The following is a 72,089-nucleotide window of genomic DNA, read 5'->3' on the forward strand; positions in this document are numbered from 1 at the left end:
CCATTCCTCTTTACAAAACAATTCAAGTTCAGTTAAGTTTGATGGTCGCCGCGCATGGACAGCCTGCTTCAAATCATCCCACAGATGTTCAATGATATTCAGGTCTGGGGACTGGGATGGCCATTCCAGAACATTGTAATTGTTCCTCTGCATGAATGCCTGAGTCGATTTGGAGCGGTGTTTTGGATCATTGTCTTGCTGAAATATCCATCCCCGGCGTAACTTCAACTTCGTCACTGATTCTTGAACATTATTCTCAAGAATCTGCTGATACTGAGTGGAATCCATGCGACTCTCAACTTTAACAAGATTCCCGGTGCCGGCATTGGCCACACAGCCAGAAAGCATGATGGAACCTCCACCAAATTTTACAGTGGGTAGCAAGTGTTTTTCTTGGAATGCTGTTTTTTTTTGGACACTATGCATAACGCCTTTTTGTATGACCAAACAACTCAATCTTTGCTTCATCAGTCCACAGGACCTTCTTCCAAAATGAAGTTGGCTTGTCCAAATGTGCTTTTGCATACCTCAGGCAACTCTGTTTGTGGCGTACATGCAGAAACGGCTTCTTTCTCATCACTCTCCCATACAGCTTCTATTTGTGCAAAGTGCGCTGTATTGTTGACTGATGCACAGGGACACCATCTGCAGCAAGATGATGCTGCAGCTCTTTGGAGGTGGTCTGTGAATTGTCCTTGACTGTTCTCACCATTCTTCTTCTCTGCCTTTCTGATATTTTTCTTGGCCTGCCACTTCTGGGCTTAACAAGAACTGTCCCTGTGGTCTTCCATTTCCTTACTATGTTCCTCACAGTGGAAACTGACAGGTTAAATCTCTGAGACAACTTTTTGTATCCTTCCCCTGAACAACTATGTTGAACAATCTTTGTTTTCAGATCATTTGAGAGTGGGTTGTCCATGCTCGGCGACCATCAAACTTAACTGAACTTGAATTGTTTTGTAAAGAGGAATGGTCCAAAATCCCTTCATCCAGGATCCAGGAACTGATTAAAAGCTACAGGAAGCGACTAGAGGCTGTTATCTTTGCAAAAGGAGGATCTACTAAATATTTATGTCACTTTTCTGTTGAGGTGCCCATACTTTTGCACCAGTCAAATTTAGGTTTAATGCATATTGCACATTTTCTGTTTGTACAATAAACCTCATTTCAATCCTGAAATATTACTGTGTCCATCAGTTATTAGATATATCAAACTGAAATGGCTGCTGCAAACACCAAAATATTTAGAACTAAAAATGATTAAGATTAATAGGGGTGGCCAAACTTTTTCATAGGACTGTATGTACCTGTTACATTGTAGACCCTGCACCCCAATTATATGGTTTTGGTTGAGGGATTTATGGTTTATATTTTTACAAACATGCTACTGTATATTGAGACATTGTCTCTTGAATAATTTAGAGCAGCATTGTATGTTTATTTATACCCTGCTCCAATATGATTCATGTACCTTCCACATTGGTTCTCTGGTAGTTTTGGTTGCCCTGTCTTGTATGTAATTTATTTGTATCCATTTTGTTACAGTTTTCTTATTTTTATTAATTATTTCTAATAACCTTTACTCATTTATGAATTTCTGTCTTTTTGACAACATTTTTTGCTCATTCGGATAGTGCAGAGTTACTTTGTGTGTGCTGTAGCAATTTCCTGAGATAGGAATTAGCTTTAAATATTAGGAAATTTTCCTTCAATATCGTCCATCTGGATAGTTGCCACAAGCATTTTTTCTTCTATCACAGTATTTAACACTATATACCGTATGTGGTTTTACATTCAATTAATAAAAGTTTAGTTTTATCTACATATTTTATATACCTTTGCCATTTAATATTTTATACTCCCATCTTTGTAACTAAACTGCATGAAGGATGCTATCAGAGTTGACAGTTTTGTGATGACTCATTTTCTGTTTTAAGATTTTTCCTAAAATGGAACCCCTACTCATCATATATTAATGACCGTTCATAAAGATAGGTCATCAATAAGTCTCAGAAAACCCTTTTTAACAGTGACTTAAGATTTTTTTTTATCTATTTATAATATTTATATATAATTTTTTTTTCAGTTTTCATTGCTCATATTGTAGGCGCTCATGGAATTCATCAAAAGTATTCATCTTGTTCGACATGAAGCTAAACAAATACCTCCATCATGGAAACGTGGCTATGAGGATTTTCAAGCAGGGATGTCAAAGATGCAGCATAATGAAAGAGCCTACAATACGACCTCAAAATATAGAAAGAGTCATCACTAATGCAGTCAATTATATCCAGAGGAAATTTTATGGGAAACAAAATGTGGGCAGTGACCGCCCACCATGCCATTTTGGCGAGCAAGATGGTCCACATGATGAAGAGCATTGTGAGGCTTGCCAATACGATCTGTGTGAGAGGCAGACCTTATCATCTCAAAAATCATCACAGTCTGGTGTGTTACCTGCTCTTGCTATTGGTGGTGCTGTTGTTGGTATTGGTGCATTAGCACTTATGTTCATGTCATTGAATAAGACAAACGAAAAAAGAAGGGGTGCTCCCTAGGTCATTACTTTCTAAACCATTAAGTGGGAAACAGGTATCATAGACCTATAACCTGCAGAAGGTGTGTAATAAATAGATACAACTCTATGAACTGTATGAATAGCTGCTGCACCCAAGATTCTCCATAACCAGCAATTTGTTTAAAGATAGCATGACAGAAGATGCAGATCTGCAATATCTTCCTACAAAAATGGTTAATTTCTGTCCTTTGTCAGGATCCTACCCAGCCCATGACTATTAATATCCTGCCGTTTTACTATGATATAAGGAAATTATATATATCCCAATTTTGAATAAAGATACTTTGGAACCGCATGTTTTGTTCCACTACTCAGCAATGTCTGACATCAGACAAGAGTCATTCTTCTTTTCTTTATGCCTTTGTCTTGCCTTTCCTTATTCCTTATGCCTTATACAAATCAAAATATCAGTTTGTTTCAACTGGAAATTGGTTATGACAATAAACAAATTATGGATAATAACTGGGGTTTCTATCACCCACAGAAAATATACATTTCAATTAAACAGAAAAATAAAACTTTATATCCCCCCTTCTCTCTTTTTTTAATTGATACTAATGTTTTGTTGGTTTGTTGCAAATTTTCCCCTTGAAATATAATATTGTGACTAACACTTTGCAACAATGCTGGACCTTTATCTATCAACATATGACCATACGCCTTATTTATGTAACCTCAACCCACGTATCTCCTTCTATACTCTGTGTATTTTACTTGATGAATTTTATGCACTTGATAATGTGGTCAGAGATTGCAATTTGTTCTATAATTCAACAAATAAAGACCTTTTCCCCCCGAAATGACATGGAACAGCTATGATTAGTTAAAGGGGTTGTCCCATCACAAGGATCCTATCTATAATGCTTATTAATGTGAATGTAAGACTTTTCCTAAATACAATGCTTCAGCAAAACTGCTTTGTTTGGCCACTATCTTACTTTATTCATTTTTTTGTGGCCACAGCCCTGACCTAGCTGCTCATGAGTCAAGTGATGTGTCTGCCTGCTCTGAGGGGGGAGGGAGGAGGGGCTAAGTGCACGGGAGCGAGTCTGGAGGGAGGGGGGGGGGTAGTTTACCCTTTGGGGGAAGGGGCCGCCAATACAGGGTTAGACGCCGGCACAGGTGAAGCCAGCAACATCGCCATGCTTCTGCCCTGCATGAAGCCAGCAGCGGCAGAAGCGATGCTGTTATTCCGGGGGAATAAGAGCATCGCTTCTGCCGCTGCTGGCTTCATGCAGGGCAGAAGCATAGCGATGTTGCTGGCTTCACCTGTGCTGGCGTTTAACTCCCCGGCATCCACTGTAATAGGTGGATGCTGGGGACTGTTAGACGCCGGCACAGGCACATCGCTATGCTTCTGCCCTGCATGAAGCCAGCAGCGGCAGAAGCGATGCTGTTCTGCTCCGCTCCGGGGTCACATATGCAAAGCCAAGCGGCGAGATGCCGCCGACCCTGCGTGCAAGCTCATACACCAGTCTAACCTTCACAATGCGAATACAGACCCGCAGGGTGTCGGGTCTGTATTTGCATTGTGAAGGGTAAGCGCGCACGCAGGGCCGGCGGCATCTCGGCGCTTGGCTTTGCATATGTGACCACGCCCACCAATGACGAAACAAAGCCGGAATACAGAAGATTTTAGAGGAACGAAGACGGGTGAGTATGCGACGTGGGACAACCCCTTTAAGATTACATTGAACTCTCAGCAGTTATAAATGCTTAGATATACAGATGTAGCAGAGTTAACCCAGCCTTCTGCTTTTGGTTATATTGATGCAGTGCAATCTCTTATCAGAGAAGACAATAAAAACCAAAAAAAGTCATGGGAAAACATTTTTCATTGGCTTTTGATTGTTTTTTTTGTTGTCTTCTGTGATAAGATATAATGCTGCAGCAGTTTAACTAAGTCTACATTCACACAACCGAGTTTCGACCACGAAAGTCTGCATGAGTGCTGGATTTCCTGGTCTGACCAGTGTTCAGGGAGAGGTACTCCTGGCAGCGCTCCTTCTGGCGATGGGTTTATGAAGACTGGTGTTGATAATGCCAATCTTCATAAATCTCCCACATAGTGTTGTGTCACTGAGGGTGAGGCTAGAACCTATGATATGGGTGTGGTGTTTGTTTTATTTTTTTTTAATTATTTTTTAAAATATTTTAATACATTGTGCCCTCAATAAGGCCACGTTAGAAGGTGAGCTACATCATGGCTGTTCCAGATGCATATATACAATACAGATTACTCATTGACGCTAGGTTCACACCTGCGTTCTGGTCTCCGTTCTGTGCTTTCCGTCTTCTGCATGCAAGAAGACGGAAAGCACAGACCGGGTCCGGCTGTGAGCGGCGGTGAGCGTTTTATGCTCTCAGCCATGAAACCGTTTTTTTTAATCTGGACACAGAGTATTGCATGTCCGACTCGCGGCGGAGAGCATAAAACGCTCACCGCCGCTCACGGCCGGACAGCTTTTTCACTCATTCAAATGAATGGGTGAGAAAGACTCTTGCAGGTTTCCGTCTCCTGCTCTGTTTTATGCAGGAAACGGAAACCTGCATAACGGAGTGCCGGGCGCAGATGTGAACGAGCCCTGAGGCATATTTATGAAGAATGACAGTCACCTCATTGCATCGACTCCTCTGCCCGGCTATATGCCTGTGCTGGAATTTCTGCCAGATTTCAGTGTTTATTTGTGCCATTACACTGGTGCAAGTGATTGTAAATGTATTGCCACACTTACGCCACTTTTGCTTTCATGAATGTGGTGTGGGGGGCATAAAATCGCCAGTTGTGAAAATTGTCGTAACCCCATTCTTTTTTTTATGTTAGATATTTGGTGTAAAGTAATGAATAAATATGCCCCATTGAGCGTCTGTATAAAGTGATTGAGTAGGCAGAGGCAGTAGTAAACTATCCCTGACCTATCTCTGGGATGTGTCGCTGCTCAGTGCTTTTGCGGCTGCTTGATATCATACCTCTATGTCCTTGCAGAGTTCAATGTTCACCAGACGTTACACATTCAATAGAAAGTTGGAATCTGGTTCAACAAGATTATCAGCATGTCTTCAGTGCATGCAACCAGGGCCAAATATTTATCATCTCTTATGCCCACAAACCGGAGTGAAAGTGGATCTCTTCCTTCAAAAGATTGTCCCTTTTTGAATATAGACACTACATTTGCCTTTTTGCAAGTCCCTTGGCACTCTACCAGTCTCCAGAGAATCTCTAAATCAACTGAGTGAATCAACTGAGTATATACTTCCCTAGGTACTTATAGGTGTAATCCATATGGACCTGGATCCTTGTTCATGTTTATTCTGTTTAGCGTAGCTTGAACCATTTCTATGTTTATCCAATTAATTACATGACATACTTCTATCAGCTACTCCCTTTTCTCCTGTATATATAGAGCTAAAGAACCCAGGTTGTCTTATCTTCAGCCCCAGTGACCAACTCACCATTACTATTACTTTGGGGTCCTACCTGTTCTGGCCTTGTTTTACATTATTTGTTTAAAGTTTTTTTTGTGAATTTGTTTTCCTTTCATTGTCCACCTGCCTTTCATTATATAATTTAGCAGTTTTTCACTGTTGGGCCTCATGCACATGACTGTACATTTTATCCGCAATTGCGAATAAAAGTATGGAGCCATACATTTCAACGGGTCCATACACACGGCTGTAGTTTTTATGAGCAGCAAAATATGGAGCAGGTAATATAGGTGTCCGCACTTGCAGGGCTGTCATGTTTTCACGAATGGCGATTTTTCCAACAGGTAGTATCACTTCTATGATTCTACACACTGGCCCATAATATTATACTGAGCAATTTCTTCCCCTTTGAAAATGAAGCAGAACCATGACCCCAATCTATATCTGGGAAATTGACCTCTCCCAATGCGACCTCTGTAAAAGGCTGTGTTGCTGACGATAATTTTTAATTATGTTACTCTTCGTAGGAGACTCTCCCGCAGGTTCCGCCAAATATCAGCAGAGAGAAGAGTCCTGTAAAGAGGATTTTTCTCTCCACTGGTTTCAGCATAGCTTGTGTCGGAAACCTAACTAACACCCGGCTGACCCTCATTTTAGTCTATGGGTTCATGGGTAATCACTGTTTTTGGGCTCTCCAATGTCTCCATCATTTGGTTCCGACGGTGGACCCGAATGACAAAGAGTCCGGTGCAAGTGTAAACCTAGCCTAAAGGGGTCTCTAGATTGCACTAAGAAGTATTTTTATCAGTGGTTACATTGGTCTGTAATTTCATGATAGGGAAAGTAGAAAGAAGAGAGCAGATAGAGGAGGCGAGCAAGATAGCTGAGGGGTAAAGGTCAAGATATAAGAAAGAAGCTGGCACTATATACTGAGAGCTCAGTACATGCAACTCTCTTTGCAGAGGTCACTGTATGCATGACACTATTTATAGAGGGAACAGGGTGTTTTATACTATTTACAAGGTCACATCACACCGAAATGACAAAAATTAGGTCAAAAAGGATTAAGTACTGTAATAAGGACATTGGTCCCAGCAATACCCTGCATTAACAACTCCCACGACCTACATCCCAATCAGGACTAGAACCTGAATACATCACGTCTGTCCTAGTCTGGGGAATAGTAAAAGAGACTAAATAAACTTAAAGAGACTAAGAGACTAAATAAATTAGTAGTATCTGACAGCTGTAATTATTGTGCTACCTATCAGTTGTGAATCAGGTCTAGCAACTAAGTAATAACAAGGGCTAGTGAAAAAGAGGGACTAAAATAGCTGTCAGCAGCAGCCCTCCATTAACTACAATAGCCCTGCCTCACATAAAAATAACTGTAATAGCCTGACGCATTTCCAACGCTGGCCCGAATCATGCCAGCAATGTTATCAGAGGCATAAAAATGGGAGAGTGGACTGCTTTCAATTTACCATTCTGTTATATGCACAAAAGTGGTCAGACCACTCTCTCAGGGCACAATCCGACAATCACCATTCACCTTCCACTTCGTAATCACATAGGCCACTGTCGATTATGGGTAATTCAGTTCACTTGCTATGTGCCTTAAGGATCGACCATTTCTGTGGTACAAGACAATTACCCCTTTCTTGAAATCGGACAACTCTGCACTTCGTGGCATCTTGCATGCAACTAATGCCAATGTTGTTTCCTATTTAACGGCGGAAGGCGTGACGTACATCTCGACTACAGATACTGTATCTTCATTTGCATGGGTGTCCAAATACGTATTGGTAGACCGTGTATATCTCAAAAATGTCAGGTTCTGCTGAACCTGAAATTTTTGCAATATTTGCAATGAACTCTGTTGGGGCCATGATGGAGCATAATACTGTATGGAGGGGTCGCTATGGGACATTATACTGTGTGGAGGGGCCAGTATTTGACATTATACTGTATGCAGGGGATACTATGGAAGATTATATTGTGTGAAAGGGCCGCTGTGGGGCATTATACTATGTGGACACTTTGGGACATTATAGTGTGTGTAAGTGGAGTGTTATACTGTGTGGAGTTCAGGAAAGGGGATGCTATGCAGTGGGGGTTCAGAAGTTTGCTATGTGGCCTAGTCTATGCTAGCTGCACACAACAGTGAATAAAGGTAAATTAAAAAGAGATGAAAATGTGTTTAAGGCTAAGGCCCCATATAGCGAGCTGCAGCATAAAAACACTGCGGTGGAAACACATTGTAGTTTTATCTGCAGCTTTCCTCTGGGGACATTCTGCTCCTATTATACCTGTATGGAAAGCACCAGGTATAATTGACATGCTGTAATTTTTTTTTTTTTTTTTTTTTATGTAGATTGTGAGCCCCATATAGGGATCACAATGTACATTATTTTTTTCCTATCAGTATGTCTTTGTAGAATGGGAGGAAATCCATGCAAACACAGGGAAAACATACAAACTCCTTGCAGATGTTATTCCTGGGAGGATTCGTACTCAGGACTCCAGTGCTGCAATGCTAACCACTCAGCCACCGTGTTGCCCCGACATGCTGTGATTTTCCAAAGCGTGAGCTGTGGATTTTATTCTACAATGTGTGGATTGGAATAGTGAGAATCCCAGGTAATTGCAGGTAATGTAAAATGCAGCGTTTCCACCATGGCTTAAACGCTGTGTTTTCACAATGTGGGATCCTAAGCCTTAGGATCCCACAGTCTGTATAACACAGAAGTAAATAACACAGAACTATCATGTGACAGTATATCAGTGTGTGACTTCTACACTCCCTAAAAGAGGAGGGGGATATCTAGCAGTAGCTACACGGCTTTAAGTTTCGTTTCTGAGGAAATATCAGTCTTACGTCAGCAAACACTACTGAAACCTGCTATCTGCTGTGTATACAGAGTGAAAATGGAGGCAGAGACCTGGGAAGAGGAATTTTACAATGAGATAGAGGAGAGAGGAGTCCCTGGAGATTGGGAATTCTATGAGGATGAAAATCTTTGTATGGAAGAGAGAGGAGCGAAGTACACGCAGCGGACATTTGGGAGGTAATTCTAATGAAATATAAGGGGTATTTTATGTTATTATTCTAGCACTTCCTACTTGAAGCCTCCTGAAATCCTGGATGTCTCCAGAAACCCCTTCCTAGTCTGCAGTTCTCTGTGTGTTATACACAGTGGCTGTATCACAAATGGATCTGACAGTTTGTTGCATTGTTGTTTTGCATTGAGGCATACAGTGCTTCATTGTGTAATAGTATGGATTCAAGGCTGGCTGTCCACAGAGCCATGACTAGGCCTTTATTAGTTAATGATTTCATCCATTACCTGCAAACAAACGTGTTGATTGTAAAGGACGGGAAAGGATCTCTGTTAGGCTGAGCTCACAAACACAGAAAAGCTGTATTATTTGTTGCATGTTTGCTGTATTCTTAAGCCAGGATTGGACTGAGCAGAAGGTAGACGTATAAATGCTTCCTTTATATTTCCTATTCCTTTTCAAGACACTTTTGTCTTCAGCTAAAAAAATAAAATACAGCAAATACTGCATAAAAAATGCAGCTTTTCCGCAAAGTGTGGCCTCAGCCTAAGGCCTATGCCCCATGTTGTGAAAACGCAACCTTTTGGCCATGCAAAAACACATTGACAAAAAGTGCTGCATATTACCTGCAAAATGGATAGGATTCTGGTCAATCTCATTCACACTTTGCAGAAAAAAAAATCTGCAGTGGAAAAGCTGCATTTTCAAAAATGCTTGCATTTCTTAAAATCACAGCATCTCAATTATAACTATGGAAATTCTGGCGCTTTCCGTATAGGTATAATAGGGGCTGGAAGTCTGCAGAGGAAAACAATGCGTAAATCTAGCCACATGTGGTGGGGATTTCAACGGATAACAACGTTCCGAGAGGACCGAACCGCACTGGGAGGCATCAGAGCATCGTGGAAAGGTGAGTGTTTTTTTTTTTTTTTTTTAATTTTTTCACTGCCCCAGTTGATTTAAAAAATTAAACTTATTGTCCATTTTTGCCTGGACGGTCCCTTCAACAGAAGAGAATTGTCTAAATACTTCCTATATGTTTCATTCCTTTTCAATTCACTCCTGACTTTGGCTTAAACAACCTCAGCAAAATCTGCAACAAAAAAACTTTTCCACTGTTGCGTTTCCACAACATGGGACTTTAGCCTTAGGTAGTGTTAATAATTCTGCCCCATTGTCTTTATTCTGCAGATCAGTGCAATTACGGCAATGCTAAACTTGCAATTTTTGCATCTTCCCTTAAATTGACATGATTCTGAGTGATTTGGAATTGTTTCTAATCTTGGGTACTGACAGAGGATGTCTGAGGGTTGGTTCACACTAGCGCTTGTATTCCGTCCGCAAGGAGTCCACATGGAGACCCCCCCGGACGGAATACCAAGACTAATGCAAGCGCTGTGCAGTTAAGCACAATTCATTCGTGCGGGCAGTGCGCGGCAAGCACATGGAGACCATTATAGTCTATGGGCTCCATGTGCTTTTGCAAGCACATCGCTTGCAATTGCGATTGCATTCCGTCCGGGGGGGTCTCCATGTGGTCTCCTTGCGGACGGAATACAAGCGCTAGTGTGAACCAACCCTGATATGTAAAAAAACAGGCATCTGCCGGCTATGTTCAAACACCTGATATTGGGAAGAGGCCAACTATAGAAGCAGCCTCTATGCATGGGTAATAACTAAGGACAGATTTTTATTTTTTTTTAACAAAAAGCGCGAAAGCACAGATGGTGAAATTGTTGTATACAGTTGTTGTATGTTCTGCATGACAGTAAAGCACCTGATGCCTACACCAAATTCATACACGTCATGCACGTGTCTATAGTTGAAAAGTGTACTATTTTGGTGGATGGGGCAAGCTCCCTAAATGCTGTGGTTAACCGGCCAGGTTCAGAGTTTTCTCTGATCCTATTGGTCACATTGGCGTTACTCTGACTGTTGATCACATGTACATTATATGTTAAAGGCTTACCTTTATTTGTAAAATTGTAAAAAAGTGGTTCTCTAATAATAATTCATACTGTATATTCTGCTTTACTGGATGATTTAGTCTTTAATATACTGTATTGCATTTTTTTATTCAGGTTTCGTTGTTCTGGGTGTAAGCGTAGATGGAACTCTGCAGAAGTCCATGTTTTATTTCTCATAAGTCTGAATAAATACACACAACAGGGCACAGTAAAGATGAGGATCTTCAGGCAAGAATGTAAAAAATGCAGCTTTCCTGAACTGGAAGAGCCAGAGATTAGTTATGAGAATGTCACAAGAATCATCAAAAATCTTGTAAATCGTATTCTGCTGGTATTCTATGGAGCGAAGAAGGCCCAAGGAGATTTGAAACCAGAAGTATACAGTAAGGATATGGAAGGTCCTCATGACAAGGAGCACTGTGAGGCTTGCAAGATGATGATCTGTAGATGGCAGGTAGTGGCAACCAACAATCAAACAGCAGATAGGGGCTCCTCTGCTGGCACAACATCGTCATATGTGTTTCCATCTACAACAATCTACCCAGCTTATGAATCCAATCTTCGATCAACAACAACCTACTCGGGTAATCAATCAACAACAACCTACTCGGGTAATCAATCAAATCTTGGATCAACAACAACCTATTCGGGTAATCAATCAACAACAACCTACTCGGGTAGTCAATCAAATCTTCGATCAACAACAACCTACTCGGGTAATCAATCAAATCTTCGATCAACAACAAGCCACCAAACAGAAAGATTTACACGTTCGTCATCACAATATAAAGAAGAAGAATCCTCCTTTCCCATTGTAGCCTCACTTATTGCAGGAATTGGGGCTTTGGCTCTGTGGTATTTTAAAAGATAAAATTATATAATTGATCAAAGAATAACTTAATTGAAAATAGATCTTTACGGTCCACCTATTTTGAGGCTCACTTGTCTCAGTAAACAGTAGGTGTAGCCATTTCCAATAAAATCCTTTTCTTGTCTCAATAATGGTTAAGTTGTCCAAATGAAGATCAACCCTCTGTATAATGACAGAGAATCCTGTAATGGACATGTACTTATACCCTGCTGCTATCTGATAGAGCTGCAGTGTAAAGCATGAGGGATTCACATGGCAATATCTTGTGACCTTAATGAAACAGGGAATACATTTCTTGCTAAAGGCCTGTTAACATCCTGGTGTATATGTTAACTGAGGGTTGTAATGGATGCCTAATAAAGGCATACAACACCCATAGCTTATGATGGGATCTGTTTAATTGATCCTTCATTAAAGCTAGTATGATGTAGATAATTAATGCCTGTGATACTTTGAGTATGTATTGCAAAATCATTTTATCTTGTGTCTTGTAACACACATATCTGGACTTGTCGAGAGAAAAAGTAAAGCAAGAAATGACGTAACTGTTAGGCTTCCTTGCATTTTTTTTTTTGTCCAACGCTGGTTTCGGCTAATACTAATTCAAAATACTGACCAGAATATTTCCATGAGAATGAGGGCTCAGCCTACTAACACACAACAGTGGTGCAAAATGGCCATTTTCATGGATTCCTCAAACATTGCAATGTATTTAGGGATCTGTAAAAAATGGACAAAAATAGAGCATGACCTATACTTTGAAGGTTCATGCCAATGGATCGTCAACATATTGTTTATGTGAATAGCCCCCATTCACCAGCAGTGAAATTAAGGGCTCGTTCACACGGTGTAACGTCCCGCGAGATTTGGCACGTGTACGCTGCGTGACCCTTTGCGTGTCGTACACGCTCCCATTGAGTTCAAAGGGAGCGGGGATCGTATGCGCCGCGCTAGTTTGCGGCCGTGAATAAATGCACGGCCGCAAACTAGCACGGCGCATACGATCCCCGCTCCCATTGAACTCAATGGGAGCGTGTACGGCACGCAAAGGGTCACGCGGCGTACACGTGCCAAATCTCGCGGGACGTTACACCGTGTGAACGAGCCCTAAGGCTGCTGTGTGACGGCCTTAACAACTGATATTCACTGTTGTATGGATATAGATTAAAGCTGTATTCATATTGTTGCTTCATGTTTTTCAAGCCATTGTGAAATAACCTCAAACTGATCATGACAGAACTGAACTGTAGACTGATACAACCTTGTGGCATTTGGTGAGTTCACAAGGAGTTGTTTGCAGGAAGATCTTAAGTGCAGAAACTGCCTTTAAAATCTGCATCAAAAAACGCCTCCCATTCTTTTCATTGGGAGTTCTTAGCAGATTTTTCCCTGTAGCTTATTTTTTCAGCCAACTATTTTTCAAGCAGATTCCGCCTTGAAAAACCAATTGAAATCAATGGGAGGAGGAAAAAATGCGACACGGTTTTTCATATGGTTTATTTTAAAAAAGCATCAAAAACTGCTATCGTGTTTTAAAGCAGATTTTGCAGGTCCATATACTGTGCTGGAGTAATAAGAAAAAAAAGTGGCAAAACCCAGGGGAAAAAAAACACGTAAAAAAAGTGCATTTTTGTGAACTTATCCTTAGGCCATCGCCCCACCTGGTATAAGTGCAACAGTTTGCCCGTAGCATAGACGCCGCAGAAAAAATTGCAGCGTTTTACAGTCAGAGTAAAGTGGATGGGATTCTAGCAAACTACTACTTTGCGATAAAAACTGTGTCCAAAACCGGCACGGTTTTGGAAATCCCAGCATGTCAATTATGTCTACGGAAACGCCGGCCGTTTCCCCATAGGTATAATTTGAGCAAAAAGTCCTCAAAAGAAACCTCTGCGAACTTTCTGTCAAAATTGCTGCGGTTAGAACAGTGATGCGTTATCACCGCGTTTTTTCCTGCAGCACTTTTTCTGCAGGACGCCACATGGGGCCTTAGCCTGAGGCTTTTGCCCCATGTTGTGGAAACAGCTTTTTTGTTGCAGATTTTGCTACGTTTTTTTGAGCCAAACCCAGGACTGCATTGAGCAGAAGGGAGAAGGATAAGTGCTGCCTATATATTTCTCATTCCATTTATAGCCACTTATGGCTTTAACTTTAAAAACGAGCAAAATATGCAACAAAAAAAGCTGTGTTTCTGCAACGTGATTCTTCAGCCTTAGGATGAAATGGTCCAATTGTCAGATCTGTTATGATCAATTTTTGAAAACAAACAAACAAAAAAAATAGTAATAATAATAGCAAAAGAAAAAACGTGTTAGGCACGGTTCTCATCTGCGTTCGGTATTCTGTTCGGGGAGTCCTCATGAATCATGTGGAGAGAAAGTACTGCTTTTTGGTAACTGCTTTTTAAGTGGATACGGTTTCTGTTTTTCAGGAATCCAAACGGACCTGAAGAACGGAAACCCAAACACTATTAGTGAGCAGCTTGGTCTGCGGTATGATAACTTTTCTGAGAGCCATGCTGTCTCGGTTGATCTATGATTGCCCCGAGTGTCGGACCCCATAGATGAAATATTGATAGCATATCCTAAAGATTGGCTATCAATGCTAAAAATCAGATAACCCCTTTAAGGCAACTCCATGCGTTGTGTTGTAATAGAAGCAGAACATTTGTGACCTCTGGGCATTGTACCACTGGCACAGATCAGATGAGTAATCTGTGTTATCAGTCCACAATTCTTCAGTTATATGTTGGTTCTTGCACAGTGAAAAATACTCTAAAGTGGTAGTGCTTGAGCGATACTTGCACTTCAAGTGTGGTGGTGATACATTTGACAATCTCCATTCAGTTCTTCAAAGTGCAGATGATTCATCACAGATGCCTAAACAACTAATACCTCTTTGTATGTTGCACCATTTCTACCTCCTGAATGTTGCTGATTTTTTACCCAATTTAATGCACTTTTCTAAAGAATTAACTTTTCCACAGATACCATTTTGATGTATATGTGATGGGGGGCTATGCATAAGACTTGATCTAAAGGAAGATGTTTAAAGGACAATTACTCAAATACAATATTAATTATTTTTGCGTTCTGAAGAAACACCTTTTATGGTGAAACTTTGTGTTAATGGCCTACTGGGTCACTGTATTAGAGAGTAAAGATACTACCTTCTACAGAAAATGAGTGTGAGTTCTTTGACTACTAACTACACCACTACTGTACGGTTTACTCATGACCACATGGTGAGAGGGAATTCACTCCACAGAAGGTGGTATGCTACATCCTTATAAGACTTTTGTTTTCCAAAAGGAGAAGCAATAACCCTTGAAACCTATGTTAAAGTCCTCTCACATAGAGAACCATTTGGCTCTATAATGGCAAGGAGTCAAGATCCCTGAAATGGCTCATCTCAGGTGGGTTTGTTTTCCTTTAGGAGAAAACTTAGTTTACCTAATATTCTTAATCATTTTTCCAGGTCTCTTAAAGGATCATGGGCGAACTTCTGATCAATCCATTCCTGGCTTTGGCTCAAAAAAACCAAAATCTGCAGTAAAAAATACAGCAGGAGCGACTGAGTAGGCAGTTTAAGGCAGTGAACTATAAATGCATGCAGCAGACCACAGGGATATTGCGTTATTTCGAGATACACCATTGAAAGCTCAAGGGATGAAAGAGGAGGAACAGCTTCCGCCTTGCTGCAGAATTTTAATAAGCCCACATGGACGTCCACTTTGTAGGATTCAAATTATATCAAGTTATAAGTAGCCGTTCCGCTTTAGGAAGGGTTACATCACTGGCCGAAGGGAGACAAACACACCAATGCGGAGGAATGGTCAATGGAGTTGTATGATCAAACAATCACATTCATATTATTCATATTTAAATGACATATACATATATGGTCCACAGGATGTTCTTCATTTACTAGTCAGAATGATAAACTAGTAAGCCTGTGTATATATATCTCCATGTTTTTCATATATTCATGGAGTACTTTCTTGCTTGTCTCAAATCTCAAGTTTAACCAAGTTTAGATTTATAGAACAATGGTTGGCTTACTCATCAGAGTCTAGCCAGTACATTATTTTTTTTTTATATTAATTTTAGCAAATGCAGAATTAATACAAAACATTTAACACTTCTAAGGATTCGGCAAATCATGTTACATTTGTATTTAATATGAATTAATATAATACCAATAAATGAAGGCTAATATAAATTTCTATAACAATTTCTTATTCAACGTTATCACCCTGGATTCATGGAGGTGGATGAAGATTTGGATCAGGGTTATTATGATGGAGGAATTGGGACTCCTAGACTGAAAGAGGAAGAAGAGGAAGGCTCTCTTTTGGATTCATAGGGGTCCCATGATATGTCACAAGAACACCAATCATGGCAAGAACTGCTTTAGGTAGAGGGAGAGGCAGCAGTCCTACGTAAGTTACCATGTGAGACTGAAGCTGTAATTTACTCAGGACTGCTGCCTCTTACGTCATGTAAAGCAGACATTTCTGTAACACAGTACTGCTTGCTTTACTTGTAAAGTCAGCAGTCCTATGTAAATACAATATAGGCAGTGGGGTCAGGATAGGAATCAAACTGTAGGTGCTACGCAACCAGATCTGTAATAATTATAACTGAACTGCAAAGATCAGCTGCTCTGGTTTATGAATATTATACAGTGCCTTGCAAAAGTATTCACACCTCTTGAACTTTTTCACATAAGTTATCTTACAACCACAAGCCTAAATGTATTTTATTGAGATTTTTAGTAATAGACCAACAGAAAGTAGCAGATAATTCTGAAGTGGTAGGAAAATGATACAGGGTTTTCAAAATTTTAGTCAAATAAAAATCTGAAAAGTGTGACGTGTAAAAGTATTCAGCCCCCCTATATCAATACTTTGTAGAGACACCTTTCACTGCAATTACATCTACAAGTCCTTTTGTGTACGTCTCTACCAGCTTTGCACATTTACAGACTGAGATTTTTGTCCATTCTTATTTGCAAAATAGCTCAAACTAAGCCAGATTGGATGGAGAACGTCTGAACAATAATTTTCATGTCTTGCCATAGATGCTCAATGAGATTTAGGTCTGGACTTTGACTGGGCCATTCTAACACATTAATATTCTTTGATCTAAACCATCCCACTGTATCTCTGACTATGTTTAGGGTCATTGTTTTGCTAGAAGGTGAATCTCCTTCCCAGTCTCAAGTATTTTGCAGCCTCCAACAGGTTTTCTTCCAGAATTGCCCTCTGTATTTAGCTTCACCATCTCCCCATCAACTCTTACCAGATCCCCACGGCATCATGCTGCCACTACCATGTTTCACAATGATATGTTAAGGGTGACAAAATGTGAATACGTTCAAGGGGTATGAATACTTTTGCAAGCCATTGTATGACAATCACTTTTTAATTTTATCCTGTAGAGCAGCTGGAAACTTTATTCACTAAAATAGATAAACAAAGAAATACAAGTATAGTCAATACACCAAGTAAGAAAAATATAGCAATAGGGCTTCTACAAGGGAACCTTTATAGTCAGCTCCTTTTTTGATCCAGTAAAGTTCCATTAGATGACAAGATCATTACAGATCTTTCCTGTACTGTCTTGATGGCAACTGTTCTGGTAAAAAAAAAAAAAAAAAACCATTCCCTTTTGGCAAAAAAAAAGGGCTTTCCTGGAGTTATGATTCTATACTGACTTGCCACCCTTGATTTAAAAAGATTCTTGAGTTTATGTGTCTTATCACTTCTGGTGGGTGTCACTAGCCAAAGGTGTCCAAGAACTCATGTATGCTTGCTCCATAGGTGCCTGGTACAAGTCTTCTAATGAAAAACCTGTGGACCTACTCCTGTCTCTGCCAGTTCGTGATGCCTTTTGGCAAGGTAGTGCCATGGACTTTGAAACAGACCTTCCTCATATTGATTGTTGTACTATGATTTGGGTAATAGTAGATCATTTCTTGAAAATGGCTCACTTTATTTCTCTGACCAATCTCCTGCCTGCTATCATTCGGGCCAGTCTAGTTTGCAATTTGTGCAGCATATAATTCATCAACATGGTATCTTTTTCCATACTGTCTTGGCTTGTGGTGTTTGCAATGAAGTTTTGGAGGGCAAATCCCATTGCCTACAGCTACATACCAATAGCTAGGTGGATCAACTAACCAGGTTGTGGAAAACACCCTTGCAATTTTTTTTTTGACTTACGATGATTGGATGAATCTCCTTCTTCGGGCAGAGTTCTCCTATTCTAAACATTTCAGAGAATCTATGGGTTCTTCACCATTTTTATCATTAGCAGCCTACATCCTCAGGTACCGCTCCTCACTGCATCCTCTTAGATGCCTGCTGTCAATTTTACATAAGAGCATATACTTCATACCATGACTATCAAGGCAATGTTTTGTATAAAAAGATTTGCTGACCAAAAGAGAAGATTCCTCTGCAGTTTTATACTGGAGATAAATTCTGTCTTCTAAGAAAATTCACATGAAGATTATTCCCTACAAATTTGCTCCCTGGTTACTAGGTCCTTTTGAGATGACTAAGGAAATCCTATAAGATATGCCTGCCGCCTACTGTTTGAAATCCTAATTCTTTCCATGCATCTCTGCAGACGGAGACGGAGATGACGGGAAGAGAGCCAGACACGATCCCTCGGGGACAATTCCGTCCCTGGTCAACGTCTGACATCAGCTGTCGCTCTCCTTCTGTTCTTGTCCTGCCTCATGATAGAATGTATAGGCTGTGGACCTTTGCCATTTGGTAACTTTACCACAGGATTTAGCAAGTCTGAGGAATGAACATGTTTAGTTCTTCTTTTATCCTGCCTAGCTACTGTGCCTTCACTTTGCTTAATGTTTGGTTTCTATCCAGTTTTCTTTTGCGGGCACAAAACCTCCTTGGCACATGATGGCAGGGGACAACAAGAACCTTTTGCAATTTTTAACTCTCTCCCTCTCTTTCTCACTTGCAAACCATTCTTATGGCAAAAATGATTCATGTGGAGTTTATCCTCCTTAATACACGCTGATATAGCCAGAGACTCGGGGAGAGAGAGAGGGTAAACCCTGCCCTGAGGCGGCATTGCCTCTGGCAACAGGTCCGTGGAGCATACACAAGACCTGTGTTCTCGCAGAGTCTCAGCAGCGTTCTTAGAAGAGATGTCTGCAGACCCTCCATACTGAGGGGGCAAGCCCTTCTGTTCTGGAAGCCTCACTGGAGAGATAACTGGCGATATGGCTACACAACACCTCTCCTGGCACTCCGGACTCCACCTAATGATCTCCCCCTGCCTCCAGTCTATGACTGGGGTGTGCCTACGTAACCAGGGGAGACCTAACAAAACTGGGTTCGCTAAGCTCTCCATAATGTGGAAAGAGAGCTGCTCGGTGTGCAGTGTCCCACTCCGCAGAAGCACCGGTGGGGTCTCAAACCGGATCTGCGACAAGAGCTGGGAACTGTCAACCACCGTAATATCAATGGGGGTCTCAAGGGCTTTCTTTGGAATGCCTTTTTCCTGGGTGAATTTATCAGATACGAAATTCTCCATGGGCTCAGAGTCTATAAATGCTTTAGAGTGGACCAAACTGTTTCCCAGCTTAAGGGCTACTGGAAAACAGATACGAGCATGGGGCTTTAGTGCGCCAAGTAGCCCACCCGATGGACACTTAGCTAGCCCATTCTTTCGGTGGGCTCGAACATTGAGGGGCAATATGCCCTGGGCCATTGCAACAGTAACAGATCACCCCCCTAGTCTTCCTTCTCCTGCTGCCACCAGAAGAGGAAGCACAGGAGATGTCCATAGGTTCCGTGGATTCCTCAACAGGCGGGGCAGCGGATGACTTAAAGACCCCCCATTGTGATATAAGGTTATGCTCGAACCCCTGTTCCACTCTCCTACCAGACAACTGTATATCAACATGAGTCGCCTTGTTGATAAGGGATGAGAGAGAGGTAGAAGATTCCCGGCCTGCTAGTTTGTCCTTTATACACGAGGGCAAACCTCCAAAAAAATTGCCACCAATACCCTGTCTGGCCAACCCAGCTCGGATACTAAGGTCCAAAATTCGATCGCAAAGTCTGCCACCGAGCTCTGGCCTTGCTGTAACCGCAAGAACTGAGAGGCGCAAGTGACCTGTGGCGCGGAACCATGAAACACCAAACATAGTGCTTTAAACAGCGAAGCTAGCGTAGTCCACTCCGCTGCGCCCCGTTCCTTCAACTACAAAAGTCACCTTAGACTTCTCATCTGGGAAAAGACTGGGACAGGCCTCTATGTATGTGTCACACTGGTGGATGAATCCACAACATCCCCGTGGCTCACCCGCGTACCGCTCCGGAGGCAGGAGAGGACATGGAGATGCTGCAGGGGTAGGCAGACTACCCACCAACTGAGCCATAGCCTGAACTAGACCCTGAGACAGGGCAGAAAGGTCAGCTGGGTCAGCTGCAACTGATGCTTCACCACACCCAGGTGTGTGTTCAGGCTGCTCACAAGATTCGCTAAGTGGGTGTGTGAATCCATTATGCAGCGGGACTCTGGCCCTAGCCTACTGATATGAATAGCAGGATACTTTAAAAAAAACTAAATAACAATATCCTGTGGAGCCCAACTGGGCTCTGAGCTGCAGAGCTACCCTGGTGTGAACTAAGCCCGGCAGTTAGCATCACTGCCGGACTACACCACCATCTGGGTAACTCTGTTAGCAGCACAGAGACAGCCTCTGCAGCTCAGAGCAGCCGCCAAAGAAATAGGAAGTCTAGTCAGAACTCCTGAGCTAGACTGAGACCGTATAAGGGTGTGTGCTACCTATAACAAACAGCTTGCTGATCTAAGGAAACTAAAAGTGTGATTCTATCTAAAGGGGATATTCTAACTAAGGCCAACTATAAAGCAACAGCACTGCAACAATGCACACATAAACACACAGCTGCTGCAGGGGCAACAGACCAGTCACATATGCAGCTAACACACCACATACTAACATACCACATTCTGAATTGAGGCTAGGGCAGCAGGCTGACTCACCTGCCTCATTAAATAGGGGAAGGGTGGTCCCAAGCAGCCAGCCCAGTTGTCCAAGCCAAGCACTCACTGGTCGACACCCTTGTCAGTCAGACGAGCAACCACGCCCACCTGGCTGCAAGGACTTAACCCCTGCTGAACTGGAGTGCCAACAACAAGGAGGGAATGACAGTGTGTTACGGTGCCACAACACAGGAACGGGCTGCGACCCAACCCCTTGGCCACATTTGCTGCACTTAACACTGAGTCGGTAACAGGAGAGCAGAGCAGCACAAAATCAAGTTCATGTAGCAGAAGTCTATAGCCAAGCTGGGGTCATAAAAAGGAGCTGACACATTACACAAATCAGAAGATAAAGGCAGAGTCAGAGATCAAAGCAGGGGTCAGAAATGAGGCACTCAAACAACTGAAGAGAAAAAGCTTATGATCAGGAACTACAGGAGGAACACTGAATAGCCACAGAGCCCACCTTAAATAGTCTCCGGCCCGCCACCAGGCCTAAAATATCGGAAATCCCTGGATCAGCTCAGGAGGAGACCAGCTACCCCCGTACATTGCTGCGGAGGTTCTGGTCTGCCTAGATATAGGTTATGATACAGAATGCAGACAGGGAAAAACAACAACAAAGGGAGGTCAGCTAGCAAAGGGGTTGGTAACAGTTAAGCAACATAGTACAAAATCAAAATCCAAGAGTATAGTCAAAGCTGAAGCCAGAGGTCCATAATAAGAGTACAGGTAACAAATTAGCAAGAGTAACAGTGATCACGCACAAGGAAATAGAAAGCACCAAAGCAAATGTGAGCAAATAAATAGGAAGGAAGAACCCGCTCCAGACTTGATAGGAAGATATAGTTCAAACAACTTGAGACACAAAACGTAAAAAATATATAGTTTTATTAATAAATATTACACAAAACAATACATAAACAGACAGGGGAGACACATAGGGAAAAAGATAAATTTCCCCATTAAATAGCAGAGGAGTACCATAACCCTCCCACCGGTAACAAACTGAGTATAACCCCAGATATTAAAGATGATGCAAAGATACAAGAAAAAAGTCGCAAGAAGAGGAATGTAATCCCCAGTTAAAGCTAAATGCCTAGTATTACACACCAAACATAGGTAAGAGGACTTGAATACAAATGTCCTCAGACCATAATATTATAACTAATTGTTACAGTTCTGTGTGTTTATATAAAAAATTATGTTTTTCTTTACGACTACAGAACCACCGGACTGCAGTACACTGCAGGGAGGTCCACAGACCCAGATGGGCGGCCGTGTGCCAGTACCAGGCAGCAGTGTGTCTGAACAGGGAGTAACGTAAATGTACCAGTTCACTTCACTGGGTGAATGCGTCAGGGCTGCAGCAGTGTGAACGAGCTGCGACAAGGTTGTACCAGTTGCACCAGTTAACTTCACTGGGCAACTGTGTTACACTATGGAGATTTACTCCAGTTAACGTCACTGGGTAAATAGCTTTTTTCAGCCTCAGTGTTTACCAGACTGCAATCAAGTTTTACACCAGTTCACTGCACTGTGTAAATAGTTTTGGTGCAGCTTCAGGTGGACCAGCTGCAACAAGACTGCCAGGGGTTAACGTCACCCCTAACAGCGACACAAATGGCTCCGCACGGCTTGGAGCTATAACACACAGACAATGACAGATAGCCTAGCTAAAGGGACCAAGCCTGCCGCCAGTCCATCGGCTGGTACAGAGTCTACTGCACCGAGCCGTAGTGTGGAGCTGCCAGTACATTCAGGACTTATAGGTCTTGCTAACAGCACTGGTTGGAAGCTATGTTAACCCCACACAGCGGCCTAACCTAGCTACCTGCCCAACTACTGAAGCAGCCTGGAGCTACTGTCATACCTTCCTGTCTATAGTGTTTCTTAGGTAAAGTGTGAGCACCGGGCGGGCGTCGCCTCACACCTTATAAAGGAAAGTCCCCGCCCATCAGGGGCGGTGGCCATGACCTCTTCGGTCATGCTCAGTAGGGCCACGATGGGACTTAGTTTCTGAGCGACTTTGAAATGCCTGAGCATGCTCAGTAGGGCAAGATCTGGACTTATACTCCAGTCGTCTCACCGTTCGACGTCGAGGGCGAGAGTTGGGTTGGCCCGCAGGTGGCGCTGTGCGCCTGAAGGCAAACCTGCGGGAACCCATCCTAACATTACCCCCCCCCCCTAGCGCCCCCCCCCCTCAAAAGCCGCAATGAGGTCCGGTGCGGCAACGTCCTCCGAACGCACACAAGACCGGTCCTCGGGGCCAAAACCTGTCCAATCGACCAGGTAAAATTTCTGTCCCCGGACTTCCCTGGAATCGAGAATGGAATCAATTTCAAAGTCGCTCTCTGCTGATTCCGATTCCAGGGGTATAGGAGGGGAGAAAGCATTAGTGTGCACTGGTTTTAATAGCGAGACGTGAAAAGTGTCTGCAATGCGCCAATGAGGAGGCAGTTTAAGGCGGTACGTGACCGCGTTCACCTGTGCGACCACCTCAAAGGGGCCCACATAGCGTGGGGCAAATTTAGCTGATGCCACCTTCAACCTGATGTGTTTGGTTGAGAGCCACACTCGATCCCCAGGCTGGAAAGAGGGACCAGGACGGCGGTGAACGTCAGCCGTGGCGCGCATCCTTTCCTTAGAGGCCACAAGAGCCTCCTGCGTGGAGTCCCACACGAGCCGCGCTTCCGTGGCCCATTCCTTAACTGCTGGCAGAGGGGACTCTGCCGGGAAAGGAACTGGTACACGTGGGTGTTGCCCATTATTTAAGACAAATGGGGTTTTCCCTGTAGCGTCCGCTAGGGCATTGTTGAGAGCAAATTCTGCCCAGGGGAGCAACGATGCCCAGTTATCGTGGTGAGCGGAGACAAAGTGGCGGAGGTATGTTGCCAGAGACTGGTTGGTGCGCTCTACCAGACCGTTCGTCTGTGGGTGATAGGCCGAGGAAAAGCAGAGCTCGACCTCCATCAGACGACAGAGTTCCTGCCAGAAACGGGCTGAGAACTGGGTACCCCGGTCAGTCACCACCCTGTCGGGCATGCCATGGAGACGAAAAACATGTGTGATGAACAATTGTGCCAACTCCCTGGCCGTGGGCAGTTTAGGTAAGGCCACCAGGTGTGATATCTTGGAAAAATGATCCGTAATGACCAAGATAATCTTATGGCCCGACGAGAGGGGCAAGTCCACCAAGAAATCCATCCCCACCGTGTCCCATGGTCTATCAGGAACTGGAAGGGGCTGGAGCAGTCCTGCAGGCAACTCCCTAGAGGGTTTGTTACGGGCGCAGGGAACACATGCCCGCACAAATTCCCTGACATCGCGGGCCATCCCCGGCCAATAATATGACCTGCCCAGGAGTTCCTGCGTCCTCCTGCTGCCAAAATGTCCCCCAATGCGTGAGGAGTGCGCCCAGGCAAGCATCTCCCGACGTCTATTTGCTGGTACGAGGGTCTTATTGGGTGGACCCCGCTCTTGAGCTAGCGGAGCGACCACCCGAACCTTCTCGGAGGGGATTATGAGCCGCTCTGACTCTGTGGCCTCATCAAGCGGGTCAGATGCACGGGAAAGAGCGTCTGCCCGCACGTTCTTCTCCCCAGGTAGGAAGTGCAGGGTAAAATTAAACCTGGAGAAGAACAGCGACCATCTAGCTTGTCGTGGGTTTAACCGCTGAGCGGTTTGGAGGTACAGAAGGTTTTTGTGGTCCGTATACACCTCAAACGGATGCCGGGACCCTTCCAGAAGGTGGCGCCACTCCTGGAAGGCCAATTTCATCGCGAGTAGTTCGCGGTCCCCGATGGAGTAATTTCTCTCTGCGGGAGAAAAAGTTTTAGAAAAAAAGAAGCACGGACGCCTCCTTCCCTGTGCGTTTTTTTGTGACAGTACCGCTCCTGCACCAACTGAGGAGGCATCTACCTCCACATAGAAGGGTTTCTCTAGTTCAGGTCGGTGCAAAATAGGAGCGCACAAAAAATGAGATTTTAGCGCGGCAAAGGCATCTGAAACCTCTTGCGTCCAGACCTTGGGATTCATGCCTTTCCGGGTGAGAGCCACCAGCGGTGCTGCCAGGGTGGAAAAATGGGGGATGAACTGCCGGTAGTAATTAATGAATCCCATAAACCGCTGGATGGCTTTTAGGGAGCACGGTTCCGGCCATTCTTGCACCGCTGTCACTTTGGAAGGGTCCATGGCCAGACCTGTGCTGGAAATGATGTACCCCAGGAAAGGCAGAGACGATTGTTCAAACAGACACTTCTCCAGTTTAGCATATAGATTGTGTTCGCAGAGGCGTTTTAGAACCTCTGCGACAGTGGCGCGGTGTGTGCGGATGTTTGCAGAGAAGATTAGTATGTCATCTAAATAAACCACTACTGAGATCTGGAGTAGGTCCCGGAAGATGTCATTCATGAAATCTTGGAAGACCGCTTGGGCGTTGCACAAGCCAAAAGGCATTACTAGGTACTCATAATGGCCGTCACGGGTGTTAAAAGCGGTTTTCCACTCGTCACCTTCATGGATTCGGATTAGGTTATACGCCCCTCTGAGATCCAATTTAGTGAAGATAGTGGCCCCCCGTAACCTGTCAAACAGCTCAGAAATGAGAGGAAGTGGGTATTTGTTTTTTATGGTGACCGCGTTTAACCCTCGATAGTCAATGCAAGGACGTAGCGACCCGTCCTTCTTCTCCACGAAGAAGAAGCCTGCCCCCGCTGGTGACACTGATTTCCGGATAAACCCACGGGCGAGGTTATCCCTAATGTACTCAGTCATGGCCTCCGTTTCAGGGACTGATAAGGGATACACATGTCCCCTAGGAGGCGTAGTTCCGGGGACCAGCTCTATGGGGCAGTCATAGGGACGGTGCGGTGGCAAACTCTCCGCCGCCCTCTTGGAAAACACATCCGCGAAAGCGGAATATTGGGGCGGCAGACCCGTCAAGTCGGAGGTTACGGGTTGGAGAGTGACCCCCTCGGGCTGTAAGAGACAGTGTTGGTGACATTGCTCACTCCAAGCCAATATCTTCCCCGTGGCCCAGTCAATCTGTGGGCAGTGCTGGCGCAGCCATGGGAGGCCCAGGAGGAGATCATCCACTCCTTCGTGCAAAGACAGGAAGGAAATGGTCTCCCTATGCTGGGAGTTGAGAGTCATACCCAGGGGTACAGTCTGCTGTGTAATCTCCACAGGTAAGATGGAGCCATTCACAACTCGCACCTTAACCGGCTGAGGGAGAAACACCAGGGGAATGCCTTTTTTGCGGGCAAACTCGGACGACATAAAAACCCCATCTGCTCCCGAGTCTATACACGCCTTGGCTGAGATGGTACGGGTACCCTCCACTAGGTGCACTGTAAAAATCAGCTTGGTGGGTAGTGTAGGCATGGCTAGTAATCCCCCACCAATGGATACTAGCGATCGCCGTTTCCCGGCTTCCTAGGGCAGTGTGAGGAGAGATGCCCTGGTTGCATCTCTATATAACACACGTAATTGCGCTTCGGACGCTGGGGAGCGGCTCCGGTGCACGAAACGTCCATAGGCTCTGGCGTACCTGTTATTGGCAGTGCGGGTGCGCTAGAAGGGAGGAATGTGGGGGCCAACCGGATACGTGTTCGGCTGGACGCCAATTCCAATTTCCGAGCGCTGTGCCGCAAATCTATGCGAGTGGCAAGAGCGATCAGCGCCTCTAGGGTCAGGGGAACCTCACGGGTCGCCAAGGCGTCCTTGACATGGGACGCCAGACCCTTCCAGAACACTGGCACCAGAGCCTTATCTGGCCAGTCAATTTCGGATGCCAGAGTCCTGAATTGCACTGCATAGGCACTAACGGGACCTGACCCCTGGCTCAGGTCGAGTAACTGCAGGGACGAGTCAAAGGTGACCCGTGGACCCAGGAAGACCTGTTTCAGGGACCCTAAGAATGTTACGGCGCGTGTAGTGACAGGGTCGCCCCGCTCCCACAATGGCGTAGCCCACTCCAAGGCCCGTCCTGCCAGAAGGGAGATTACAAACCCCACTTTACTTTTTTCAGTGGGGAATGAGGCCGCCTGTACCTCAAAATGGATGGTACACTGGCTTATAAACCCCCTACACTCCCTCGACTCTCCAGAGAATTTATTAGGGAGAGCCAAACGGAGGGTTGTGCCAGGGCCTGACAATATTTGGGCTAAGGCTTGCGCCACCGCCTGTGCAGTAAGGGGGGCATCCCCAGTTACCGGAGCTCGCTGCTCTAATGCTAGCAGGCGAGCCTCCAACTGCTGCACGTAGCGTTGCAACTGGACGTGTTCAGACATAGTCGGCAAGACCTTGGCTCACACTTATGTTACGGTTCTGTGTGTTTATATAAAAAATTATGTTTTTCTTTACGACTACAGAACCGCCGGACTGCAGTACACTGCAGGGAGGTCCACAGACCCAGATGGGCGGCCGTGTGCCAGTACCAGGCAGCAGTGTGTCTGAACAGGGAGTAACGTAAATGTACCAGTTCACTTCACTGGGTGAATGCGTCAGGGCTGCAGCAGTGTGAACGGGCTGCGACAAGGTTGTACCAGTTGCACCAGTTAACTTCACTGGGCAACTGTGTTACACTATGGAGATTTACTCCAGTTAACGTCACTGGGTAAATAGCTTTTTTCAGCCTCAGTGTTTACCAGACTGCAATCAAGTTTTACACCAGTTCACTGCACTGTGTAAATAGTTTTGGTGCAGCTTCAGGTGGACCAGCTGCAACAAGACTGCCAGGGGTTAACGTCACCCCTAACAGCGACACAAATGGCTCCGCACGGCTTGGAGCTATAACACACAGACAATGACAGATAGCCTAGCTAAAGGGACCAAGCCTGCCGCCAGTCCACCGGCTGGTACAGAGTCCACTGCACCGAGCCGTAGTGTGGAGCTGCCAGTACATTCAGGACTTATAGGTCTTGCTAACAGCACTGGTTGGAAGCTATGTTAACCCCACACAGCGGCCTAACCTAGCTACCTGGCCAACTACTGAAGCAGCCTGGAGCTACTGTCATACCTTCCTGTCTATAGTGTTTCTTAGGTAAAGTGTGAGCACCGGGCGGGCGTCGCCTCACACCTTATAAAGGAAAGTCCCCGCCCATCAGGGGCGGTGGCCATGACCTCTTCGGTCATGCTCAGTAGGGCCACGATGGGACTTAGTTTCTGAGCGACTTTGAAATGCCTGAGCATGCTCAGTAGGGCAAGATCTGGACTTATACTCCAGTCGTCTCACCGTTCGACGTCGAGGGCGAGAGTTGGGTTGGCCCGCAGGTGGCGCTGTGCGCCTGAAGGCAAACCTGCGGGAACCCATCCTAACACTAATATACAGTGCCTACAAGTAGTATTCAACCCCCTGCAGATTTAGCAGGTTTACACATTCTGAATTAACTTGGCATTGTGACATTTGGACTGTAGATCAGCCTGGAAGTGTGAAATGCACTGCAGCAAAAAAGAATGTTATTTCTTTGTTTAATTTTTTTTTTTAAATTGTGAAAAGTTTATTCAGAGGGTCATTTATTATTCAACCCCTCAAACCACCAGAATTCTGTTTGGTTCCCCTAAAGTATTAAGAAGTAGTTCAGGCACAAAGAACAATGAGCTTCACATGTTTGGATTAATTATCTCTTTTTCCAGCTTTTTCTGACTATTTAAGACCCTCCCCAAACCTGTGAACAGCACTCATACATGGTCAACATGGGAAAGACAAAGGAGCATTCCAAGGCCATCAGAGACAAGATCGTGGAGGGTCACAAGGCTGGCAAGGGGTACAAAACCCTTTCCAAGGAGTTGGGCCTACCTGTCTCCACTGTTGGGAGCATCATCCGGAAGTGGCAGGCTTATGGAACTACTGTTAGCCTTCCACGGCCTGGACAGCCTTTGAAAGTTTCCTCCCATGCCAAGGCCAGGCTTGTCCAAAGAGTCAAGGCTAACCCAAGGACAACAAGGAAGGAGCTCCGGGAAGATCTCATGGCAGTGGGGACATTGGTTTCAGTCAATACCATAAGTAACGTACTCCACTGCAATGGTCTCCGTTCCAGACGAGCCCGTAAGGTACCTTTACTTTCAAAGCGTCATGTCAAGGCTCGTCTACAGTTTGCTCATGATCACTTGGAGGACTCTGAGACAGACTGGTTCAAGGTTCTCTGGTCTGATGAGACCAAGATCGAGATCTTTGGTGCCAACCACACACGTGACGTTTGGAGACTGGATGGCACTGCATACGACCCCAAGAATACCATCCCTACAGTCAAGCATGGTGGTGGCAGCATCATGCTGTGGGGCTGCTTCTCAGCCAAGGGGCCTGGCCATCTGGTCCGCATCCATGGGAAGATGGATAGCACGGCCTACCTGGAGATTTTGGCCAAGAACCTCCGCTCCTCCATCAAGGATCTTAAGATGGGTCGTCATTTCATCTTCCAACAAGACAACAACCCAAAGCACACAGCCAAGAAAACCAAGGCCTGGTTCAAGAGGGAAAAAATCAAGGTGTTGCAGTGGCCTAGTCAGTCTCCTGACCTTAACCTAATTGAAAACTGGTGGAAGGAGCTCAAGATTAAAGTCCACATGAGACACCCAAAGAACCTAGATAACTTGGAGAAGATCTGCATGGAGGAGTGGGCCAAGATAACTCCAGAGACCTGTGCCGGCCTGATCAGGTCTTATAAAAGACGATTATTAGCTGTAATTGCAAACAAGGGTTATTCCACAAAATATTAAACCTAGGGGTTGAATAATAATTGACCCACACTTTTATGTTTAACATTTATTAAAATTTAACTGAGCAACATAACATTTTGGTTTGTAAGATTTATGCATCTGTTAATAAATCCTGCTCTTGTTTGAAGTTTGAAGGCTCTAACTTATTTGCATCTTATCAAACCTGCTAAATCGGCAGGGAGTTGAATACTACTTGTAGGCACTGTAGATAGAAGGTGGTAAGCAAGTAAGGAAGTGTCCCAAATGGGATCACCTTAATACATACCCGTAGGTGCCGACATATTTTCTGTAATCCACAAAAAATAGGTAAAAACCGGCTCTAAACCAGGAGGACAATTCCAACACGATCCGAGGTATATAGATTATTTAAAAAGTATAAACTTTATTGGTAATCCATTAAAAAAGGTTGTGAACAATCTCGTTAGCTACGCGTTTCGGCGCCCATGCGCCTTCCTCACGGAAGGGCATACAAGGGAAACTGCAAAACAATAAAATGCATATAACATATATACAATACATACACATAACAGAACTAGAGGCACCGAAAATAAAAACTATAAAAGCAGTGATACTCTAGGATGCTGCAATGCGAACAGAAGGAAAGTAAGTGGTCAGGTGGCTTACAACTGGCAAGTTTTGTTATTATTTCTATAGCTTTTATATAGCATTTAGGCAGTGTATAAAACAAAAACTGTATGAAAGGGATGGATACCAGAAATGTTTTAAATTTTGAGAAGGTGGAGGAGAAGTTATATCTTTCTACAGACACTTTGCATATGGTGATATTTTGGGGGTGGTCGGGCCTGTCTTGGTAGAGGTTTGCTACTAGATGTACAGTATACAGTGGGGCAAAAAAGTATTTAGTCAGTCACCAATAGTGCAAGTTCCACCACTTAAAAAGGTGAGAGGCGTCTGTAATTTACATCATAGGTAGACCTCAACTATCAGAGACAAAATGAGAAAACAAATCCAGAAAATCACATTGTCTGATTTTGTAAGAATTTATTTGCAAATTATGGTGTAAAATAAGTATTTGGTCAGTAACAAAATTTCATCTCAATACTTTGTTATATATCCTTTGTTGGCAATGACAGAGGTCAAACGTTTTCTGTAAGTCTTCACAAGGTTGGCACACACTGTTGTTGGTATGTTGGCCCATTCCTCCATGCAGATCTAGAGCAGTGATGTTTTCGGGCTGTTGCTTGGCAACACGGACTTTCAACTCCCTCCAAAGGTTTTCTATAGGGTTGAGATCTGGAGACTGGCTAGGCCACTCCAGGACCTTGAAATGCTTCTTACAAAGCCACTCCTTCGTTGCCCTGGCGGTGTGCTTTGGATCATTGTCATGTTGAAAGACCCAGCCACGTTTCATCTTCAATGCCCTTGCTGATGGAAGGAGGTTTGCACTCAAAATCTCATGATACATGGCCCCATTCATTCTTTCATGTACCCGGATCAGTCGTCCTGGCCCCTTTGCAGAGAAACAGCCCCAAAGCATGATATTTCCACCCCCATGCTTTACAGTAGGTATGGTGTTTGATGGATGCAACTCAGTATTCTTTTTCCTCCAAACACGTAAAGTGGTGTTTCTACCAAACAATTCCAGTTTGGTTTCATCAGACCATAGGACATTCTCCCAATACTCTTCTGGATCATCCAAATGCTCTCTAGCAAACTTCAGACGGGCCCGGACATGTACTGGCTTAAGCAGTGGGACACGTCTGGCACTGCAGGATCTGAGTCCCTGGCGGTGTAGTGTGTTACTGATGGTAGGCTTTATTACATTGGTCCCAGCTCTCTGCAGTTCATTCACTAGGTCCCTCCGCGTTGTTCTGGGATTTTTGCTCACCGTTCTTGTGATCATTTTGACCCCACGGGGTGAGATTTTGCGTGGAGCCCCAGAGCGAGGGAGATTATCAGTGGTCTTGTATGTCTTCCATTTTCTAATTATTGCTCCCACAGTTGATTTCTTCAATCCAAGCTGGTTGTCTATTGCAGATTCAGTCTTCCCAGCCTGGTGCAGGGCTGCAATTTTGTTTCTGGTGTCCTTTGACAGCTCTTTGGTCTTCACCATAGTGGAGTTTGGAGTCTGACTGTTTGAGGGTGTGCACAGGTGTCTTTTTATAGTGATAACAAGTTTAAACAGGTGCCATTACTACAGGTAATGAGTGGAGGAAAGAGGAGACTCTTAAAGAAGAAGTTACAGGTCTGTGAGAGTTAGAAATCTTGATTGCTTGTAGGTGACCAAATACTTATTTTCCACCATAATTTGCAAAAAAATTCTTAAAAAATCAGACTGTGATTTTCTGGATTTGTTTTCTCATTTTGTCTCTCATAGTTGAGGTCTACCTATGATGTAAATTACAGACACCTCTCATCTTTTTAAGTGGTGGAACTTGCACTATTGGTGACTGACTAAATACTTTTTTGCCCCACTGTATCTATGACAGAACTGGAGAGTTTGCAAGGCTCCAGGTTGCTTTGGTAACCCAATGGACAGGCAGGAGTCCTATGTGTTTTTATTAAGCTCCTGAGATGCCATGGTTACTATTGACCATTGCATCTAAGGGGTTAAACAGCCAGTAATAATTTCTCTGATGCTGGCTGTCACCGCAAAAGCCTGGCTGTCAATCACTGTCGGGCCTCTTTGTTGATCCCAAGTGCACAGCCTTTGTAACAGAGCATACCTGTTTTTGTCATGGTCTCTTTATGAGAGGTAATCCATAATGTAGAGCTACACTAAGGGCTCGTTCACATCTGCGCCCGGTCTCCGTTCTGCAGGTTTCCGTTTCCTGCACAAAACAGAGGCAGGAGACAGAAACCTGCAGGAGTCTTTCTCACCCATTCATTTGAATGGGTTTGAAAAATGTCCGGCCGTGAGTGGCGATGAGCGTTGTATGCTCTCCGCTGCTAAACCGTTTTTTTTTTAAACCAGACACAGAGTCGGACATGCAGTACTCTGTGCCCGATTTAAAGAAACCGGTTTTGCGGCGGAGAGCATAAATCGCTCACCACCGCTCACGGCCGGACCCGCTCTGACAGATTCCGTCTTCTGCATGCAGCACAAGTTACATCACTATGGGCACAATGTTACTGAGACTTAATCACCCCAAGCTACAAAAGAAGACTGGGATTAACCCTTATGTGACGCAGACATTTTAAATTTTTGTGTTTTCGGTTTTTACTCCCTGCATTCCAAAAGCTGTAACATTTTGATTTTTTTGTTTATGTAATCATATGTAATCATATGAGGGCTTCATTTTTATGTGATACTTCAAATTGGTACCATCTATTATTCTGCACAATGTACTGGGAAACAGGAAAAATTCAGAATGAGGTTGAATTGAGAAAAAAATGTAGTACCGCCATTTTCTTACAGGTTTTGTTTTTACGGCTTCCACTTTGTGGTAAGAAAATGCTATGTTAGCTTTATTCTCCAGGTCAGTATTATGGTGATACCAAATTTCTATTGTTTTTTATGTTTTAATAACTTTACAAATATTTAAAATTTTGAAGAAATTTTTTTTCCTTGAATCACCATATTTTGACATCTGTAACTTTTTTATATTTCAGTGTACGGAACTGTTTAAGGTGTCTTTCTTTGTGGGACAATACGTCCTTTTTATTGATAACATGTTGGGGAATGTATGCTGTTTTGATCACTTTTTATTCTATTTTTTTAGGGAGGCAAATCGTCAAAAAACATCAAATAAGCCATTTTAATTTTTTTCCTGTTACAGTATTTACCGTATGGGACAAATGTTTTTATATTTCAATAGTTTAGGCATTTTTGGACTTAGGGATGCATAACGTGTTTATGTTTACTTTTACTTATTTACATTAATATGTGATCTAGGGAAAGGGGAGTGTTTTCAATTTTTAGTTTTTTAAACTTTTTTTCAATTTTATTACATTTTTTCTTTTTAGCTTCCCCTAGGGGGCTTCAACTTGTGATATTTAGATAATCTGTGGCAGATTCGCTGTGTAATTGTGGCTGCCATACTTATTCAAGTTCACCAGGACGAACATGTACGTCCTGGTGCACGTAGGGGTTAAGAAACAGATTACAAATTCTAGCTAGACATATGTAAAATTGGTTCTAAGTGTTAATTTACATACAAGAGTTCAAATTTGCAAGTAACTATGATTAATTAATAGAGATGAGCGAACAGCGTTCGATTGAGTACATGTTTGATCGGATATGAGGCTGTTCGAGATGTTCAATTCGAGTCGAACATCACCGAACAGGCGGCAAACTCACTAAAAATTCGATTCCCCTCCCACCTTCCCTGGCGCTTTTTTGCACCGATAACTGCGCAGGGGAGGTGGGACAGGAACTACGACCACAGAGGCATCGAAAAAAAATCAGAAAAAGTAATTGGCTGGCTAATTCAGGTAGCCTCCAATGTATATAGAAACAGTGGATTTAATATCCGGGTACATATGAGACTGTGAACTATGTGACTGTGAGACAGGGACTGATGTACTGGCAGGGTTAGCTAGGGATTACCTTTATATAGGTGGGAATGTCACTCACCCAGCTCTTTGGGGCTCTATCTGGTCGGGATTCCTGTCAGCTTGCGATATGTGGGAGCTGAATTTTTCCCATAGGAATGCATTGACCAGCGTTGATTGGCCGAATGCCATACAGAAGTACGGTATTCGGCCAGTCAACCCTGGTTCTGCCGGAGGCTCATCTGTGAGGAGGCAGAGTCTAAAATCGGACCAGAATGGAGACTGCTGTGGACTGATCTTAGACTCCGCCTCCTCCGGCAGAACCAGTGTTGATTGGCCGCATGCTGGACTCTGTATGGCATTTTGCCAATCAACGCTGGTCAATGCATTCCTATGCCGAGATGTAGCAGAGCTGGCCGTGCGCTGAGCTCTACTACACCCAACCATCCCTCTATCTACTCCTCCTGTCACACACACAGCTCTGCACTACACCCAACCATCCCTCCAGCTACTCCTCCTGTCACACACATCTCAGGTGTAGCAGAGCGCAGCGCACATCAGCTCTGCTACATCTCTGTTGTAGCAGAGCTCAGCGCACACTCAGCTCTACTACATCTCTACACCAGAGATGTAGCAGAGCTGAGTGTGCGCTGAGCTCTGCTACACCAGACATGTAGCAGAGCTCTGTGTGTGACAGGAGGCGTAGATGAGGGATGGTTGGGTGTAGTGCAGAGCTGAGCGCACGGCCAGCACTGCTACACCGGAGATGAAGCAAAGCTGAGTGTGTGCTGAACCCTGCTGCACACTCAGCTCTGCTGAGATGCAGTAGAGTTGAGTGTGCAGCAGGGTTCAGCGCACACTCAGCCTGCTAAATCTCTGATGCAGCAGAGCTGAGTGTGCAGCAGGGTTCACATCTTCGGTGTAGCAGTGCTGGCCATGCGCTGAGCTCGTCTGCATCTTCGGAGTAGGCGAGCTGAGTGCGCCGTGCGCTGAGCTTGTCTGCATCTTTGGAGTAGCCGATGTAGCAGCACTGGTCATGCGCTGAGCTCGTCTGCATCTTCGGAGTAGTCGAGCTGAGCGCGCAGCCAGCACTGCTTCATCTCCGATGTAGCAGTGCTGGCCGTGCACTGAGCTCGTCTGCATCTTCGGAATAGCCGAGCTGAGCGCGCCGTGCGCTGAGCTCGTCTGCATCTTCGGAGTATTCGAGCTGAGCGTGCGGCCAGCATTGCTTCATCTCCAATGTAGCAGTGCTGGCCGTGCGCTTAGCTCGTCTGCATCTACGGAGTAGCCGGCTGAGTGCGCGGCCAGCACTACTTCTTCTCCGATGTAGCAGTGCTGGCCGTGCGCTGAGCTCGTCTGCATCTTCGGAGTAGGCGAGCTGAGCGCGCGGCCAGCTCTGCTACATCTCCGCATAGGAATGCATTGACCAGCGTTGATTGACCGAATGCCATACAGAGTCCAGCATTCGGCCAATCAACGCTGGTTCTGCCGGAGGAGGTGGAGTCTAAGATCTGTCCACAGCAGTCTCCATTCTGGTCCGATCTTAGACTCCGCCTCCTCACAGACAAGCCTCCGGCAGAACCAGCGTTGATTGGCCGAATTCTGTACTTCTTTTTTTTTTTTTTTTTTTTAAATGTAGATTGTGAGCCCCACATAGAGCTCACAATGCACATTCTTCCCTATCAGTATGTTTTTGGAATATGGGATGGAAATCCATGCAAACACGGGGAGAACATACAAACTCCTTGCAGATGGTTTTTTGCCCTTGGCGGGATTTGAACACCGAATGCTGTACTTCTGTATGGCATTCGGCCAATCAACGCTGGTCAATACATTCCTATGGGAAAAAGTCAGCTCTCGCATATCACAAGCTGACAGGGATCCCGACGTAATACAGTGACTTGAGCATGTTAGATGCCCCCAGACATGCTCCCCCTGCTGTCTCAGTTGCATTCCAGGGTGTTGGCATAATTTCCTGGGGTGTCATAGTGGACTTAGTGACTCTCCTGAGTCAAACAGTGGTTTCCCCCTAAACGAGCATTTATTCCCCATAGACTATAATGGGGTTCAATGTTCGATCGAACAGTCTAGTATTGAGCGGCTACTCGAATCGAACTTCGACATTTCACTCTTCAATCATCTCTATTAATTAATAATCAATGATCATTAGATTTTGGTAATTCTAATAGTATATGAGTACATCATGAAAAATAGAGGAGGAAAATATCTTTGTTACATTATATATTCAGTTCTTTAGCTGTTATGTATTTCAGAACAATGGCTGAAATATCATCTGGAAATATTTGGATTGATACATTTCAAAGCCTGCAAAAAATAGAATTAGAAGAAAAATATGGAAACAAATGGATTCTGCAGTTCAACTACAATCTGGTGGACAAATTGACTGAAGAGGAGAAACGGAAAGGATGGAAGATCTCACAAACCACAAAATTTGCCAGGTAAAATACTGTTACCGAAATCAACAAAACATTTAAAGCAAGACTGCACCCTCTGGTGGACTGAAAATTGCACATTCATGTCCCTTCAAATACATAACTACTGGTAATTGGTTTTCCAGGATTCCATCTTAACGGCATCACAATAGGTTGCCCGCTTGACCTCTGAAGGGACAAGAAGACAGAGAGGTTAAAAGTTCCTTCCAGCCAATCTGATCCAAGGTTTTTCCAATTATTAGACTAGGATGTATGCAACTCAATTTTATTTATATAGCTGTATCTTTTAACAGTTGCACTACAGAATATAGGAGAGAAATGACGGGTGCTCTCATGACAGGATGCCTCACATGATAGCACCACAGAGACTACTCCCTGAAGGACGGTCCATTCAAAACTGGCAAAATATGCCAGTATGTCCAGCCTGTAATGTATACAATACATGTGGCATCTAGACATGAGATGTAGCAGCGCAACAGATGTGGTCTATAAAGCCTCCTTCACCTTCTGCCCAGGATATCGGTAGTGATCTTGTTGAATGGGCCTTGATACCTATAGGAGGAGACTAATTTTGGAATAAGTAGGCTTCATGAATGGAAGTCTTAAGCCAATAATGAGGAATGGCCTCCTTGACAGTACATTAGGCTATGGAAGCAATGACACTGAGCTGTGAGGCAGGCCCCTCTAACAGTGCAGTGACATTGGGGCAGGAAGTAATGGTACCAGAATCTCTGCAGTTGGGACACATACCTAAAAATCTCACAATGCACTGAATTCAGCTTTCAAGTGGTATATAACATCAACAATGTTATAGGAAATGAAAGATCCTCTTTAAGGCTGAAATTTGTACTCATCTATATATAAACTCAAAATTATACCCTATAGTCGTCCCTGCACACAGTATTATACCCCATAGTCGCCCCTGCACACAGTATTATACCCCATAGTTGCCCCTGCACGCAGAATTATCCCCCATATTGGCCCCTGCACACAGTATTATACCTCATAAGTATCCAGTTGATATGACATTAGGGCAAGTGCGCTGTATTAGAAGTGGAAGAAAGAGAAATACTTCCATAGTAGATGAGCAATGGAGACCAAAGTTTTTTAAATTTGTCATGAGATATAGACAATAGAGATGAGCGAACAGTGTTCTATCGAACTCATGTTCGATCGGATATTAGGCTGTTCGGCATGTTCGAATCGAATCGAACACCGCGTGGTAAAGTGCGCCATTACTCGATTCCCCTCCCACCTTCCCTGGCGCCTTTTTTGCTCCAATAACAGCGCAGGGTAGGTGGGACAGGAACTACGACACCGGTGACGTTGAAAAAAGTAGGCAAAACCCATTGGCTGCCGAAAACATGTGACCTCTAATTTAAAAGAACAGCGACGCCCAGCTTCGCGTCATTCTGAGCTTGCAATTCACCGGGGACGGAGGTTTCCGTCCAGTTAGCTAGGGCTTAGATTCTGGGTAGGCAGGGACAGGCTAGGATAGGAAGGAGAAGACAACCACAACAGCTCTTGTAAGAGCTAAATTCCAGGGAGAAGCTTGTCAGTGTAACGTGGCACTGACAGGCTCAATCGCCGCAACCCAGCTTTCCCAGGATCCTGAATGGAATACACTGACAGTGTATTCCCGTATACCCCATATATACACCCCAAATCCCCGTTCCAACGGTGTGCCCCCCCACCTTCACCCCAGAAATACCCTGCAAGTCCCCTAGCAATAGAATTGGGGCTATATACACCCACTATTTTTGCTACTGCCATATAGTGCCATTGTCTGACTGGGAATTCAAAGAATATATTGGGGTTACAAATACCCTCATTTCTTGCTACTGGTATATAGTGCCATTGTCTGACTGGGAATTCAAAGAATATATTGGGGTTACAAATACCCTCATTTCTTGCTACTGGTATATAGTGCCATTGTCTGACTGGGAATTCAAAGAATATATTGGGGTTATAAATACCCAAATTTCTTGCTACTGGTATATAGTGCCATTGTCTGACTGGGAATTCAAAGAATATATTGGGGTTATAAATACCCTCATTTCTTGCTACTGGTATATAGTGCCATTGTCTGACTGGGAATTCAAAGAATATATTGGGGTTACAAATACCCTCATTTCTTGCTACTGCCATATAGTGCCAGTTTCTGACTGGGAATTCAAAGAATATATTGGGGTTACAAATACCCTCATTTCTTGCTACTGCCATATAGTGCCAGTTTCTGACTGGTAATTCAAAGAATATATTGGGGTTACGTGCACCCACAATTTTTGCTACTGGTATATAGTGCCATTGTCTGACTGGGAATTCAAAGAATATATTGGGGTTACAAATACCCTCATTTCTTGCTACTGCCATATAGTGCCAGTTTCTGACTGGTAATTCAAAGAATATATTGGGGTTATAAATACCCTCATTTCTTGCTACTGCCATATAGTGCCAGTTTCTGACTGGGAATTCAAAGAATATATTGGGGTTATAAATACCCTCATTTCTTGCTACTGGTATATAGTGCCATTGTCTGACTGGGAATTCAAAGAATATATTGGGGTTATAAATACCCTCATTTCTTGCTACTGGTATATAGTGCCATTGTCTGACTGGGAATTCAAAGAATATATTGGGGTTATAAATACCCTCATTTCTTGCTACTGGTATATAGTGCCATTGTCTGACTGGGAATTCAAAGAATATATTGGTGTTACAAATACCCTCATTTCTTGCTACTGGTATATAGTGCCATTGTCTGACTGGGAATTCAAAGAATATATTGGGGTTACGTGCACCCACAATTTTTGCTACTGGTATATAGTGCCATTGTCTCACTGGGAATTCAAAGAATATATTGGGGTTACAAATACCCTCATTTCTTGCTACTGCCATATAGTGCCAGTTTCTGACTGGGAATTCAAAGAATATATTGGGGTTACAAATACCCTCATTTCTTGCTACTGCCATATAGTGCCAGTTTCTGACTGGGAATTCAAAGAATATATTGGGGTTACAAATACCCTCATTTCTTGCTACTGGTATATAGTGCCATTGTCTGACTGGGAATTCAAAGAATATATTGGGGTTACAAATACCCTCATTTCTTGCTACTGCCATATAGTGCCAGTTTCTGACTGGGAATTCAAAGAATATATTGGGGTTACAAATACCCTCATTTCTTGCTACTGCCATATAGTGCCAGTTTCTGACTGGTAATTCAAAGAATATATTGGGGTTACGTGCACCCACAATTTTTGCTACTGGTATATAGTGCCATTGTCTGACTGGGAATTCAAAGAATATATTGGGGTTACAAATACCCTCTAGAGATGAGCGAACAGTGTTCTATCGAACACATGTTCGATCGGATATCAGGGTGTTCGCCATGTTCGAATCGAATCGAACACCGCGTGGTAAAGTGCGCCAAAATTCGATTCCCCTCCCACCTTCCCTGGCGCCTTTTTTGCACCAATAACAGCGCAGGGGAGGTGGGACAGGAACTACGACACCGGGGGCATTGAAAAAAATTGGAAAAAGTCATTGGCTGCCGAAATCAGGTGACCTCCATTTTAGACGAATAGTGGATTTCAAATCCGGGTCATATGAGAATGTGAACTTTGTGACTATGAGACAGGGATAGCTGTACAGGCAGGGATAGCTAGGGATAACCTTTATTTAGGGGGGAATGTTATTAAAAATAACTTTTTGGGGCTCTATCGGGTGTGTAATTGTGATTTTTGTGAGATAAACTTTTTCCCATAGGGATGCATTGGCCAGCGCTGATTGGCCAGAGTACGGAACTCGACCAATCAGCGCTGGCTCTGCTGGAGGAGGCGGAGTCTAAGATCGCTCCACACCAGTCTCCATTCAGGTCCGACCTTAGACTCCGCCTCCTCCAGCAGAGCCAGCGCTGATTGGCCGAATTCCGTACTCTGGCCAATCAGCACTGGCAAATGCATTGTATTGGCGTGATGAAGCAGTGCTGAATGTGTGTGCTTAGCACACACATTCAGCTCTACTTCATCGGGCTAATAGAATGCATTGGCCAATCAGCGCTGGCCAATGCATTCTATTAGCTTGATGAAGCAGAGTGTGCACAAGGGTTCAAGCGCACCCTCGGCTCTGATGTAGCAGAGCCGAGGGTGCACTTGAACCCTTGTGCACCCTCGGCTCTGCTACATCAGAGCCGAGGGTGCGCTTGAACCCTTGTGCACACTCTGCTTCATCAAGCTAATAGAATGCATTGGCCAGCGCTGATTGGCCAATGCATTCTATTAGCCCGATGAAGTAGAGCTGAATGTGTGTGCTAAGCACACACATTCAGCACTGCTTCATCACGCCAATACAATGCATTAGCCAGTGCTGATTGGCCAGAGTACGGAATTCGGACAATCAGCGCTGGCTCTGCTGGAGGAGGCGGAGTCTAAGGTCGGACCTGAATGGAGACTGGTGTGGAGCGATCTTAGACTCCGCCTCCTCCAGCAGAGCCAGCACTGATTGGTCGAGTTCCGTACTCTGGCCAATCAGCGCTGGCCAATGCATTCTATTAGCCCGATGAAGTAGAGCTGAATGTGTGTGCTTAGCACACACATTCAGCTCTACTTCATCGGGCTAATAGAATGCATTGGCCAATCAGCGCTGGCCAATGCATTCTATTAGCGTGACCTGAGTTTGCACAGGGGTTCTAGTGCACCCTCGGCTCTGCTACATCAGATTGCTACATCTGATGTAGCAGTGCCGAGTGTGCATCAGATGTGTAGTTGAGCAAAACTGACTCAGCACTGCTAAGTCTCTGCATTCGCATAGGAATGCATTGGCCAGCCTTCGGCCAATCAGCGCTGGCTCTGCCGGAGGAGGCGGAGTCTAAGGTCGGACCTGAATGGAGACTGGTGTGGAGCGATCTTAGACTCCGCCTCCTCCAGCAGAGCCAGCGCTGATTGGTCGAGTTCCGTACTCTGGCCAATCAGCACTGGCCAATGCATTTCTATGGGGAAAAGTTAGCTTGCGAAAATCGCAAACTGACAGGGATTTCCATGAAATAAAGTGACTTTTATGCCCCCAGACATGCTTCCCCTGCTGTCCCAGTGTCATTCCAGGGTGTTGGTATCATTTCCTGGGGTGTCATAGTGGACTTGGTGACCCTCCAGACACGAATTTGGGTTTCCCCCTTAACGAGTTTATGTTCCCCATAGACTATAATGGGGTTCGAAACCCATTCGAACACTCGAACAGTGAGCGGCTGTTCGAATCGAATTTCGAACCTCGAACATTTTAGTGTTCGCTCATCTCTAATACCCTCATTTCTTGCTACTGCCATATAGTGCCAGTTTCTGACTGGTAATTCAAAGAATATATTGGGGTTATAAATACCCTCATTTCTTGCTACTGCCATATAGTGCCAGTTTCTGACTGGGAATTCAAAGAATATATTGGGGTTATAAATACCCTCATGTCTTGCTACTGGTATATAGTGCCATTGTCTGACTGGGAATTCAAAGAATATATTGGGGTTATAAATACCCTCATTTCTTGCTACTGGTATATAGTGCCATTGTCTGACTGGGAATTCAAAGAATATATTGGGGTTACAAATACCCTCATTTCTTGCTACTGCCATATAGTGCCAGTTTCTGACTGGTAATTCAAAGAATATATTGGGGTTATAAATACCCTCATTTCTTGCTACTGCCATATAGTGCCAGTTTCTGACTGGGAATTCAAAGAATATATTGGGGTTATAAATACCCTCATTTCTTGCTACTGGTATATAGTGCCATTGTCTGACTGGGAATTCAAAGAATATATTGGGGTTACAAATACCCTCATTTCTTGCTACTGGTATATAGTGCCATTGTCTGACTGGGAATTCAAAGAATATATTGGGGTTACGTGCACCCACAATTTTTGATACTGGTATATAGTGCCATTGTCTGACTGGGAATTCAAAGAATATATTGGGGTTAAAAATACCCTCATTTCTTGCTACTGGTATATAGTGCCATTGTCTGACTGGGAATTCAAAGAATATATTGGGGTTACGTGCACCCACAATTTTTGCTACTGGTATATAGTGCCATTGTCTGACTGGGAATTCAAAGAATATATTGGGGTTATAAATACCCTCATTTCTTGCTACTGGTATATAGTGCCATTGTCTGACTGGGAATTCAAAGAATATATTGGGGTTACAAATACCCTCATTTCTTGCTACTGGTATATAGTGCCATTGTCTGACTGGGAATTCAAAGAATATATTGGGGTTACGTGCACCCACAATTTTTGCTACTGGTATATAGTGCCAGTTTCTGACTGGTAATTCAAAGAATATATTGGGGTTATAAATACCCTCATTTCTTGCTACTGCCATATAGTGCCAGTTTCTGACTGGGAATTCAAAGAATATATTGGGGTTATAAATACCCTCATTTCTTGCTACTGGTATATAGTGCCATTGTCTGACTGGGAATTCAAAGAATATATTGGGGTTACAAATACCCTCATTTCTTGCTACTGGTATATAGTGCCATTGTCTGACTGGGAATTCAAAGAATATATTGGGGTTACGTGCACCCACAATTTTTGCTACTGGTATATAGTGCCATTGTCTGACTGGGAGTTCAAAGAATATATTGGGGTTATAAATACCCTCATTTCTTGCTACTGGTATATAGTGCCAGTTTCTGACTGGTAATTCAAAGAATATATTGGGGTTATAAATACCCTCATTTCTTGCTACTGCCATATAGTGCCAGTTTCTGACTGGGAATTCAAAGAATATATTGGGGTTATAAATACCCTCATTTCTTGCTACTGCCATATAGTGCCAGTTTCTGACTGGTAATTCAAAGAATATATTGGGGGTTATAAATACCCTCATTTCTTGCTACTGCCATATAGTGCCAGTTTCTGACTGGTAATTCAAAGAATATATTGGGGTTACGTGCACCCACAATTTTTGCTACTGGTATATAGTGCCAGTTTCTAACTGGGAATTCAAAATGTGCAAGGCTCCCGGAAAGGGACGTGGACGAGGCCGTGGGTGAGGTCGGGGGAATGGTTCTGGGGAGCAAGGTAGCAGTGAAGCCACAGGGCGTCCCGTGCCTACTCCTGTGGGGCAGCAAGCATTGCGCCACTCCACAGTGCCAGGGTTGCTTGCCACACTAACTAAACTGCAGGGTACAAACCTTAGTAGGCCTGAGAACCAGGAACAGGTCTTGCAATGGCTGTCAGAGAACGCTTACAGCACATTGTCCAGCAGCCAGTCAGACTCTGCCTCCTCTCCTCCTATTACCCAACAGTCTTGTCCTCCTTCCTCCCAAAATTCCCAAGCTTCACAGAACAATAACCGCAACTGTCCCTGCTCCCCAGAGCTGTTCTCCACTCCTTTCATTGTCCCTCAACCTGCCTCTCCACATCACGATTCCACGAACCTAACAGAGGAGCATCTGTGTCCAGATGCTCAAACACTAGAGTCTCCTCCATCTCCGTTCGATTTGGTGGTGGATGACCAGCAACCCACCCTCATCGACGATGATGTGACGCAGTTGCCGTCAGGGCATCCAGTTGACCGGCGCATTGTGCAGGAGGAGGAGATGAGACAGGAGTTGGAAGAGGAAGTGGTGGATGATGAGGACACTGACCCGACCTGGACAGGGGGGATGTCAAGCGGGGAAAGTAGTGTGGATGTTGAGGCAGGTGCAGCACCAAAAAGGGTAGCTAGAGGCAGAGGCAGAGGTCAGCAGCTTAGGCGAAGCCAGGCCACACCCGGAATCTCCCAAGATGTTCCAGTTCGTACCCAGCCCCGAAAAACTCCCACCTCGAGGGCACGTTTCTCGAAGGTGTGGAGTTTTTTCAAGGAATGCGCCGAGGACAGATATAGTGTTGTCTGCACAATTTGCCTCTCGAAATTGATTAGGGGCTCTGAGAAGAGCAACCTGTCCACCACTTCAATGCGCCGTCATTTGGAATCCAAGCACTGGAATCAGTGGCAGGCAGCAACGGCAAGACAAAGGCCGCCTGCCGTTCACGCCACTGCCACTGCCTCTGCCACTGCCTCTGCCTCTGCCACTGCCACTGCTGACTGTGCTGGCGATGCACTCCAGAGGACGAGCCAGGACACCACTTCATCTGCCTCCGCCACTTTGTTGACTTCTCCCTCATCCTCCCCTGTTCCTGTCTTATCTCCTTCTCCTGCACCATCAAAGGCACCATCAGGCGCTTCTTTACAACAACCCACCATCTCTCAGACATTGGAGCGGCGGCAGAAATACACTGCTAACCACCCACACGCGCAAGCCTTGAACGCCAACATCGCTAAACTGCTGGCCCAGGAGATGTTGGCGTTCCGGCTTGTTGAAACTCCCGCCTTCCTGGACCTGATGGCAACTGCGGCACCTCGCTATGCCGTCCCTAGCCGTCACTACTTCTCCCGGTGTGCCGTCCCCGCCTTGCACCAGCACGTGTCACTCAACATCAGGCGGGCCCTTAGTTCCGCGCTTTGCACAAAGGTCCACTTGACCACCGACGCGTGGACAAGTGCATGCGGACAGGGACGCTACATTTCACTGACGGCACACTGGGTGAATGTAGTTGAGGCTGGGACTGCTTCCCAAACTGGCCCGGTGTACCTCGTCTCCCCGCCTAACATTCCTGGCAGGGACACGAGAAGAACACCCCCCTCCTCCTCCTCCTCCACCGCCTCCTCCTCCGCCACCGCCTCCTCCTCCGCCACCGCCTCCTCCTCCGCTGTTAGATTAACCCCAGCTACGAGTTGGAAACGTTGCAGCACTGGCGTTGGTAGACGTCAGCAGGCTGTGCTGAAGCTGATCAGCTTGGGGGACAGACAGCACACTGCCTCCGAGGTGAGGGATGCCCTCCTCGATGAGACGGCAATATGGTTTGAGCCGCTGCACCTGGGCCCAGGCATGGTCGTTTGTGATAACGGCCGGAACCTGGTAGCAGCTCTGGAGCTTGCCGGACTCCAACATGTTCCATGCCTGGCCCACGTCTTCAACCTAGTGGTGCAACGTTTCCTAAAGAGCTACCCCAATGTTCCAGAGCTACTGGTGAAAGTGCGGCGCATGTGCGCCCACTTTCGCAAGTCGACAGTAGCCACTGCTAGCTTAAAATCTCTCCAGCAACGCCTGCATGTGCCACAACACCGGCTTTTGTGCGACGTCCCCACACGCTGGAACTCAACGTTTCAGATGTTGAATAGAGTGGTTGAGCAGCAGAGACCTTTAATGGAATACCAGCTATAAAACCCTAGGGTGCCACAAAGTCAGCTGCCTCAGTTTCACATCCATGAGTGGCCATGGATGAGAGACCTTTGTGACATCCTACGGGTCTTTGAGGAGTCCACAAGGAGGGTGAGCTCTGAGGATGCGATGGTGAGCCTTACAATCCCGCTCTTGTGTGTTCTGAGAGAATCCCTGATTGACATCAGGGATAACTCAGATCACACAGAGGAGTTAGGTATAGCATCCAATCCGTCACAGCTGGAGAGTAGGTCCACACATCTGTCCGCTTCATCGCGTTTAATGGAGGAGGAGGAGGAGGAGGAGGAAGAAGAGTTGTCCGATGATGTGATGGTGATACAGGAGGCTTCCGGGTAACTTCGAATCGTCCCATTGTTGCAGCGCGGATGGGTAGACATGGAGGATGAGGAGGAAATGGAGATTGAACTTTCCGGTGGGGCCAGAGGAGTCATGCCAACTAACACTGTGGCAGACATGGCTGAGTTCATGTTGGGGTGCTTTACAACCGACAAGCGTATTGTCAAAATCATGGAGGACAACCAGTACTGGATCTTTGCTATCCTTGACCCCCGGTATAAAAACAACATCTCGTCTTTTATTCCGGTAGAGGGGAGGGCCAATCGCATCAATGCTTGCCACAGGCAATTGGTGCAGAATATGATGGAGATGTTTCCAGCATGTGACGTTGGCGGCAGGGAGGGCAGTTCCTCCAGTAGGCAACCAAGTTCTCACCGGTCCACACAAACGAGGGGCACACTGTCTAAGGTCTGGGACACCTTGATGGCACCCCCTCACCAAAGTGCCGCCACGGAGGGTCCTAGTGTCACCAGGCGTGAGAAGTATAGGCGCATGTTGCGGGAATACCTTTCCGACCACAGCCCTGTCCTCTCTGACCCCTCTGCGCCCTACACGTATTGGGTGTCGAAGTTGGACCTGTGGCTTGAACTTGCCCTATATGCCTTGGAGTGCCGACCGGCTCACTTTGATAAAAATGAACCACCACTGGATAGAGCCTTCATTTTTGTGCCCACCTGTGTAAAGCACCCCAACATGAAACTCCATGTCTGTACTCAACCTCTCCAATTCCTCCGCATCCTCATACTCATCCACCATAAGCGTTGCACAATTCTGCTAATACTAGGCTCCCTCCACCCTGATTTCCCCCAACTCTGCTGGTTAGAGGCTCCCTCCACCCTGATTTCCACCAACTCTGCTGGTTAGAGGCTCCCTCCACCCTGCTTTCCCACAACTCTGCTGGTTAGAGGCTCCCTCCACCCTGCTTTCCCACAACTCTGCTGGTTAGAGGCTCCCTCCACCCTGCTTTCCCACAACTCTGCTGGTTAGAGGCTCCCTCCACCCTGATTTCCACCAACTCTGCTGGTTAGAGGCTCCCTCCACCCTGCTTTCCACCAACTCTGCTGGTTAGAGGCTCCCTCCACCCTGCTTTCCCACAACTCTGCTGGTTAGAGGCTCCCTCCACCCTGATTTCCACCAACTCTGCTGGTTAGAGGCTCCCTCCACCCTGTTTTCCCACAACTCTGCTGGTTAGAGGCTCCCTCCACCATGAATTGGTCCAAACTGGGCTGTTTAGAGGCTCCCTCCACCATGAATTGGTCCAAACTGGGGTTTTTAGAGGCTCCCTCCACCATGAATTGGTCCAAACTGGGCTGTTTAGAGGCTCCCTCCACCATGAATTGGTCCAAACTGGGCTGTTTAGAGGCTCCCTCCATCATGAATTGGTCCAAACTGGGGTTTTAGAGGCTCCCTCCACCATGAATTGGTCCAAACTGGGGTTTTTAGAGGCTCCCTCCACCATGAATTTGCCCAAACTGGGGTGTTTAGAGGCTCCCTCCACCATGAATTTGCCCCAACTCTGCTGGTTAGAGGCTCAATCCACCCTGATTTTCAAAACAAATGTTGGTGCCAACCTCAACTTACTATAAGGGCCAAATTCACTGCTGGTGACAAGCTCTCCTCACTGCAAGTGCCAAATACACATGTTTCAAGGTGTTTTCCTACTGTCAGAGAGGTGGTATTGAGTGTGTAAAGTGTGTAGTTGTTAGGCTGTGATGTTGGGGTAATAGAGGGTCTTTGGTGTGTTAGATGCCCCCAGACATGCTTCCCCTGCTGTCCCAGTGTCATTCCAGAGGTGTTGGCATCATTTCCTGGGGTGTCATAGTGGACTTGGTGACCCTCCAGACACGGATTTGGGTTTCCCCCTTAATGAGTATCTGTTCCCCATAGACTATAATGGGGTTCGAAACCTGTTCGAACACACGAACATTGAGCGGCTGTTCGAATCGAATTTCGAACCTCGAACATTTTAGTGTTCGCTCATCTCTAATAGACAACCTAGTCGGCACTTTTTGTAGATACTCTCCCTAAGGTGACACAGTACAAGTTTAGACCCACATCTGTTTGCAGATGGTTCTTCTTCCTTTATTGGAAGAGATGTTCTGGTTTGGCTTCACTCTAGACAATATCTTAAAGGGGCTCTATGATTGGTAAAAATCATTTTTAGCTAAGCAATGTAAGCTGATGGCTGGTCAGATAATAGAGGGGGTATACACCTCACCCAGACTACTCAGGTGGGTGAGATGAAAAACTCCAGAAAGACTGGTTCTCAGCAGATAACTTTTGTCTGCTAGGCGTTATTTCAAGTGGGCTGGATTTTTAGGAATGGAAGGTAGGTTGGTAGTGGGACCTGTCATTCCAACCCCCTCCAGTCCACACATTGTGGATGTTTCTGCAGCATGTCAGCTGCTGTGAATTGTCCTCATCAGTGAGGTTTAAAAGGTCAGCTCCAACAGCAAGACTTTGGACAGAACTTGGCTGGAGAACCAGCAGGAAGGTCATACTGTTGGAGCTGTCTTAGTTGATGCAACCTACTGTTGAGAATGCTATTATAGGTGAGGTAACCTAAGTTGAGTTAGAGCCTAGCCGGGCAGGTATTTATTTTTGTATTTTTTCCTTTTGTTGCTGCACTACATTTTTGAGTGAAAATAGAATTCTACCTTTGTTTTGGACTAAAGAAACTGGACTTGTTTGTCTATGCCACCCCAGACCCTGACAGCACATCCTTGCATAGCCTTTAGAACGGCTATTCCACACATACCTTTTGTATGTAAATAGCCTCATTAGTTTTTGAATGAGCCCATTTTTATTCATATGCTAATTAACTTCCAGCCAGCACAGGAAGTTCCCAGCAGCTCTTCTCTATCCTATCTGTGTGTGCAAACAGGAAGCTGAGTCATCATCATCATCAGCAGCCTGTGCTGTACATATACATAGGAAAGAATAGCACAGAGGGTGCACGATGAGACTTCCGGGGTGCACCAAGAGGCTAATTATCATATGAATAAAAGTGGGCTCATTCAAAACTGAATCGGTTTACATACAAAAGGTATGTGTAAAATAGCCTTTCTAAAGGCTATGCAAGTATGTTCTTAGTTAAAAATCACTTTTCCCAATGATAGAGCCCCTTTAAGGTTTCCTAGAAAACCAGGCATTAATCTATGGGGAACTACATTCCAAAAGGTGGCGCTATCAAGTATCCTTTCCCAGAATTCCTAGTATATCATGCTATTAGACTCAACACATCACAAGGTGGCCATCAAAAGGTGGAAGTGCAATCTCCCTAAGAAGATAAAAGACGCTTAGGTATCTGCTGTGAAGGATACCTCTACAGAATTGATAAATTCCACTCTATTATTAGGCTTAACAGTCAAAGTTAAAATTGCAAGAATTTAGGGTTTTTTTTGTAACTATGCCTTTAAGTACAAAGTCAACTCCAAATAGGGATGACTTCTGCTACACCTTTTAGGCTAGTTATTATGGTAGAGACTTAGCACCCAAGAGATTCCTCTGGCAGTCTGGTCATCCCACTCAACCTTAACCCCTTCCCGCCGATGGCATTTTTTGATTTTCGTTTTTCGTTTTTGACTCCCCTTCTTATAAACCCCATAACTTTTTTATTTCTCTGCTCCCAGAGCCATATGAGGTCTTAATTTTTGCGGGAAAATTTTTTCTTTATGATGCTACCATTAATTATTCTATATAATGTACTGGGAAGCAGGAAAAAAATTCAGAATGGGGTGGATTTGAAGAAAAAATGCATTTCTGCAACTTTCTTACGGGCTTTGGTTTTACGGCGTTCACTGTGCAGCCAAAATGACATGTCCCCTATATTCTGTGTTTCGGTACGGTTCCAGGGATACCAAATTTATATGGTTTTATTTACATTTTGACCCCTAAAAAAAATTCCAAAACTGTGTTAAAAATTTTTTTTTCTAAAAGTCGCCATATTCCGACAGCCGTAACTTTTTTATACGTAAGTGTACGGGGATGCATAGGGTGTCTTTTTTTGCGGGGTTGGGTGTACTTTTTAGTTCTACCATTTTCGGGAAATGTTATTGATTTGATCACTTTTTATTAAAATTTTTATCAGAATCAAAACAGTGAAAAAACGGCGGTTTGGCACTTTCGACTATTTTTCCCGCTACGGCGTTTACCGAACAGGAAAAATATTTGTATAGATTTGTAGAGCGGGCGATTTCGGACGTGGGGATACCTAACATGTATATGTTTCACAGTTTTTAACTACTTTTATATGTGTTCTAGGGAAAGGGGGGTGATTTGAACTTTTAATTCTTTTTATATTTTTTTATATTTTTTTTAACTTTTTTTTTTTTTTTTTTTTTTGCATTTATTAGACCCCCTAGGGGTGTTGAACCCCAGGGGGTCTGATCACTAATGCAATGCATTACAATGCTAATGTATTGCAATGCATTGCAAAAAAGCATCCTTTCTTTTGCAGGCTGCATAGACCAGCCTGTAAAAGAGAGGATTTGCAGACAAGCCTGGGAGCCTGTACAAGGCTCCCGGCTGTCATGGCAACGGGACGTCAGCCCTGGAGTATGCTCCAGGAGCCAGCGATCCTGGCCAAAATGGCGGCGCCTATGCGCCGCCGAGAAAATGGCGCCTCCGGCGCCTTTGACCGTGGCGCCGGAGGGGTTAATGCCTCCGATCGGTCCAGGGACCGAGCGGAGGCATTAGAGCTGGTTGTCTACTGCTTAAAGCAGTAGACACCCGGTGGCTATGGCGGCCGCCCGGCTTCCGGGCGGTCGCCATAGTTACAGACTCGACATGCGCCGTACTATTACGGCGCATGTCGGGAAGGGGTTAAACATAATATCTGTGCACAGTTAAGCTTTACTATATCACTACTGTTATACTATATGTATATAATATATATTAATGTTTTAGTAAATTAATATTATTGTTTTTATTTTTATAGTTTCAACTGCTCGAATTGCTCTCATTTTTGGAACTCTAGTCGAGTCACGCTTATCTTTCACTATTGTCTTGGAAAAAGCAAGACAGGACAAGTCTTCCTACGTCCCTTTTGCCAGATATGTCGGCAATGTAACAGTGAATATTTCATGAAGCCTAAATTTAAGGAGGAAAGCGTCAAAGCAGCTCTAGAAAATCTTATTTTAAAAATCAGAAAAAACTGTTATCGTGAGAAGATTAGGAACATTTCTCAAGATGTAATGTACCGTACAATAAGAACCAAACCTCATGAAAGTGACCTGTGTGAAGCTTGTATGGAGGGTATATGTAATAAAGAACGTGATGTTTTTTAAATATACATATCATCTTTTCCAAGATGGCGCTGCATTGAGTGGCTACCAAGATACAGAGCTCCAAGCTGAGAGCAACCTTTATCTTTCCTTTTCACTCTTTTTGTCTGTATCTTCAAGAATCCTCTAACAAAGCAAACTAGTACTATGAATTAGCAGCTATAAATCGAATGGAAGACCCTGTGGAGTATTTTTTTTCCTTTTGTTTCTATTGTTAAAGTATGGACAAGACTCAAGACCTGATTCAGCTGCAGTTTCCTGTGTGCACATGTGCCGGTTACCATCCCCCCACGAGCTAAGGACAGCATGTTTCACCATGAGGCAGAGAGAGCATGGAGAGTAGCCTGCATGGAAGTGTGGACTTTTTCTTTCAAGGAGATGATTTTCGGCGTCTATTGCTGATATGTGAAGATACCTACAGCTGACTGGTATTTCTTACTTTTACTGTGGACACGTGGGACTGTGTTACAGCCTGGGAACCTACCATCACCCACCTACACCATGTGTTTATGGAAGCTTGGCAAGAGAGCAGCACCCTGTCTACCTGGATGGCTTCAGACTTCTTTGGGCAGTAGAACACAGTGGTAAGAAGAAAGGAGAAGGGCTTGTCATGAAGGACATTTGGGGTATTTTTTTGTAGTTAATGGACAATAGCGCTGATGCAAGATACCAAACTATCAGCTGTGAGCATGAGATGTCACTACCTACCAAAGGAACTACCTCATGTTATCATGATAGCTGCCTATGTCCCCCACCTCTGCAAAAAAACGTTTCTGCCTGTTATATCTACATGCTTTGACCCCTCCTCCTTATGTCCTCCAACCACAGTCGGCTGTATTATTAACATCACTTCATACAGAGAACTAAATGATCCTGCTGTGTGTCTGTGTTTTCTTTCTTTTTAGTTGCTATGATTCCTAGGATTTCTCTATCTGCCATGAGCTTGTATGTGTTTCTCTCTTGTTATGCACTACTGTACCATCTATGAAACTGTATCACTGAAATTTCCCCATTGTGGGACTATTAAAGGATTATCTTATCTTATCTTATCTTATTATGCATGTGTCACATGACACAACCTGCAAGTCAATGGCAACATTCTGAAACTGTATATAAATAAATTAAACAGGACCTTTCATGTCCTCCTGAAAGTGAAGTTTAATATATTGCTAGAAAGCAGACAGTGCGCTGAATTCATTGCACTGTTTGTTTTCCTGGTATGTGCCCCAGTGGTGGAGATATCGGTGCCGTTACTTTCACCACTGTCAGAAGTCATCGCTGTGCTGTGAGGATTGTCCATTTTCCCTGGCTGTACTCTAAGGGCTCGTTCACCCGTGGGCAAGGGGGCGGATTTTGACCTTTACAATGGTGGTCTATGCAGACCGCCGGGCTTCTTTTTTGCGCTAGCGGCGGGCTGCTGCTAGCGGAGAAAAGAAGCGACATGTCCTATCTTCAGGCGGAAACCGCGGCGCACCTTCCTATGTCGGCTCATTCATTTGATCCGACATAGGAGGGGAAAGCCGCGACCGCTCATGTGGCGGATTTTCCAAATTTATAAGAAAATTTCCCATACTAATTTTTTAGGGACCCCTTCAGTTCTGACAGAGATTATAAAGGCCTATATAATAGAAACCCCCATAAATCACCCCATTTTCAAAACTGCACATCTCAAATAATATCCACAAGAAAAGCAATCATGAGTATGACACTTAGTATAAAAGGAATATATTACACATCCAGTCTAGGTCAATAAACTTGTCAGAATTTTATTTATTACATCATACACATATATAAAAGATGGACATTGAAAGGAGAATCTACAAATACAAACTGACTGGGTAAAAATGAAGTGCAACAGATGGTATGTGGTCCCTTTAAGTATTTACATACAATGGAATGCACATGGATTAAGCTAATGCCAGAAAGGAACTCAGCATTGGAGTCCTTTATACACCGTGTGTGGACATTATATACACATAGCAGTAGTATCAATAACCGCTGAGGTATATATCATGATTGGCCACTAAGTTATACACATTGCCACAACAGCTCAAAGAGAATGCTAAAAGTTTAAAGTTACCACGTGGTCCAATATATGTCTCCTATCCATTAAAGTAATCGCATTGATAACCACACATTGGCCTCCTGATGAAGGCTGCAAAGCCGAAACGCGCGTCAGGTACTGGAGAGTGAGTGCCTGTCCCGACTTGTATACCTCCTATATTGTCAACATGGGTAAGCCACAGTGCTATTAAACTTGTATATAATGGTATAGGATATATGTGAACCTATGTTGTTATAGTCACCAATATGTGTGTATCAATGCTATTACAGTTTGTTGTGAAATTTCTCCCGAGTACATAAATACCCCACATGTGGGTGTAAACTGATTTTTGGGCACACGGCAGTGCACAGAAGGGAAGGAGCGACACTGAGGGTTTGAACAGCAGATTTTGCTGGAATAGTTTTTGGTGCCATGTCTCATTTGCAGAGCCCCTAAAGTACCAGTATAAAGGAAACCCCCCAAAACTGACCCCATTTTGGAAACTACACCCCTCACAGAATTCATCAAGAGGTATAGTGAGCATTTTCACCCAGCAGCCTTTTAACAGATTTTATTAACATTGGGATGTGTAAATGAAAAATTAATAGAATGGCACTTTTTCACCAAATTTATCCATTTCACAAGGGGTTAAAGGAGAGAATGCACCCCACATTTTGTTAAACAATTGCTCACGAACATGGCAATACCCTATATGTGATTAGAATGTACTCTATGGGTACATGGTGGGCCTTGGAATGGAAAGAGCGCTATTTGGCTTTTGGAGGGCGGATTTGACGGGATTAGATTTTCGTTGCCATGTCGCATTAGCAGAGCCCCTAGAGTAACAATACAATGGGAACCTTCAAAAGTAACCCCATTTTGGAAATTACACCCCTCGCAGAACATATCAAGGAATGTAATGAGCAGTTTGACCCTACAGCTTTTTCAGAGATTTTAACATTGGGACGTGAAAATGAAAAATTAGTTTTTTTTCTTCAATAAACCGTCAATTTAGTCCAAATTTTTTTATCTTTAGAAGAGGATATATGAGAAAAAGCCCCCCAAAGTTTGTTACACAATTTCTCCTGAACGCAGCATTACCCCATATGCGGTCATAATCTGCTGTATGGGAACATGGCGGGGCTCAAAATGGGAAGAGTGCATTTTGGATTTGGAGGGCAGATTTTGCTGGATTGTTTTCATGTGCCATGTTGCATTTGCAGAGCCCCCTAAAGAACCAATACAATGGAAACCCCCCAAAAGTGACTCCATTTTAAAAACTAGACCCCTTAAGGAATTTATCAAGGGGTATTATCATTTTGAGCCTAACAGTGCTTCCCAAAAATTAATGTTCAATGTGAAAATTTTAATTTTGAAAGAAATCTGCCATTTCGGTGCCCAATGCGTTGCACCCACTTTGTGTCATCAGAGACCCGCACTCCTAAGACTATTAAGGGGCTATCCCGGGTAGAAAGAAGTTATATACACTCACCGGCCACTTTATTAGGTACACCATGCTAGTAACGGGTTGGACCCCCTTTTGCCTTCAGAACTGCCTCAATTCTTCGTGGCATAGATTCAACAAGGTGCTGGAAGCATTCCTCAGAGATTTTGGTCCATATTGACATGATGGCATCACACAGTTGCCGCAGATTTGTCGGCTGCACATCCATGATGCGAATCTCCCGTTCCACCACATCCCAAAGATGCTCTATTGGATTGAGATCTGGTGACTGTGGAGGCCATTGGAGTACAGTGAACTCATTGTCATGTTCAAGAAACCAGTCTGAGATGATTCCAGCTTTATGACATGGCGCATTATCCTGCTGAAAGTAGCCATCAGATGTTGGGTACATTGTGGTCATAAAGGGATGGACATGGTCAGCAACAATACTCAGGTAGGCTTTGGTGTTGCAACGATGCTCAATTGGTACCAAGGGGCCCAAAGAGTGCCAAGAAAATATTCCCCACACCATGACACCACCACCACCAGCCTGAACCGTTGATACAAGGCAGGATGGATCCATGCTTTCATGTTGTTGACGCCAAATTCTGACCCTACCATCCGAATGTCGCAGCAGAAATCGAGACTCATCAGACCAGGCAACGTTTTTCCAATCTTCAATTGTCCAATTTCGATGAGCTTGTGCAAATTGTAGCCTCAGTTTCCTGTTCTTAGCTGAAAGGAGTGGCACCCGGTGTGGTCTTCTACTGCTGTAGCCCATCTGCCTCAAAGTTCGACGTACTGTGCGTTCAGAGATGCTCTTCTGGCTACCTTGGTTGTAACGGGTGGCTATTTGAGTTACTGTTGCCTTTCTATCAGCTCGAACCAGTCTGGCCATTCTCCTCTGACCTCTGGCATCAACAACGCATTTCCGCCCACAGAACTGCCGCTCACTGGATGTTTTTTCTTTTTCGGACCATTCTCTGTAAACCCTAGAGATGGTTGTGCGTGAAAATCCCAGATCAGCAGTTTCTGAAATACTCAGACCAGCCCTTCTGGCACCAACAACCATGCCACGTTCAAAGGCACTCAAATCACCTTTCTTCCCCATACTGATGCTCGGTTTGAACTGCAGGAGATTGTCTTGACCATGTCTACATGCCTAAATGCACTGAGTTGCCGCCATGTGATTGGCTGATTAGAAATTAAGTGTTAACGAGCAGTTGGACAGGTGTACCTAATAAAGTGGCCGGTGAGTGTATGTGGGTGTACACTGCTGCTTGGGCACACAGCAGGGCTCAGAAGGGAAGGAGCAGTGCGCTTTTTAGCTTTTGGTGTACAGATTTGGAGGGGTTTCCTGATGCCATGTGACAGCATAAGTAACGTATCCTTTATTCTGCGGGTCGGTACAATTACCGCGATACCTCATTTATATTGTTTTTTATGTGTTACATGTTTTGCAGAACAAAAAATCCATTTGGGGACATAAATCAATTGCTTTTGCATCACCAACTTCTGAGAGGCGTAACATTTTTATTTTTCAGTTGACAGAATTGGTCTATGGCTTATTTTTTGCGGGACAACCTGTGCTTTGTATTGGTACTGTTTTGGGGTACATGTGACGTTTTGATCACTTTTTATAGCATATTTTGTAAGGTGAGATGGTGAAAAAACATTACTTTTGCCGTTTTTTTGCGTTTTTTTTTTTTCCGGTATTCACCATGTAGGTTAATTATCATTTCAGTTTTATTGTACAGGTTGTGACGGACATGTTGATACCAAATATGTATTGTTTTTATTAATACTTTGTTTTTTTTATATATCATTAATTTTATATAAGAAAAGGGAATTTTGGGGTTTTTATAACTATATAAAAATTTTTTACACACTTTATTTTTTTATTTTTAACTTTTTATTTACATTTTTTATTTGTCCTATAAGGACACTAGAACCAGCGATCAGAGAGGATCGCTGGCTCTATGCTATAGACTTGCAATACAGTGTATTGCAGTCTATGGAGGAAGCCAGCCAATACAGACGTATCGGCTGGCTTCCTCAATACCCGGCAGGATCAGCCAGGTACTGGGGGCTCTTAGCAGCCTGGGGTCACTGGTCAGACCCCAGGCTGCAGAAGATACTTATGGGCACCCCCTGATCTCGCCGCGGGGGGTGCCCAGGGGCTCATTTAATCTTTCCTAAGCCCCTTGGATGCGGCGGTGATGTTTCACCACCGGCATCTAAGGAGTTAATACCTCCGCTCGGAGACCAGCTCCGAGTGAAGTAGATAGAGCACAGTGTTAGCATTCAGATATAGCTAACACTTACTTCCGATGCCGCCCGCAAGATCATCTAACCTGCGGGTGGCATCGCATGTCAGGGAAAATTTGTTACTCCAACAAACTTTCCCTGACATGACCGTTACATGATCGGGACCTGAATCTATCAGGTCCTGATCATGTCTCCGTGGACCCCAGCAGCTATTAGCGCTGTGTCCACGGAGCTCCGGACCCTTGGGGAGACTCGATCCCCATTTCAAAAGGGTCCGTTTATAAACGTCCGCACGGCACAGAACCCATGCCGTGAGGACGTTTATATACAGTGGGCCGTCGTGAAGCGGTTAATTTGTCTTCAATGCAAAACCACAAAAAGAATTGTCAAAAAGCCAAATTGGATATAATTCCACAGCAAACATAAAAAAGGGGGTGGACAAAAGTATTGGCACTCTTTGAAAAATCATGTGATGCTTCTCTAATTTGTGTAATTAACAGCACCTGTTACTTACCTGAGGCACCTAACAGGTGGTGGCAATAACTAAATCACCCTTGCAGCCAGTTGAAATGGATTAAAGTTGACTCAACCTCTGTTCTGTGTCCTTGTGTGTACCACATTGAGCATGGAGAAAAGAAAGAAGACCAAAGAACTGTCTGAGGAATTGAGAAGCAAAATTGTGAGGAAGCATGAGCAATCTCAAGGCTACAAGTCCATCTCCAAAGACCTGAATATTCCTGTGTCTACCGTGCGCAGTGTCATCAAGAAGTTTAAAGCCCATGGCACTGTGGCTAACCTCCCTAGATGTGGACGGAAAAGAAAAATTTACGAGAGATTTCAACGCAAGACTGTGCAGATGGTGGATAAAGAACCTCGACTAACATCCAAACAAGTTCAAGCTGCCCTGCAGTCCGAGGGTACAACAGTGTCAACCCGTACTATCCGTCGGCGTCTGAATGAGAAGGGACTGTATGGTAGGATACCCAGGAAGACCCCACTTCTTACCCAGAGACATAAAAAAAAGCCAGGCTGGAGTTTGCCAAAACTTACCAGAGAAAGCCAAAAACGTTTTGGAAGAATGTTATCTGGTCAGATGAGACAAAAGTAGAGTTTTTGGGAAAAGGCATCAACATAGAGTTTACAGGAAAAAAAAAAGAGGCCTTCAAAGAAAAGAACACGGTCCCTACAGTCAAACATGGCGGAGGTTCCCTGATGTTTTGGTGTTGCTTTGCTGCCTCTAACACTGGACTGCTTGACCGTGTGCATGGCATTATGAAGTCTGAAGACTGCCAACACATTGTGCAGCATAACGTAGGGCCCAGTGTGAGAAAGCTGGGTCTCCCTCAGAGGTCATGGGTCTTCCAGGAGGACAATGACCCAAAACACACTTCAAAAAGCACTAGAACATGGTTTGAGAGAAAGAACTGGAGACTTCTAAAGTGGCAGCAATGAGTCCAGACCTGAATCCCATAGAACACCTGTGGAGAGATCTCTTGATGGCAGTTTGGAGAAGGCCCCCTTCACATCTCAGGGACCTGGAGCAGTTTGCCAAAGAAGAATGGTCTAAATTTCCAGCAGAGCATTGTAAGAAACTCATTGATGGTTACTGGAATCGGTTGTTCACAGTTATGTTGTCTAAAGGTTGTGCTAATAAGTATTAGGCTGAGGGTGCCAATACTTTTGTCCGGCCCATTTTTGGAGTTTTGTGTAAAATGATCAATGATTTGACTTTTTTTTTTTTCTTTTGTGTTCTTTCATTGCAAGCAAAATAAATGAAGATATTAATACCAAAGAGTTTGTGCTTGCAATCATTTTCTGGAAGAAAATGAGTATTATCTGACAGAATTGCAGGGGTGCCAATACTTTGGGCCAACACTGTAGAATACAATTGTCCGACAATATGTAAAACAGTAGTGTCAGTAGCAATTTTTTTTAATGATAACTGCAATTTTGTGGTATTTATTACTATATGTGGTCATCAATACTGGCTTCTGCTACTGTCTAGGCAATACCTTGGGAATTAATTGTGAAATTGACTTCTTACTTACAATGCTGTTGTGAGTGTCCACTATGGCAAACCCGAGTCTCCAGACCCTTATATAGCTCCTGTTGTTTCAACTGGAAACCCAATTCTGTGATGCAATTGCGCTTTTTCTTCTTTTTTTTTTCTTCTTTTTGGTAGAGTTGGAAGGGACCTCAAGGGCCATCGGGTCCAACCCCCTGCGAGTGCAGGTTTTCCTAAATCATCCCAGCTATATGTTTATCCAGATTCCTCTTGAAGATTTCCATTCATGGAGTGCCTACCACCTCCCGTGGCAGCCTATTCCACTCTCTCACTACCCTAACTGTCAGAAAGTTTTTCCTAATGTCTAATCTGTATCTCTTTCCCTTTAGTTTCATCCCATTGCTTCTTGTACTTCCTTGTGCTAATGAGAATAGGGTAGATCCCTCTGCACTGTGACTACCTTTCAGATATTTGTAGACTGCTATTAAATCTCCCCTCAGCCTTCTCTTCTGCAAACTAAACAATCCCAATTCTTTTAGCCGCTCCTCATAGGACATGGTTTGCAGACCTTCCACCATTTTGGTTGCTCTTCTCTGGACTTGCTCCAATATATCGATGTCTTTCTTGAATTGAAGGTGTTAATTCTGCTACTGGTAAGCTTTTGATGGCTTGTCCGAGATGACATAATTCTGCAAAAAACAATATTACCCACAGTAGCTTTGTAGTAGTTTTGCCAGTATTATTATCACCCAATAATACCACAAACCAAAACTGGAATGCTGTTTTTATTCCAATTACAGTCCTATGAAAAAGTTTGGGCACCCCTATTAATCTTAATCATTTTTAGTTCTAAATATTTTGGTGTTTGCAACAGCCATTTCAGTTTGATATATCTAATAACTGATGGACACAGTAATATTTCAGGATTGAAATGAGGTTTATTGTACTAACAGAAAATGTGCAATATGCGTTAAACCAAAATTTGACCGGTGCAAAAGTATGGGCACCTCAACAGAAAAGTGACATTAATATTATGTAGATCCTCCTTTTGCCTCTAGTCGCTTCCTGTAGCTTTTAATCAGTTCCTGGATCCTGGATGAAGGTATTTTGGACCATTCCTCTTTACAAAACAATTCAAGTTCAGTTAAGTTTGATGGTCGCCGGGCATGGACAGCCCGCTTCAAATCATCCCAAAGATGTTCAATGATATTCTGGTCTGGGGACTGGGATGGCCATTCCAGAACATTGTAATTGTTCCTCTGCATGAATGCCTGAGTCGATTTGGAGCGGTGTTTTGGATCATTGTCTTGCTGAAATATCCATCCCCGGCGTAACTTCAACTTTGTCACTGATTCTTGAACATTATTCTCAAGAATCTGCTGATACTGAGTGGAATCCATGCGACCCTCAACTTTAACAAGATTCCCGGTGCTGGCATTGGCCACACAGCCCCAAAGCATGATGGAACCTCCACCAAATTTTACAGTGGGTAGCAAGTGTTTTTCTTGGAATGCTGTTTTTTTTTACTGTTGCTGTTTTGACCAAACAACTCAACCTTTGTTTCATCAGTCCACAGGACCTTCTTCCAAAATGAAGCTGGCTTGTCCAAATGTGCTTTTGCATACCTCAGGCGACTCTGTTTGTGGCGTGCTTGCAGAAACGGCTTCTTTCTCATCACTCTCCCATACAGCTTCTATTTGTGCAAAGTGCGCTGTATAGTTGACCGATGCACAGTGACACCATCTGCAGCAAGATGATGCTGCAGCTCTTTGGAGGTGGTCTGTGGATTGTCCTTGACTGTTCTCACCATTCTTCTTCTCTGCCTTTCTGATATTTTTCTTGGCCTGCCACTTCTGGGCTTAACAAGAACTGTCCCTGTGGTCTTCCATTTCCTTACTATGTTCCTCACAGTGGAAACTGACAGGTTAAATGTCTGAGACAACTTTTTGCATCCTTCCCCTGAACAACTATGTTGAATAATCTTTGTTTTCAGATCATTTGAGAGCAGGCTGTCCATGCTCGGCGACCATTAAACTTAACTGAACTTGAATTGTTTTGTAAAGAGGAGTGGTCCAACATACCTTCATCCAGGATTCAGGAACTGATTAAAAGCTACAGGAAGTGACTAGAGGAGGATCCACTAAATATTAATGTCACTTTTCTGTTGAGGTTTCCATACTTTTGCACCGGTCAAATTTTGGTTTAATGCATATTGCCCATTTTCTGTTAGTACAATAAACCTCATTTCAACTAAAAATTATTAAGATTAATAGGGGTGCCCAAACTTTTTCATAGGACTGTATGTGTGTTATGGTTGCAATTGTTGCCTATAAAGGGGATATTTCATATCAAAGTACTTTGTAAAATATCATTGCCATCCATTAAAGGCAATTAGCAAAAGTGTACAAATAAAAAGACAAATGAAATCCCATTTTCCCTACCACTGTTAGGGCACCATTGCAAATGGATACGACCTGAAATGTATCTTTATTCAGCTTATCTGTTCAGCTTATCTTTGATTTCTTTCTTAGATCTAGATTACATAACCATGCATCTTCTGTCCTAACCAATGAAGCATGCACAGCGCCTGAATGGTGTCTGTTAGCAAGAATGGAAAGTTAGGAAGTGCACAGAGCAAGGTGCACCTGGGAAATGTGGTTTTCCCCAGTAACCACACAATATGATGCTGCATAGTAAAGACCATCCACTCTGACCATTGCAAGCAGAAAATGTAATGATGACACTAGGATGCAGATCTTTAAAGGGAGAACCTGCAAGAGGTGAGTGAAGTCACAGGCACAGTGCAGAGGGATTATCTGCATGGTTGTTCAAGTTAAAACAAAAAAGAAGTTGTGTAATGGGGAGCAGGTGATGATATACGCAGTAACTGCACAGAGCCACGGAATAACAATATATAACAGTTTAATAAAGAAAGGAGGGGAGGGGGATGAGAGCAGGAAAGAAGGTAAGAAATAAGTATACAGTAGCTAAGCAAAACATATAACTTCAATATGACAGTGCGCACAACAAATAGTGGTAGTTACCCCTCTAGTGTCTTTAGTTAGAACCTGCATGCATTGACTAGGAGAGGCCTCTCTTAAAGTAAGTCAGTAACAAGGTGCACCTTATCAATCTTCCAGGCAGGGCCTGCTTTGTCTTCCAGCACACAAAGCTGCTTTAATGCTTGACCGAGCTGTATGGCCCCTCAGTCTACTCACACTCCAACATACCTCTGTTTACAAGCTGACACAAGGCAGGAATAGTGAAGTCTCTCAGGGTCCTTGTTCAGCAAAGGAAAGTCCTTAATGGGCAAAGCAGCCTGCAGCAGGTCCTCTTAGCACGACATATGTCCCCCTTCTGCCTGCAGCTTCCTGTATTCACACGCTTTTCCTCTCTGGAACATACCATCTTTCTCTGAGCTGTAGGGGGGGTTCTTTTGTGAATAGATTTGCCCTGCAATTTAGTCTTTCAGCAGTAGATGGCAGCAGAAGATCAGACAAATGACACAGTTATTCCATAAGCCCCTTACATGCCCCCCCTCTTTGACATCGGCCGTCCCGGTCGATACTTTCCTTGGACGCCTTACATAGGGTCATGCGAAAGCACCTTCTGCTCGGCCTCCCAACCTGGTGTTTGGGGGTCAATACTTTATAATCAACCCTATTAACAGTATACACAAACTCATCTGCCAAATACCTTTCAGGGGGAATACCAGCATTAGCCCTCTCAGTTCTATGTGGAGCCATGGCCACTTCTCTCGTGGTCTGAGCCATATCAGGGGTCACAGCATTCTCATTGCTGGCTCTGGCAAAGGTCAGATCATCTTCTGCAGGGGTGGCACCTGCATCTGGATTAGATGGAGGAAGGAGGCTGTCTTCAAGGTTTACATCTTCTGGTTCTCTGTCAGGCGATGCTTCCCAGTCAACTGGGTTGGTTGGAGGCTGCCACCATTCTTCATCTTCATCTTCAAAGCCCCCCTCAGTGGGGACACATACAGATGCAGGCGTGCTCTCAGCTTCGCTTTCAGTCGGTCTTGTCTCAGAATAACAGGGCCTTAGCATATTTCGGTGGAGAATGCGAGTACGGTCCCCTCGCTCATTTTTCACTTCATAAACTGGTCCATGGGGGAAGGTTCTTCTGACTACAATGTAGGGCTCTACTTCCCAGCGCTCACTCAATTTATGTTGTGGACGCTTCTCAGCGACTAGAACCTTGTCACCCGGTTGGAACGGAACCTCTTGTGCAGGTTTTTGTGGCGGGTGTTTCTTTTCCTGTAGTCGCTTGGTGACAATGCGATGTACAATCTCCAGTCGTCTGCGATGGCAGTCTATCCAGGAGCCCACACTCTGACTTTCACTATCCCCAGGGGGAGTCAGGTTCAATTCCTCGATGCCCCTCCCAGTTCTTCCAAACAACAAAACATATGGGGCATAGCCAGTGGTAGAGTGAACACGATTATTGTAAGTCCACACCAATTCTGCTACATAATTGGGCCAGTGGCTCTTGCGATCATCTTCTAATGTGCGTAGCATCTGTAATAGAGTCCGGTTGAACCTCTCACAGGCTCCGTTTCCTTGTGGATGGTACGGAGTGGTTTTTGACCTTTGCATGCCATAGATTCTCTGCAGCTCCCTCATGACACTGCCCTGAAAGCAGGCCCCTTGATCAGAGTGTATTCGTTTGGGACAGCCATACACTTGGATAAAGTTTTCACTGATGGCTTGCGCAGCTGATGCAGCCGTTTGATCTTTGGTGGGCGTCACCACTGCAAACTTGGTGAAATGATCTGTCATCACAAGACAGTACTGATAGCCCCGATGTGAATGTCCAATCTTCAGATAGTCAATCATAAGCACTTCCAATGGCTCCTTGGTAACAATGGTTTGCGTTGGCGCTCTCTGTGTCAGGGACTTGCTTAGCTCACAGGCACGGCACAACTTGCAGGCTTTTTCTACTGTCCGGAGAAGTTGGGGACAGTATACTATCCTTTGCAGCCATTGGTACGTCTTACCCGGTCCAAAGTGGGCCCCCTTCTCATGAGCTTCCTGAGCCAGGGGTAATGCCATTTTCTGCGGTATCACCACCTGCCATCGCTCCTCTAGCTCAGCCGCCAAATACACTCTGCGATACAGCAGCCCCTCTTGCATAGACAACTTCTCCCACTGGCTCAAAATCTGGAGGGTCTCATGTGATAATTCTTCCCGTACCTTCTTGCTTGGTTTCCTCTGTTGAGTCACCCATTCCCTCACCCTGACTAACTCTGGGTCAGAAGACTGCACTTTGATCCATTCTTCTCTGGATTGGCCCAGTAGCCGTGAAGATGTTCCTGTTGTTATTTCCAAAATCCGAGCCTCTACAACCTTTGAGGTGAACTTGAGGAAATCTGGAATTTCATCTTCTTCCAATTGTTCATCTATTTCTCCCACAGGAACTTCTGAGGTGACTCGAGAGAGTGCATCAGCATTTTGGTTCTCATGTTTTGAGCGGTACTGTACATGGTAGTCGTACTTGGATAAACGTGCTATCCACCTTTGCTCCATGGCTCCCAACTTGGCAGTGGTGATGTGTGCCAGGGGATTGTTGTTCGTGTATACTTCAATCCGGGCTCCAGCGAGGTACTCGGCAAACCTTTCAGTGATTGCCCACACTAACGCCAGCAGTTCCAAGCGAAAAGAGCTGTAATTCACAGGATTACGTTCTGTTTCTCGTAACGTACGGCTGCCGTAAGCAATTACACGTTCAACGCCCTCTTGTACTTGTGACAGTACTGCGCCTAGTCCGTAAAGGCTTGCATCGGTATATAAGCGGAAGGGAAGATTGTAGTCTGCATATGCGAGGATAGGGGCGCTGGTCAAGGCTTCTTTTATTTTGTCCATAGCTTCCGCTTGTCGAGGTCCCCAGTTGATCCTTTGTGTTTTCGGCCCTCTCGCAGTCCCTCTAAGTAATTCGTGCAAGGGTTCTGCCAACTTCGCAAAGTGCTTGATAAAGCGGCGGTAATGACCCGCTAGCCCAAGGAATGCACGAACTTCCCTCAATGTGGTCGGTGTGGGCCACTGTTGCACTGCTCTCACTTTGTCATCTGAAGGTTGTATTCCAGCTTCGGACACTTTGTGCCCCAGATATTCGATTTCTCTCTGAAAGATTCGACACTTCTTAGGCTTCAGTTTAAGCCCATGTACCCGCAGGCGTCGGAACACTTGGCCTAACTGGTCTAGATGTTGTGTAAAGCTTGCGGAATATACCACGATATCATCCAGGTATATCAGGGTAGCTTCAAAGTTCATGTCTCCTAGACAGCTTTCCATAAGGCGCTGAAAGGTCCCCGGGGCATTACTCAGTCCAAACGGCATTCGGTTGAATTCAAAGAGCCCCATGGGCACAATGAATGCAGTCTTGGCTTTGTCTTTCTCTGCCACAGGGACCTGCCAATACCCACTGGCCAAGTCCAGAGAGGAGAAGTAACGGGCTTTTCCCAAGGCGGTCAATGACTCCTCTATACGGGGCAGCGGGTAAGAATCTCGGATTGTACAACTGTTCAGTTTGCGGTAATCGACACAAAACCGAGTGGACCCATCCTTTTTCTTAACCAGCACAATCGGGGCAGCCCAAGGGCTCTGACTTTCTCGTATCACCCCGCTCTTCAGCATCTGCGCAAGCAATTCCTTTACTTCTTGATAGTACTTTGGGGGTATCTGTCGATATCTCTCTCTGCTGGGGGGAACCTCCCCAGTGGGTATCTCATGTTGAATTTTGTCAGTACAACCGAAGTCCTCCTCGTGTCGAGAGAACGTGGCCTGATTTTCCCAGATAAAATTTTCTATAGTTTTGGCCTCTACAGGAGTAAAGGGTGTGAGGTCTGCTCCCATCTGTTCTAGGATAATGCGGCTGTTCCACTGTTCAGTGGGATCCTCTCTTTCTTCAAGGGATACAGACAAGGCCCAGGCTTCTCCCTCTATTGGTTTCAGCTCAATTGTCTCAGTACTTGCTACTTCTTCAGGCGCCAAATAAACATGTCCCAAGACGACACCCGGTGTGAGCGTGAGGGCTTGATCACTTGTATTCACACACCGCAAAGGGACTCTTCCATCTCTCACCGTGGCTAAAGTTCGTGCCACCAATGGATCAACTCTATCCTCTTCGAGGAATATGGGCTCCACCAAAACTTCTATACCATCTAGCTTCCGGTGCGCCCCAACAGGTAACGTGAGGACAGTCTCTCGATTTGGTGGTAAAGTTATCTTGGTCCGCGGATCTTTCCTACTGGATATCGATTCCCGCCATTCCTCCTCAAACCGCTGGTGCGGATAAGGTGCTGGAAAACTTTCTGCGTGGGTCTGTCATTAGCGGTCTGCTTCCAGTAATCAGGGCCTTCTTTGTTGAAAAGCAGCTGATCCAGCTCCTTCAAAATATTCATGCCCATGATGGCTGGCACCACCCTGTTGTACTGTCCTTCCATTAATATAATCCCCTTCTGGCCTAAGTCTTGGCCACAAGCACGCACCGCCATCCACACGACTCCCACTACTGGAATAGGTAGATTGTTAGCGGCCATCAGCTTGATATGGGCTCTCTTGTCAATGGACATGGTCCGTCCAAAGTGTTGATAGAAGAATTGTTCCGGCATCGTGGTCACCTGAGACCCCGTATCTAGCAGGCATCTCACTTTCTTCCCTTCAAATTCAGCCGTAATTGTTGGAGTGTTTGCAACTATATCTTCAGGGCATTTATCTCCCATACTGGCCGTTTTTCCTCCCACCATACGCCCAACTATGAAGGGAGGTTCTAGTTTATCGTCGGAGTCCCCTGGGGTCCCCTCTTCTCAGGGCAGTGACTTGCCACGTGGCCCCACCTTCTACAGTCCCAACACTGATATTCTCTAGCGGGTTTCTGTCGCCTTTGATTAAACCGGTCTCTCTTTTCTTGCTCTGATGCTATGCGAGTGTTTGGCTGCGCGGCTGCTGGTCTTGTTGCTACCACTTCAGTCATTGGCGTTCTGGCTTGTAATTGCATAAGCTTCAGTTGCTCTTGAAGGGCTAATACAGTCTCTTGCAGAAGATCTACTTGTTTTTCCAGCCGACTTGGCTCTCTGGGCCCCTCACTCGGGACTACCCTATGCGTCCGGACCTCACTCCATCTATTCGGTGGGTCATGGTCTTCAGCCTGCGTGCGTGAGACTGCCTCTTCTAATATCTCTTGGAAAGTCAGTTTTTTCTCTACTCTGATTCGTTCCCGGAGGGCGCTTTTAATCAGTGGATTGTATAGTCCTCTAAGAAATTGATCTCGCAGGGTGCGATCGGCATATCCGGGAGTTTGTGCTAGCTCTGGCTCTGCGGCAAGAATTCGCCTCATAATTCTCTGAAGTGCATTGGCATACTGTGGCAACCCTTCCTCCTCACATTGTAATCTATGAAACAATTGTGCCTGCAAATCACCTGTTTCAGGTCTCCCACCATACACTCTCTCAAGAATCTTCACCACCTGCTCCAGTGTCCTCCTTTCACTCTCAGGACGCAGCAATACAGTATCTTGAGCATGCCCCTCTAGGGCCATCAGCAATATTTCACCTTGATTTTCTGTAGTTACTCCTGCCACCCTTAACATGCCTTTCATACGCTGTACCCAGTCATGCAGCGGTATATTATCTCCTTGAAATTTTGGTATATGGGTTAACATTGCACCCAGGGATAAAGGTCTCACTGGTATTCCCCCATCTGGTTGCCTTGGTGCATCCCCTTCTGGTTGCACTAGTGCATTCCCATCTACAGCATTCCCCTGTCCCTCCATGCCTCAATACAGACTGCGTATCCTGCCGACTACGCCAGAAATGTAATGGGGAGCAGGTGATGATATACGCAGTAACTGCACAGAGCCACGGAATAACAATATATAACAGTTTAATAAAGAAAGGAGGGGAGGGGGATGAGAGCAGGAAAGAAGGTAAGAAATAAGTATACAGTAGCTAAGCAAAACATATAACTTCAATATGACAGTGCGCACAACAAATAGTGGTAGTTACCCCTCTAGTGTCTTTAGTTAGAATCTGTATACATTGGCTAGGAGAGGCCTCTCTTAAAGTAAGTCAGTAACAAGGTGCACCTTATCAATCTTCCAGGCAGGGGCCTGCTTTATCTTCCAGGCAGGGCCTGCTTTGTCTTCCAGCACACAAAGCTGCTTTAATGCTTGACCGAGCTGTATGGCCCCTCACTCTACTCACACTCCAACATACCTCTGTTTACAAGCTGACACAAGGCAGGAATAGTGAAGTCTCTCAGGGTCCTTGTTCAGCAAAGGAAAGTCCTTAATGGGCAAAGCAGCCTGCGGCAGGTCCTCTTAGCACGACATATGTCCCCCTTCTACCTGCAGCTTCCTGTATGCACACGCTTTTCCTCTCTGGAACATACCATCTTTCTCTGAGCTGTAGGGGGGGTTCTTTTGTGAATAGATTTGCCCTGCAATTTAGTCTTTCAGCAGTAGATGGCAGCAGAAGATCAGACAAATGACACAGTTATTCCATAAGCCCCTTACAGTTGTATATTGGGAAAACCTATTTAAGGTATTCCATAGGCAATGGTATGGCTGTATACACTGTACGATGTCCAAATGTTGGTGACGTGTTAGCAGAGGATGATTCACAACACTGCCCAGGTGTGTAACAGGTGAACTGAAGTTTATTCAATAACAAAACTTCAGAATTTTGATCATGGGTTAGCAGCTCACGTCTGTCTGTCTTTCTTTCTACAAGAGCATGTCTCTCCCTGTCTTCTTCTTATGTCTTATGTGTTGGGGCAGGTAAACTAAACTGTCTAACATCTAGATAGTACAAAGTATACAATCTTAAACTGCACCAGATTTTCCAAAGTGTCTAATGCTGTTACTTTCCACATTGACAGAATTCCCATTGTAACTGTGGTATCAGAGTAGCGGTTTCTATAAAAATGTGTCCCCTCTGTTTGCCTGTAAATCTCATTGATAGGGGACGGAAGTTCAGCTCACTACTCCTACTCTATATCTAAATACATAGATAAACTCTCGTTCCCCCTGCCACAACTACGCCCTTGGTTAGTTAATAGATCATCATCTCCTTTCAACTTCAAAAAGGATAGATCCATTGATGTTGGCACACCTTCGATTTCTGACATCCCAAACTGGTTGAAGATAGTTGTGATTTTAGTACTTTGGTTGGAAAGAAAACTCCCATCTTCTTCTTTGTGGATCTGGAGTCCTAGATAATATATCACATATTCAAGGTCCTTTGTTTCATAATGTTGCTTTGTAATTTTCGTCTCTCCTTCAATACAAAGATTTTTATTTTGCTTTTTGTTGTTTTTTAATTTATTTCTGATATTCTACAAATTCTCCACTAGATGTCACTAAAGTAACAGTGAACTGGATTTATAGAACATTGTTAGAAGGCAATAATCCATCAATGTAGATTTATCCATTTTTATATTTTAGAACAACTGCTTAAGGCTCACCAACACTAGAGTTTTTTGCAGTATGTACTTTTATTGATACAATGAATGCACTTTAGCAGAATTAACTATTTTTCCAATTTGATTTCTAGACTAATCTGTCATGATGTCTTTCTTTCTTTCTTTGAAAAAATGAAGTTTCTATTGTAAATTTTCGGTTTTGATCTACTTGCATTTATCTTAATAGATCTAGAGTAGAACCAAAACCACAAAAGAGGAAGCAAGATTAGCTGAAAATACAAAGCCATACTGATAGAGGATGTAGATTGTGAACCCTATATGGGACGGTGATTGTCAATGTCTGTAAAGTGCTGCGGATTATGATGTATATATATGGATGCTAAATAAATATATAAAATCCACGGGTGGATGGTGAGATTCAATATAAAGAAAGTTGTACTCACCAAACCCCTTGTCCTCTGCCTGAGTGGCATGTATATCTTTCCACTGGTACCAGGCTGGACATGGAGACTGCTAATGTATCATTTGCACCCATAGGTGAATGCTGACGCTAGTGATTGCTCTCAGTGGTCATAGGAGACTCACCACATCCAGCTCCCATAATGTTATAATACAGTGGTAATAACTAGAGATGAGCGAGTAGTTAAATACTCGCTATTCGATATTCGTTTTGAGTAGCCCCTCAATATTCAACTACTCAAATCGAATATCGAATCCTATTATACTCTATGGGGGAAAAATGCTCGTCCCCGCGTCGTCATCCGGCAATGAATTCACTCTTCTAGGCATCGGGCCTGGGCAGAGACGACTGCACATGCCCGCACTACAAGAAAATGGCCGCTTACAGTCAAAGCGGCCATTTTCTTGTAGAGCGGGCATGCGCAGTCAGCTCTGCCCATGCCCGATGCCTAGCAGAGTGAATTCAGAGCCGGAAGACGCCGCAGCGAGGAGAAGACTTCTAAAGATAGGAGAAGAACCAGCGTTGATTGGCCGACTGTATAGCATTTGGCCAATCAACGCTGGTTTTGGATCAAATTTTTCCATTCGAATAGCGAGTGGTACTCGATCGAGTATGAGTATTTCGAATCGATCGATCGAATACGTACTCGATTGAATACTACTCGCTCATCTCTAGTAATTACCTATGATATTTTAGCACCGGAGTAAAAAATACAGTTATGTTGCCACAATGGAGTAATAACCAATTGGAAGCATCACTACAGGAATAAGAGTCACAATGATGTCCCAATACAGTGATCATGGTTGTAGACCACAATATAGAAATCTACAGAAAACTTTGCTACAAAATAGGTTTAACCAGCAGGTTGATATCACAAAGCTTGAGTAATATACATTTTGTGGCTATAGTAAAGGTTAATAGACACACTGGGGGGAATTTATTAAGACTGGCATTTCCTACGCCAGTCTTAATGAATAGTGACCAACCAATAGGGTTTCTATGTTATGTAGTTTCAATGTCTAATGGGCTTTATGCCGATGATATGACTTTGTATGTCTTAAGCACTGAATGTGTCTTACAGACAGTCACCACCACAGAATTGTTAAACCTCTGATGAAAAACAACGGTGGCATATAAATGACTTCAGAGGAAGAGGCTCCCCCTATTAGGCATTGCCACCTACACAAGTTCAATCGCAGGGTGTTGATGTCATTACCTGCCATTTAGGGGCCTAATGAAGGTCCCAAGCTCTGCCTTTAGTGTATCTTCATTAGACATACTTGTCATCTCTCCTGGAGTGTCCAGAAAAGAAAGCTGACCGCCTGGAGTCCTGAAAGTGTGGGCAAATCTCCTGGGCTCAGTGGCATGTTCCCCATCCACCGGGCTTCTGGTTATTTTACCTGTGATATTGGCACTTTATGTGTTAGTCATGTCCTGAAAAAGGAGCATGGTCAAAACATTGGCTTACCCACATCATGGAAAGGTGCATGGCATTCACAGAAAAGGGGTATATGCAAGCATGTTCAATATACTATTAGGTTGTGCTAGAGGTACGGCCAAATATACCGCCTGTCAGTTCTATACTATCAGAATAATACCTTGCGATGTAGTAATACAAAATATTGCAATGTATTATGTAAATGATCAAAATTAAATTCAATTTTATTGAAAATAAACCAAGTTAAAATTCCTGATTCTACAGTGTTGGATTGGGATGTCTAGAGTCCACTAGTGGAATTGATTCTGGGGTCCACTGTCCACAGCCAGATCAGCTGTACTGATACAGTGCGACTACAGGTAATAACATGTTGGGAGCCATGCTGCTTACCCACCATACAGTATGCAGCACTGCACTATCTAAACTCACCGCTATACACTGTATTACAAGTGAGCTGTGTGGCTCCTGGAATTGTTAACATTAATTGTATCTGTATTGTTCTAGAAATGCT

At 44.5% G+C, this 72,089-nt stretch overlaps 3 protein-coding genes across 3 annotated transcripts in view; all 3 read left to right on the forward strand.

Moving 5' to 3' along the window:
- Positions 1–3,424, forward strand: part of LOC142196715 (receptor-transporting protein 4-like) — a 12,410-nt gene extending 8,986 nt beyond the window's left edge. Inside the window, exon 3 of the mRNA XM_075266690.1 lies at positions 2,087–3,424. Within this exon, the coding sequence (XP_075122791.1) occupies positions 2,087–2,558 (472 nt within the window). The 3' untranslated portion in view covers positions 2,559–3,424. The remainder of the gene's footprint in view (positions 1–2,086) is intronic.
- Positions 3,425–8,927: 5,503 nt separating this feature from the next.
- LOC142196716 (receptor-transporting protein 4-like) lies at positions 8,928–12,023 on the forward strand. The gene is made up of 2 exons (XM_075266691.1): positions 8,928–9,072; positions 11,146–12,023. The coding sequence occupies exons 1-2, from the start codon at positions 8,933–8,935 to the stop codon at positions 11,900–11,902; spliced, it is 897 nt and encodes a 298-aa protein (XP_075122792.1). The 5' UTR covers positions 8,928–8,932; the 3' UTR covers positions 11,903–12,023.
- A 24,382-nt stretch (positions 12,024–36,405) lies between these two features.
- On the forward strand, positions 36,406–51,489 carry LOC142197870 (receptor-transporting protein 3-like). The gene is made up of 2 exons (XM_075268523.1): positions 36,406–36,587; positions 51,141–51,489. Exons 1-2 carry the CDS (start codon positions 36,406–36,408, stop codon positions 51,487–51,489), a joined length of 531 nt encoding a protein of 176 aa, XP_075124624.1.
- Positions 51,490–72,089: the final 20,600 nt, after the last annotated feature.

The sequence above is a fragment of the Leptodactylus fuscus genome, chromosome 3, assembly GCF_031893055.1.
Source record: "Leptodactylus fuscus isolate aLepFus1 chromosome 3, aLepFus1.hap2, whole genome shotgun sequence".
NCBI classification, from domain to species: Eukaryota; Metazoa; Chordata; class Amphibia; order Anura; family Leptodactylidae; genus Leptodactylus; species Leptodactylus fuscus.

What these genes read in the sequence shown, in the direction of transcription:
- LOC142196716 (XM_075266691.1), top strand. Translation starts at nt 8,933, where the DNA reads ATGGAGGCAGAGACCTGGGAAGAGGAATTTTACAATGAGATAGAGGAG. An exon ending in ACGCAGCGGACATTTGGGAG is followed by an intron (nt 9,073 to 11,145) that starts GTAATTCTAATG and finishes TTTTTTATTCAG; the next exon opens with GTTTCGTTGTTCTGGGTGTA.
- LOC142197870 (XM_075268523.1), top strand. Translation starts at nt 36,406, where the DNA reads ATGGCTGAAATATCATCTGGAAATATTTGGATTGATACATTTCAAAGC. An exon ending in CAAACCACAAAATTTGCCAG is followed by an intron (nt 36,588 to 51,140) that starts GTAAAATACTGT and finishes TTATTTTTATAG; the next exon opens with TTTCAACTGCTCGAATTGCT.